Source organism: Schistocerca nitens, chromosome 5 (genome assembly GCF_023898315.1).
Source record: "Schistocerca nitens isolate TAMUIC-IGC-003100 chromosome 5, iqSchNite1.1, whole genome shotgun sequence".
Lineage (NCBI taxonomy): Eukaryota > Metazoa > Arthropoda > Insecta > Orthoptera > Acrididae > Schistocerca > Schistocerca nitens.
Window position 1 is genome coordinate 216,206,798 of NC_064618.1, and position 72,089 is coordinate 216,278,886.

Sequence of the window (72,089 nt, forward strand, 5' to 3'; positions counted from 1 at the left end):
GACATTATTTCAGAACAGAACCTCGCTAAAAGTCAGTTTCAGCCTCAAGATACAGAACCTACGACCTGCGTGCTGTTTTCTGCGCTGGGGACATCAACTTGAAGACAGCAGGTTAGTGAACTATAACAGAACCTTCATATTCCACACAGTGCAGTGGAAACACCTAGGCGCCTCACGTGTACTGCATGCACAGAACAAATGTGCTCACTGACACGTCATCTACAGTAATGCAGAGGAGGTAAAGGAGGATGATCATTATTAACACCAACAATCAATTCATTCTTCCTTTCTTGCCGTAATATTCACATCTTAATAACTGGACACCACGCCCACATCTGCACTCAGTGCGAAATAGCAGAACTCATAATATTAATATGTTACAAGCATTTTATGATACATGCACTAATGCTCAAAATCTCTGTCTAATAACGTGCTATCTAAGATCAGATTTGAAACAAAGTACGTGAGCGATGATAAGTTATCTCTGAAAGCAGGAGCTCGAAACTATCCGGAGAGGTCGTTGGAGCGAGATATATTGGAGGACCCATATCTTAAGATCAGGACATGATACGAAAAATGTCTAAAATATTCATAACGCTTCGCCATTCTTCACGCCTGTCAAATGTACCGCGCTATCCCATGTTTCTCCATGAATATGAAAGCAGCAACTCGCAGCATGGCAGACGTGCTCCCAGTCATAAATCGTAACTCAAACACGGCTAGCACCAAATTTTAAACACCCGGCATCAGTTGGTGTTCTGTGGAGCAACAACTAATTTACTTCTACACATAATCAGAACAGCTTTAAGATGCTTCCAGATACACTTTTTCTTCCATAATTATGATTTCCTTTACTTACCAACCAAAAAAATACCTTCAGAAAAAACGCGGACCCACCAGTTGTATGCTGGCAACAATACATACACAGGTTTTTGACATCCCTCTCACGCCAAGCCCACAACTTCGCTAATTAGAAACACAGGATTCGTTGGTGATCGGTGATCTTGATGCCGTAGGAATTCTCCGGGCAAAGCTATGTCATTATGGAGGCAAAAAGGGGTTGTTCCGCCCTAGAATTAACCTCTTGCATAAGCTTTTGCATCTTTTCTCCTGCTCCTTGTTGCTGTTATGGTGTGTTCGCCACTGTCGGTAGCGCTAATGTATTACTGACTGCGGAAGCTGTCTCACTCGTTTCAGATTCAAGCTACATACAAGCATGTATCTGGAAATACAGCCTGTTTGAATACATATCCTCCTATGCACAAAATTTGGAACCATGAAATCGTATGGAGATGCTGTCTGATTACGCCCACCAAGAGCACATTATAGAAGGAGGAATGAAGGTTAGTTTGCGCAACATATAACCTGCATATATTGGTCGCAACAATAGTGCAAGGAAGTTACTATCTCAGCTGAAGACAGAAAGTAAAAATTTTAATTTAATTACGTGGGATCATGAAAATAGGTGAAAATCTTTTAGTAAGAAAATATTTAATTGTCTTTAAACATTGAAGAAAGCCACCATTGCGCACACGAGTGCACGAAAAAAGTGGAACAAAGAATCAGTTAAGGTACAGTAATTAATAACGGGGAAAATTATACACATCAGAAAGTATCGAAAAGTGCTCCCTAAGCGAGTATTTGAAGCGTTTAAATGAGCTATCATTTGGAAGTATAAACCCGAGTCTGCACCGGGCCTCGAAGATTAATCTTATCACAATGGTGCAAATACGAGGGCTATCCAGAAGGTAGGGAACGAAATGGAAACCACAGTGAAAATGAAAACTGTTTTATTTGTAACGGTTAGCTACACCTTCCAGCTACTTCTCTACACAGTCGCCGCTCAGACTTAAGACACCTGTCATTGCGTTGTACCAACTTTTCAATTCCCTCGTTATAGAAGACAACAGCCAGTGTTTTTCGACAATTTTCTACTCTGGACTGCAGCTCGTTCTCTATGTCAAAATATTGTCTTCATAGTCAGCAGTTCATTTGAGCAGAGATGAACCTCATGGGTAGCCAATTACGGGCTGTATTGTGGGTGATCAAACATTTCCCATCGAAAACGCTGCAGGAGCATCTTCATTGCCCCTGCAGAGTGCGGCCGACAATTGTCGTGTAGCCGGCCGCGGTGGTCTCGCGGTTCTAGGCGCGCAGTCCGGAGCCGTGCGACTGCTACGGTCGCAGGTTCGAATCCTGCCTCGGGCATGGATGTGTGTGATGTCCTTAGGTTAGTTAGGTTTAAGTAGTTCTAAGTTCTAGGGGACTGATGACCACAGCAGTTGAGTCCCATAGTGCTCAGAGCCATTTGAACCATTTGAACCAATTGTCGTGTACAACGAACCGCATAACAGTTAAGTTATGTGGATTGCATAGCTTCAGGCAAATTCTTTCGTCAGGCGGGAGACGCTGATTTCTAGCCATCTTTACGTTCTCACTGTGAGCTCAGAACCGAAAAGAGCGACATGGTACTATCGACGTGCGTACAAAACACAGTGCCCAACGCACCTGTGGAAAGCTTCACCAGATTTGCACTGTATTTTCCATTTCGCGACCGATCGTTCTTTACTTTCCAAATAACCTTCGTATATTGTCTAAACACTGTGATCATTAAAGTTACAGAAATACGAGAAATATCTCCATAGTAAGTGTCGCAGTGCGAATCACAAAACACGGACGCATCTATAACACGATGTTGGCCAGTCGCAGACAGCCTCTGACTTAAATTTCACCTAAATTGTACTTAACGTAACAGCGTCTTCCCACAAGTGCATTCTCGATTCAGACCTAAGCATTCTCTACCTGCCACGTGCCATGTTCGACTCTGACTGGCTAAAATGATTCGACCCACCAGAGAGCTTCATACAAGCATCCTACAGAGCGTGGTCAGAGATAGTTACACTTTCAGAGATCTCCTATGTAACAATTGTTGAAATAAAATCAATAGTGAAAGTAGTGAGTCTGAGGAACAAATTTCGGTTGGTAAAAGTGCTGCATTTGTTAGGAATCCAGGTGGCTTACAGTAATAAATTAAAAAACGCAGATGCTATCACGGTGAATTTTACAGGAAGACACAGGATAATAACAATCATAACTAATCTGAAAATGGAAAATATTAAGCTCGTGGCTTACATGCACAACTCGGATAGACTGAGTCCATTCACCGACTGACAGACTTCGCACGCTGCAAACTCTACCGTACGTCATAATGTTTCGTACGTCTTCGTGTATTCCTGAGTGAATTTTTACCTGTAACGTATTTACCAACTCCCAAAATCTCCTGCATAGAAAAAATGCAACAGTTACAGCCTTTGGCTGATAGACTCGCTCTGACATTTTTCTGTGTGAAGCATGATTTATGGTTATTAATAGTTGCATTTAAAAGTATTACTGCTTGGCACCTATCTTCTGAGTAATCGGCGATCTGTATGTCTGCATGTTAGCTCTACTCATGTAGCGGTTTGCTCCTCACATAACCGAATTGCTGTATCCATCTTTTCTGGTGGCCAAAAATATCCTCTGTGAAAATCACCGTGAGTCCCGAAAGCAATGATCCATAGAAACGCAGCTCGCTTTGTTCGTCTACGAGATCTTTGACTTCAGGAAGACGTTCGACACAGTTCCACTCTGACGGATAATGTATCAAATGTGAGCACAGGTAGAAGGGCGTGCGGAATATAAGAACAGCTGTGTGATTGAATCGAAGAATATCTAGCAAACAGAACCCACCATGTTATTGTCAATGGAAAGAACTCTTCAGACTTAAAATTATCTTCAGGCGAGAGCCAAGGGCGTGCTATGCGACCATGAATTATCAAAATATACCATATGTTTCACAAATAAGGATAGGATCATAGGTTGGGTATAGGCAATCATTTGAAGTATACGAACGTGGAGTCTCCGACTCACAATTAGTGCGCTAGACAACGTCGAAGTGCATGCGTTCTGCCTGGAGAAAACATTATTGTACATTGTGAGTGCTCGAAGCATGCGGCACTGAGCTGCGTAACTCAATCCGTCGAACGAGGAACTGTGGACACTGCTAATGTTTCACTGGCAACAGAAATTCCAGCTACGAGTTCTTCCACAGTGTTCACGGGAGTACGATACACAAGAGCCTTCGACTGGCTCGAAAGATAAAACTCAAATGATGTGAGATTTTGGGATTTTGCAGGCCAGTGAACAGGTCCATTGCGTCCAATCCAGCATCCAAGGCACCATATGTCTAAGAATCTTCTCACCTGATTTGTGAAATGAGGAGGTGCCGTCATGGTGGAAGAAGATTCGTCTTCTCGCTTGAAGTAGCACTTCTTCGAGAAGATAGAGAAGTGCGTGTTCGAGAAATACGCTGTAAACCGACCAGTTAGACGGTGTGGAAGAATGTAAGAACCCATACTTGGTTGTGAATAATTCCAGTCCAAACGTTAACTGAAAATTGGTTCTGAAAATGGTGGACAGTAGTGCATCGGGGATTTTCGCGAGACCATACGTGGAAGTTGCGGCTGTTGAACATTCCTTCGAGGGTGAAAGTCGATTCACCAGTCCACAGAACAAATGTTTGCAAAGTCGGGAGATAACAATCTTTGCTGGAAAACCATACGGCAGAGTCGTTCCAAATGGGAAAATTAGTGGGTAGAAGGTCCTGTACCTTACTCAGCTTCTAGAAATGACGATGATCATCACGAAGAGTTCTCCAAACACTGCTAGAACTAGCATTTAGAACACGAGCAACGAAGTGTAGGACTGCTGTAGAACATTTTTAGTCCTCATTCCTCTAACCAGGATCGTGTACTTTCCGTGATCGAACTCGAGCATCTAAGTCTTTCTCAAATGATCCCCTTTCAAGAAGACGACGACCCACAGCTGCAAATATTCTCTTATTTGGTTGGTATTCATCGGTTTTGATACCTTTCTGCGTACAAACGCCGTACCTCTTCCATTTTTCCTGTAGCAAAGTGCACGTCTGCAAGTTCATTCATCGTGAAATGTTACATGTCCTACACATGATAACACAATGTAAACAAACATTTGCAAGTGCATTCTATTGTTCCGTAACACACTATCTTATATGTGGTACAACACTTGATTACAATTTACGTGGAGGTGGAAGCGAAGTCACAAGCTTCAGCTTACTTCAGGTGCACAATACTGAATGAGAACAAAGGGAACTAGCACAGAGCTTCCTCGTTAGGGAGCAGGTACAAATGAAAATGACACTAGACATCCATACTTAGGGATACGCACCACTGGTTACTACACCACAGGTGACTTCTTTTACAGGGCGCCTTCCGTCTTGAATGCGTGAGCGACACCTTGTTCGTACACTTAAAATTATTGCCTATATCTAGCCTATCATCCCTCAGATATTCTGTCTTATTTATGAAACACCCAGGATACAAATGACCTAATATACACTCCTTGAAATTGAAATAAGAACACCGTGAATTCATTGTCCCAGGAAGGGGAAACATTAGTGACACATTCCTGGGGTCAGATACATCACATGATCACACTGACAGAACCACAGGCACATAGACACAGGCAACAGAGCGGCACAATGTCGGCACTAGTACAGTGTATATCCACCTTTCGCAGCAATGCAGGCTGCTATTCTCCCATGGAGACGATCGTAGAGATGCTGGATGTAGTCCTGTGGAACGGCTTGCCATGCCATTTCCACCTGGCGCCTCAGTTGGACCAGCGTTCGTGCTGGACGTGCAGACCGCGTGAGACGACGCTTCATCCAGTCCCAAACATGCTCAATGGGGGATAGATCCGGAGATCTTGCTGGCCAGGGTAGTTGACTTACACCTTCTAGAGCACGTTGGGTGGCACGGGATACATGCGGACGTGCATTGTCCTGTTGGAACAGCAAGTTCCCTTGCCGGTCTAGGAATGGTAGAACGATGGGTTCGATGACGGTTTGGATGTACCGTGCACTATTCAGTGTCCCCTCGACGATCACCAGTGGTGTACGGCCAGTGTAGGAGATCGCTCCCCACACCATGATGCCGGGTGTTGGCCCTGTGTGCCTCGGTTGTATGCAGTGCTGATTGTGGCGCTCACCTGCACGGCGCCAAACACGCATACGACCATCATTGGCACCAAGGCAGAAGCGACTCTCATCGCTGAAGACGACACGTCTCCATTCGTCCCTCCATTCACGCCTGCCGCGACACCACTGGAGGCGGGCTGCACGATGTTGGGGCGTGAGCGGAAGACGGCCTAACGGTGTGTGGGACCGTAGCCCAGCTTCATGGAGACGGTTGCGAATGGTCCTCGCCGATACCCCAGGAGCAACAGTGTCCCTAATTTGCTGGGAAGTGGCGGTGCGGTCCCCTACGGCACTGCGTAGGATCCTACGGTCTTGGCGTGCATCCGTGCGTCGCTGCGGTCCGGTCCCAGGTCGACGGGCACGTGCACCTTCCGCCGACCACTGGCGACAACATCGATGTACTGTGGAGACCTCACGCCCCACGTGTTGAGCAATTCGGCGGTACGTCCACCCGGCCTCCCGCATGCCCACTATACGCCCTCGCTCAAAGTCCGTCAACTGCACATACGGTTCACGTCCACGCTGTCGCGGCATGCTACCAGTGTTAAAGACTGCGATGGAGCTCCGTATGCCACGGCAAACTGGCTGCCACTGACGGCGGCGGTGCACAAATGCTGCGCAGCTAGCGCCATTCGACGGCCAACACCGCGGTTCCTGGTGTGTCCGCTGTGCCGTGCGTGTGATCATTGCTTGTACAGCCCTCTCGCAGTGTCCGGAGCAAGTATGGTGGGTCTGACACACCGGTGTCAATGTGTTCTTTTTTCCATTTCCAGGAGTGTATAACGTCGGATGCTCCATGTGGCTTTTCGTTAACGATGCTGTTGTATACAGAGAACTCGCAAAAATGTTCAAAGCTGTGTGAATTTCTACGGGACCAGAATGCTTAGGTCATCAATACCTAGACTTACACACTACTTAAACTAACTTATGCTAAGAACATCACACACACCCACACATGCCTTAGGGAGGACTCGAACCTTCAGAGGGAGGGGTCGGGAAGTCTGTGACATGACAGCTCAAACCGCGCGGTCACTCCGCGCAGCGATAACTCGCAACGCTAGAAAATTGCAGAGAAGTACAGCAAGACCCGCAGAGGATTTATGCTTGATGCAAGGAGGGGCAAGTCTCACTCAACATCATCAAATGAAACATATAGCACATAAATAGGCAGACCCTACGGAGCCGTAGACACAAGTCGTCAACAGGTCACTGTGCAAGTTGGTTGTGGCTTCTTAATGGTGTGGTCTGTGTTGCCATGGAATGGACTGTGTGGTATCAAACATCGATACCATCCCAATGGCCTCACAGCAAAGGAAATGCAAGTTTCTGTCTGACGCAAATAGTGGTCGCACTGGATCCAGCAGACCCAATGGATCACGCCCCCTGAGCCACGCCTCCAGAGACTCTGGAATCCGTGAGACCTCTACCTGCCGCGATGCGAGACGGCCAGTGGCGGCCGCTCAGCTCACTCGCGCTAGGAGCCACGTCATACTACACGGATGTCATCTGGTCTCGGTTCCAACATCATAGTACCTGCTAAGTGCAGCAAGACTCTTCTACGTATGTTGATGTTGATGGGATGGACTCTCTTTCTACGTTGTTTGTAATGAGTCTTCATAAATTTAGAGAAATACATGTTAAGTAAACTCCTGTTTGTTGTGTAAACTAGTTCGCCAATCTTTTCTGCTCCCCTCCAGCTTTCGTATGACTATAGTTGCTGCAACACACTGTAGCCCACCTCTCCTTACCGTTCGAAGTCTTACACAACAAACTGCGTCCTCTGAACTGATCTTTGACTGAAAATTCTTATGTTCGGCTACTTGGAGACCATTTGCCACAATTCATGGACTTCATGGTCCCTAACAATGATGTGCCATGTCACCAGGCCACAACTCTGCACAACTGGTTTGATCATCATTTTGGAAAATTTGAGCGAATCATCCCAACATGAATCCCAGTGAACATTTATGGGACATAATCTAAGGTCAGTATGTGCAAAAAATCCTGCTCTGGCAGCACGTACCCTGTAATGGGCAGCTATAGAGGCAGCATGGCGCAGTATTTCTGCAGGGGACTTCCAACGACTTGTTGAGTTCGTGCCATATCAACCGCTGCACTACATGGGGAAGAAAGAGGTCAGACACGATATTAGGAGGTAGCCATTGTGTTCTGTCATCTCCCTTTATATGCTTTACACATCCAATGATGGAAAATTAGACCATCAAAGTGGTCATCAAAAATAAAATTATAGTTAGGTTGGCTGTTAAATTTTTTACTTCTTGCTACGGTCGTAGGTTCGAATCCTGCCTCGGACATGGATGTGTGTGATGTACTTAGGTTAGATAGGTATAAGTAGTTCTAAGTCTAGGGGACTGATGACATCAGATGTTAAGTGACTTAGTGCTTAAAGCCATTTGAACCATTTTTTTTACTTCTGTATTTCATTGTTACTATCCTCAAAAAATGGTTCAAATGGCTCTGAGCACTATGGGACTCAACTGCTGTGGTCATAAGTCCCCTAGAACTTAGAACTACTTAAACCTAACTAACCTAAGGACAGCACACAACACCCAGCCATCACGGGGCAGAGAAAATCCCTGACCCCGCCGGGAATCGAACCCGGGAACCCGGGCGTGGGAAGCGAGAACGCTACCGCACGACCACGAGATGCGGGCGACTATCCTCATTCTGGCCTGTTTTGTAATGTAATACAATTTTGCAATATTCGTATACCACGAAGTCTGTGTAGCGCTATGGAATGTCCTTCAGATTTGCATGCATGTGTGAAGGAGAAGACACTGCTGACGATCTAAGCGATATGAAACAAAAGAGATCCAATTGTAAATTACGAATACAACGAAACATCAGCTGTACACTTTGTCAGTAAAACATGAAAATATGTGCCAGACCGGGAGGCGAAATTGCATATCCCACCTGATACAAGCACTCGCCTTGAAACGTATGATATCCGAGGACATATAATGCGTTTATCCAAACATCTATATGTGTAAGTAGGCTGTTTATGTTTTCTTATTGGCAACGTTACGTAGCGCTCTGTATGAAAATCACTGGCTGTGCTGTGTGCAGTCTGTGGCTAGTTTGCATTGTTGTCTGCCATTGTATTGTTGGGCAGCGGCAGTTGGCTGTGAACAGCGCGAAGCATTGCGCAGTTGGAGGTGAGCAGTTTCATATGTAACCATGATCCAGTCTCTTACAGCTCATACACTACCTGCGATTCCCACAGAGAGTGAGACATTGTTATTATCGTGGTTTTGGCCTATCTTGGAATATAACACAATTATAAAATGTCTGTATCACATACTATCTGTGCCGGCCGGGGTGGTCAAGTGGTTCTAGGCGCAACAGTCTGGAACCGCGCGACCGGTACGGTCGCAGGTTCGAATCCTGCCTCGGGCATGGATCTGTGTGTGATGTCCTTAGGCTAGTTAGGTCTATGTAGTTCTCAGTTCTAGCGGACTGATAACCTCAGAAGTTAAGCCCCATAGCGCTCAGAGCCATTTGATTTGAACACTATCTGCATAGTATTACACAATGCCTTCAGACATATACACGTCTGAAAGAGTAGACATATGTGTGCATCTCTGAATGACATTGAATAGTACTGTAGATACATTGTAACATACAGACATTGCAAAACTATACCACATGCAAAGAGAGGCATAAAATTTAAAACAATGCCTCTTCCTGTATGGGAACTGCAGATGGTGACATATGGAAATCAGTTACGGAGCTGTGCAAGGATAGCCGAAGTGGTTAATGCGACCGCACACATTAAGCGGAAAATCTGGGTTCGAGTCCAAGACCGGCACAAATTTTCATGGGTGACTATTCGGAGTTTGAGAATACATCTCTTCTACTTTATTTGTGTTTACATTGCATATAAAATTGCGTGAGGCCTGTGGCACTGACAGAAGTATTGCTCACATTTATTGTTAGTTGGCTTTCGATTTGTTCTTGGCTCATATGGCTCTGAGCACTATGGGACTTAACTTCTGAGGTCATCAGTCCCCTAGAACTTAGAACTACTTAAACCTAGATAACCTAAGGACATCACACACATCCATGCCCGAGGCAAGATTCGAACCTGCGACCGTAGAGGTCGCGTGGATCCAGACTGTAGCCCCTAGAACCGCTCGGCCACTACGGCTGGCTCGGTTAGTTCTGTGATACTACAAAGTTAGTTGGCATGTGTTGATTCTTTTGCTTCGTAGGTTGGCGCTCATTTGGTGACTAGTATTAGGTGTATTCTCCTTTTCGTTGTACTGTCTGAAGCGGAAATATTTGATTTGCTTTGTGTATTTCAAATTCTGGTTTAAATCTGTTTATTTTTTGTTGTGTTCAAATCGTTTATGGGTTTTGACACTGCACGGAATTAAAATCTCAATTGATAGCCCAGTTGAAGACCTTATTCTCGCTGTTCTCATTTTTGCTGTTTCTCCGAATTAGTCTCCTCCATATTCTGTACTCATTAGATTGTTGTGATTCTTGAGTTTCTCCCGGCGTATTTGATAATCAAAATATCCACAGGTGTACTGCCGGTCTACAGTGTCCAACCGGCACAATATTTCGGCGATCATACATGTCGCCATCATCAGGGATTGACGGACTGAGCTCCTGTGAACGTGCCGGCTCGGAGATCCGTACACTATGGCTGCTCAGGGGGAACTGGGTTCGATCGCGGCGGCGGCCGATTTAAATACCCTCCGCCCGCGGCGCGCTCGCTCCGCCGTCCGCGCCCCACGCCACGGTCGCGCGGTGGAACAGATTGCGACGGCGTCTGAGATGAGGTCGGTGTGATGGCTCTGTCCGCCGTGGTCGTCACAACTATACATTTGCTCGATTTACTCTTGATTAACCCAATCGCTGGTTCCCAAGCCTTGCTAAGATTATAGCCACAGTCACGGTTTATGAGGTCGTCATTGGTGCGAATTTCGATGGCCTCTCTAGCAACACTGTCCCAGTATCTCGACGTCTGTACCAGAATCCTCGTGCGTTCATACTCCATAGCGTGATTTTCCGACAAACAATATTCAGCGACAGCCGACTTGCTCAGATACAACAGTCTAAGGGAGCGCTCTGAAATTGTTGTCTTACCGGCTGACAAAGGCAATGCTACAGTTGTTGTCTCCGATAAGGACTACACTGATAAGATGCACAGCCTACTAAATGACGATTCCTACCGGAAGATCAGCGTTGACCCTACAAAGAAGGTGGACAACAAGACGAGGTCGCTTCTCAAGGACGCAGATTTACTGGAGGGTGACGCTAAGAAATTGTTACCCCAAGGTCCAAAACCGCCTAGACTATATGGACTCCCGAAGGTTCACAAAGAGGGGGTGCCATTACGCCCCGTTGTCAGCAACATCAGGGCACCTACATATTTGTTGGCCAAATACCTGACGGGAATATTAAGTCCTTATGTGGGTAAATGCCCTCATCACATCCGTGATTCCGTGGATTTTGTTAAACGCCTTGATAGCTTCACGTTGGGTGAGTCAGATATCATGGTGAGTTTTGACGTCGTTTCCTTGTTCACTAGGGTACCCCTGCGAGAGTCACTAGAACTGATTAGTCAGAAGTTTGACGAGAAGACCACTGAACTCTTTAGGCATGTCTTGACTTCCACGTATTTTCTTTTTAATGGAGAATACTACGAACAAACGGAAGGAGTCGCCATGGGTAGCCCACTCTCACCGGTGGTAGCGAATTTGTACATGGAGAACTTCGAGGAGGAAGCCCTGTCGTCATCCGAATGGAAACCTACTTGCTTTTTCCGTTACGTGGACGACACGTTCGTCATCTGGCCACATGGTATGGATAAACTCCTTGACTTCCTTACACATCTAAACCCCATACACCCCAACATCAAATTCACTATGGAGACTGGAACGGAGGGTAAACTACCTTTCCTTGACGTCTTGGTCAAGAGAAGGCCTGACGGCACCCTAGGCCATGGGGTGTATCGGAAGACAACGCACACTGATCTGTATTTGCACGCAGACAGCTGCCACCACCACCTTTCACAGAGGAATGGGGTGCTTAAAACTCTAGTACATAGGGCGCGCAGACTCTCTGACGCAGAGAGTCTACCCCAGGAATTGGAACATCTGAGAACTGTATTTCGAAAAAATGGGTACTCAGAGTGGCAGATTCAACGTGCTCTCCGCCCACCCACTACAGCACAACCTGTGGAGATGGATGAAATCACGAGGGAGGAGGTAGGCACTGCGTTTATCCCATATACAGGCGCACTCTCGGGGAAAATCGCCCGCATTTTGAAGAAACACCGGGTCCGAACTGTGTTTTGTCCTCCGAATAAAACTCGTGCACTGGTGGGGAGCGCCAAAGAGATCTCGGTTTGAGGAAGGCTGGCGTGTACCAGATTCCGTGTCAATGTGGCAAGTCGTATACTGGTCAGACGATGCGTACCGTCGACGATCGATGCCGTGAACACCAGAGGCACACTCGACTGATGTATCCGAGCAAGTCGGCGGTCGCTGAACATTGTTTGTCGGAAAGTCACGCTATGGAGTATGAACGCACGAGGATTCTGGTACAGACGTCGAGATACTGGGACAGTGTTGTTAGAGAGGCCATCGAAATTCGCACCAATGACGACCTCATAAACCGTGACTGTGGCTATAATCTTAGCAAGGCTTGGGAACCAGCGATTGGGTTAATCAAGAGTAAATCGAGCAAATGTATAGTTGTGACGACCACGGCGGACAGAGCCATCACACCGACCTCATCTCAGACGCCGTCGCAATCTGTTCCACCACGCGACCGTGGCGCGGGGCGCGGACGGCGGAGTGAGCGCGCCGCGGGCGGAGGGTATTTAAATCTGCCGCCGCCGCGACCGAACCCAGTTCCCCCTGAGCAGCCATAGTGTACGGATCTCCGAGCCGGCACGTTCACAGGAGCTCAGTCCGTCAGTTCACCTGATGATGGCGACATGTATGATCGCCGAAATATTGTGCCCGTTGGATACTGTAGACCGGCAGTACACCCGTGGATGTTTTGATCATTAGATTGTTCATTCCATTCAGCAGATCCCGTAATTCTTCATCTCTTTCACTGAGCTTAAGAATGCGATCAGCGAGATTTATCGTTGCTATCGTTTCACACTGAATTTTAATCCCAATTTTGTACCGTCGTTTTATTTCAAAATGGTTCAAATGGCCCTGAGCACCATGGGACTTAACTTCTGAGGTCATCACTCCCCTAGAAGTTAGAACTACTTAAACCTAGCTAACCTAAGGACATCGCACACATCCATGCCCGTGGCAGGATTCGAATCTGCGACCGTAGAGGTCACGTGGATCCAGACTGTAGCCCCTAGAACCGCTCGGCCACTACGTCTGGCTCGGTTAGTTCTGTGATACTACAAAGTTAGTTGGCATGTGTTGATTCTTTTGCTTCGTAGGTTGGCGCTCATTTGGTGACTACTATTAGGTGTATTCTCCTTTTCGTTGTACTGTCTGAAGCGGAAATATTTGATTTGCTTTGTGTATTTCAAATTCTGGTTTAAATCTGTTTACTTTTTGTTGTGTTCAAATCGTTTATGGGTTTTGACACTGCACGGAATTAAAATCTCAATTGATAGCCCAGTTGAAGACCTTATTCTCGCTGTTCTCATTTTTGCTGTTTCTCCGATTTAGCCTCCTCCATAGTCTGTACTCATGAGATTGTTGTGATTCTTGAGTTTCTCCCGGCGTATTTGATAATCAAAATATCCACGGGTGTACTGCCGATCTACAGTGTCCAACCGGCACAATATTTCGGCGATCATACATGTCGCCATCATCAGGATTGACGGACTGAACTCCTGTGAACGTGCCGGCTCGGAGATCCGTACACTATGGCTGCTCAGGGGGAACTGGGTTCGGTCGCGTCGGCGGCCGATTTAAATACCCTCCGCCCGCGGCGCGCTCACTCCGCCGTCCGCGCCCCGCGCCACGGTCGCGCGGTGGAACAGATTGCGACGGCGTCTGAGATGAGGTCGGTGTGATGGCTCTGTCCGCCGTGGTCGTCACAACTATACATTTGCTCGATTTACTCTTGATTAACCCAATCGCTGGTTCCCAAGCCTTGCTAAGATTATAGCCACAGTCACGGTTTATGAGGTCGTCATTGGTGCGAATTTCGATGGCCTCTCTAACAACACTGTCCCAGTATCTCGACGTCTGTACCAGAATCCTCGTGCGTTCATACTCCATAGCGTGACTTTCCGACAAACAATGTTCAGCGACCGCCGATTTGCTCGGATACATCAGTCGAGTGTGCCTCTGGTGTTCACGGCATCGATCGTCGACGGTACGCATCGTCTGACCAGTATACGACTTGCCACATTGACACGGAATCTGGTACACGCCGGCCTTCCTCAAAATGAGGTCATCTTTGGCGCTCCCCACCAGTGCACGAGTTTTATTCGGAGGACAAAACACAGTTCGGACCCGGTGTTTCTTCAAAATGCGGGCGATTTTCCCGAGAGTGCGCCTGTATATGGGATAAACGCAGTGCCTACCTCCTCCCTCGTGATTTCATCCATCTCCACAGGTTGTGCTGTAGTGGGCGGGCGGAGAGCACGTTGAATCTGCCACTCTGAGTACCCATTTTTACGAAATACAGTTCCCAGATGTTCCAATTCCTGGGGTAGACTCTCTGCGTCAGAGATAGTGCGCGCCCTATGTACTACAGTTTTATGCACCCCATTCCTCTGTGAAAGGTGGTGGTGGCAGCTGTCTGCGTGCAAATACAGATCAGTGTGCGTTGTCTTCCGATACACCCATGGCCTAGGGTGCCGTCAGGCCTTCTCTTGACCAAGACGTCAAGGAAAGGTAGTTTACCCTCCGTTCCAGTCTCCATAGTGAATTTGATGTTGGGGTGTATGGAGTTTAGATGTGTACGGAAGTCAAGGAGTTTTGCAGAAAGGTCTCAACTTCGCTCCCACCCCCAAGTTCACTCCGGTCGCAGAAATTGTTAGTGCTGTTGAACAGGTTGCAGCTGGACTTCAGCCTGAATCAGCTGAGGAAATACGTCGTGAAACTTGTCGTGCGTTGACGAAATCCAAGCCGATGAAGTCAAATATCACTAGTAAAGAGAGGGCGGCCATTCGTGATCTGAGGGAGCGCTCTGAAATTGTTGTCTTACCGGCTGACAAAGGCAATGCTACAGTTGTTGTCTCCGATAAGGACTACACTGATAAGATGCACAGCCTACTAAATGACGATTCCTACCGGAAGATCAGCGTTGACCCTACAAAGAAGGTGGACAACAAGACGAGGTCGCTTCTCCAGGACGCAGATTTACCGGAGGGTGACGCTAAGAAATTGTTACCCCAAGGTCCAAAACCGCCTAGACTATATGGACTCCCGAAGGTTCACAAAGAGGGGGTGCCATTACGCCCCGTTGTCAGCAACATCAGGGCACCTACATATTTGTTGGCCAAATACCTGACGGGAATATTAAGTCCTTATGTGGGTAAATGCCCTCATCACATCCGTAATTCCGTGGATTTTGTTAAACGCCTTGATAGCTTCACGTTGGGTGAGTCAGATATCATGGTGAGTTTTGACGTCGTTTCCTTGTTCACTAGGGTACCCCTGCGAGAGTCACTAGAACTGATTAGTCAGAAGTTTGACGAGAAGACCACTGAACTCTTTAGGCATGTCTTGACTTCCACGTATTTTCTTTTTAATGGAGAATACTACGAACAAACGGAAGGAGTCGCCATGGGTAGCCCACTCTCACCGGTGGTAGCGAATTTGTACATGGAGAACTTCGAGGAGGAAGCCCTGTCGTCATCCGAATGGAAACCTACTTGCTTTTTCCGTTACGTGGACGACACGTCCGTCATCTGGCCACATGGTATGGATAAACTCCTTGACTTACTTACACATCTAAACCCCATACACCCCAACATCAAATTCACTATGGAGACTGGAACGGAGGGTAAACTACCTTTCCTTGACGTCTTGGTCAAGAGAAGGCCTGATGGCACCCTAGGCCATGGGGTGTATCGGAAGACAACGCACACTGATCTGTATTTGCACGCAGACAGCTGCCACCACCTTTCACAGAGGAATGGGGTGCTTAAAACTCTAGTACATAGGGCGCGCAGACTCTCTGACGCAGAGAGTCTACCCCAGGAATTGGAACATCTGAGAACTGTATTTCGAAAAAATGGGTACTCAGAGTGGCAGATTCAACGTGCTCTCCGCCCACCCACTACAGCACAACCTGTGGAGTTGGATGAAATCACGAGGGAGGAGGTAGGCACTGCGTTTATCCCATATACAGGCGCACTCTCGGGGAAAATCGCCCGCATTTTGAAGAAACACCGGGTCCGAACTGTGTTTTGTCCTCCGAATAAAACTCGTGCACTGGTGGGGAGCGCCAAAGAGACCTCGGTTTGAGGAAGGCCGGCGTGTACCAGATTCCGTGTCAATGTGGCAAGTCGTATACTGGTCAGACGATGCGTACCGTCGACGATCGATGCCGTGAACACCAGAGGCACACTCGACTGATGTATCCGAGCAAGTCGGCGGTCGCTGAACATTGTTTGTCGGAAAGTCACGCTATGGAGTATGAACGCACGAGGATTCTGGTACAGACGTCGAGATACTGGGACAGTGTTGTTAGAGAGGCCATCGAAATTCGCACCAATGACGACCTCATAAACCGTGACTGTGGCTATAATCTTAGCAAGGCTTTGGAACCAGCGATTGGGTTAATCAAGAGTAAATCGAGCAAATGTATAGTTGTGACGACCACGGCGGACAGAGCCATCACACCGACCTCATCTCAGACGCCGTCGCAATCTGTTCCACCGCGCGACCGTGGCGCGGGGCGCGGACGGCGGAGTGAGCGCGCCGCGGGCGGAGGGTATTTAAATCTGCCGCCGCCGCGACCGAACCCAGTTCCCCCTGAGCAGCCATAGTGTACGGATCTCCGAGCCGGCACGTTCACAGGAGCTCAGTCCGTCAGTTCACCTGATGATGGCGACATGTATGATCGCCGAAATATTGTGCCCGTTGGATACTGTAGACCGGCAGTACACCCGTGGATGTTTTGATCATTAGATTGTTCATTCCATTCAGCAGATCCCGTAATTCTTCATCTCTTTCACTGAGCTTAAGAATGCGATCAGCGAGATTTATCGTTGCTATCGTTTCACACTGAATTTTAATCCCAATTTTGTACCGTCGTTTTATTTCAAAATGGTTCAAATGGCCCTGAGCACCATGGGACTTAACTTCTGAGGTCATCACTCCCCTAGAAGTTAGAACTACTTAAATCTAGCTAACCTAAGGACATCACACACATCCATGCCCGTGGCAGGATTCGAATCTGCGACCGTAGAGGTCGCGTGGTTCCAGACTGTAGCCCCTAGAACCGCTCGGCCACTACGGATGGCCCGGTTAGTTCTATGATACTACAAAGTTAGTTGGCATGTGTTGATTCTTTTGCTTCGTAGGTTGGCGCTCATTTGGTGACTACTATTAGGTGTATTCTCCTTTTCGTCGTACTGTCTGAAGCGGAAATATTTGATTTGCTTTGTGTATTTCAAATTCTGGTTTAAATCTGTTTACTTTTTGTTGTGTTCAAATCGTTTATGGGTTTTGACACTGCACGGAATTAAAATCTCAATTGATAGCCCAGTTGAAGACCTTATTCTCGCTGTTCTCATTTTTGCTGTTTCTCCGATTTAGTCTCCTCCATATTCTGTACTCATTAGATTGTTCATTCCATTCAGCAGACCCCGTAATTCTTCATCTCTTTCACTGAGCTTAAGAATGCGATCAGCGAATTTTATCGTTGCTATCGTTTCACACTGAATTTTAATCCCAATATTGTACCGTCGTTTTATTTCAAAATGGTTCAAATGGCCCTGAGCACTATGGGAGCACTATGGGAGGTCATCACTCCCCTAGAACTTAGAACTACTGAAACCTAGCTAACCTCAGGACATCACACACATCCATGCCCGAGGCAGGATTCGAACCTGCAACCGTATCGGTCGCGCGATTCCAGACTGCAGCGCCTAGAACCGCTCGGCCACCTCGGTCTGCGTTTTATTTCCGCCATTACTTCTTCGACGTATTGATTGAACATTAGGAGTGAAAGACTACAGCCCGCATCTCGTCGTCGTGCGGTAGCGTTCTCGCTTCCCACGCCCGGGTTCCCGGGTTCGATTCCCGGCGGGGTTAGGGATTTTCTCTGCCTCGTGATGGCTGGGTGCTGTGTGATGTCCGTAGGTTAGTTAGTTTTAAGTAGTTCTAAGTTCTAGGGGACTGATGACCATAGCTGTTAAGTCCCATAGTGCTCAGAGCCATTTTTGAAAGACTACATCCCTATCTTAGTACTTCGTTCTTGGTCATCAATAAGTGTCTTATTGTTCCCTCTTGACTCCTTTACATGTTGTAATTACCCGTCTCTCCCTGTAGCTTACCATTATTTTCCACGGAATCTCGAAGATCTTGCCCTATTTGGCCGTACCGAACACTTTTCCCAGATCGACAAATGATATGAATGTGTCCTGATTTTTCTTTAGTGTTGCTTCCATTACCAACCGCAACGTCAGAACTGCCTCTCTGCTGCCTTTACCTTTCCTAAAGCCAAACTAATCCTCATGTAACACACCCTCAATTTTGTATTCCATTACGTGGACTATTCTTGTCAGCATCTTGGATGCATGAGCCTTTACGCTGATTCTGCTATTATTCTCGCACTTGTCAGCTCTTGCAGTCTTCGGAATTGATGGATGATATTTTTCCGACGTTCACGTTAGTATATCGCCAGACTCATACATTCTACGCACCAACGGATAAATAGTGTAACTCATAAACAGTTACGAAGTGGACAATTAAGAAACAAAGCCTGAGATAACACTTAATATTAATTTATCTTGCAGCTGTATGTCGACTTGGCGCTCACCTCCGCTGCAACACAACACTTGTGGATACTTTCGTCGCCAGATCCCACGGCACACGGTGACTCCCGGCTGCCGTTTATAAAGTTTATCCGCGAAGTTCCGCGAAAAGTGAGTTAATGCGAGTCGCGCGGTGATGGATGGCGCACTTAAGCGCTGATTATGTCCCGTGGGCACAGCACCGTTAATGCGACCCGGCCTGTCGCCTGATTAATGCTCTGCCGCCGCGGAGCCCGTGCTGTCGCGCACCCCAGGGGAGCGCCACCCGCAAGCTCGTGTGGTGCGAAAGGATGCCACCCCGATAAACCGACTCGTGTTGTAGGCTGACTCGCACGCGCGTTACACCCCGCGAAATAAAATAAAATAACACCTTCTAGTCCGCAGGTTCCGACAAAGATTTTTGTGTGGCTTCCGTTAGTTATCCGGTGGATGCCAGAAGCTTGGAATGCCTCCTCAGCTATTCCAAAATAGGGATCCATTTCCTGTAACCCAGACTAAGAGGTATTAGCCTGGGACGAACGATGTCCTGCAGCAGCACACATTTCCGAAGGAACAGGTACATGCCCGAAGGAAGAAACACAGCAGTGACTACAGCCGTTATCAAATACAGGGTGTACCAAAAAGAATCACCCGAATAAAAAAAATCGCAACTATTATGTTATTTGAGATACGTGCGTGAGCAACGTACTGTTGGGAAGAGAAAACTCTAGAGTTTTACATGGTTTCCGCTAGGTAGCAGCAGTGTACACTACTTCAGTTCTAGTAAAAATGGTGTCAGGACAACAGAAAGTGTTTTGTGTTCTATGTTTTGAGCAGTGCAGGTCAGTAATAACTGTTCAGCGTGACTTTCGTACTAGGTATGGTGTGGGTCCTCGTATAACACAGAGCATTATGCGATGCAATGAACAATTCCGAGAAACAGGATGTTTGTGTAAAGGCAAATCGCCGGGCCGTCTACGAGTGTCTGACACAGACATCGAACTCATCCGCCATAGTTTCACAAGGATTAATTTTAAATTAACAACAGCCTCAGTTGCAATACTTAGCTAGATTAACCTAGGTTTCAGTTCGGATAACCCAACCTTGTTCAGAATAAAAGGAACTACGATTTGACCATGATGGACAACCTCAAAAAATAAAAACCTTAATATAGTAATACATCGTCATATTGCAAAAACTTATCTGGGAAACAGCACTGTAAAGCATGTCATGTCCAGAGTTATGGTGAGGCATTGGCGTCGGATGTTGTCTTTCAGCATACCTAGAGATGTCGGTCGAACACGATACACTTGCGACTTCAGGTAACCCCAAAGCCAATAATCGCACGGACTGAGGTCTGGGGACCTGCGAGGCCAAGCATGACGAAAGTGCCGGCTGAGCACACGATCATCACCAAACGACGCGCGCAAGAGATCTTTCACGCGTCTACCAATATGGGGTGGAGCGCCATCCTGCATAAACATCGTACGTTCCAGCAGGTGTTTATCAGCCAAGCGGGGCATGATGCGGTTCTGTAACATATCGGCGTACCTCTCACCCGTCACGGTAGCAGTTACAAAACCAGAATCAAGCATTTCCTCGAAGAAAAAAGTTCCGATAACGGTAGATGTGGTAAATTCAACCCATACCATGACTTTCTCGTCGTGCAATGGAGTTTCCACGACAGTTCTAGGATTTTCGGTAGCCCAGATTCTGCAGTTGTGGGCGTTGACAGACCCTCGGAGCGTGAAATGAGCTTCGTCGGTCCACAACACGTTACTCAACCAATCGTCGTCTTCTGCCATCTTTTGAAACGCCCACACCGCAAATGCCCACCGCTTCACTAAATCGCAAGGTAACAGTTCATGATGACGATGTATTTTGTACGGATAGCATTGGAGGGTACGCGTAAGTGACAACCAAACAGTAGTGTATGGAATTCCGGTGCGACGTGCCACTGCACGAACGCTGACTTCCCCTTGCATAGACGAACCCCCTACAGTCTCCATTTCTTCCTTAACTGTGTCAGCAGCATTACGCCTTGTGCTCGGTCGGCCACTACGGGGTCCATCGTCTAAACAACCAGTGGCTTCGAACTTCGAAATCATTCTCGCCACTGCTACATTTGTCAACTGCGGTGGCCCCGTGTAATGTTAAGCTCTCTCTATACAGCTTAAGCGTTTTCGTGGACTTAGTTATTGAAGAATGCTGGTTCTGCTTTCTTGCAGTGCCGATGTCTTCTGCTAGCACCGGACGCTTCTCCGAAGATTTCACTGCTAGGAAGGGGAAATTATCACTCTCTCTCTCTCTCTCTTCTTATTTAAAAAATACGCTACTCTTGGAATATCATTCAATGCACCAGAACATATTTATTTCCAGTTTGTACAAAAGAACAACTAAACTTTATGACGTAAACCCACACATTACCGGGTACCCAGAATCAGTTAATTACACATTTTTGAACACAATTAATACATAAGCTTTTATCGTGGCTGACTATCGACGTCCAGTCCCTATCTTCTCTAACAATTATTCATAGTCTTGCCTCTTTCGTACTCCTCTGCACACTATTTTATTTAAATTTTTTTGGTGAAATTTCTATCTACCTCTCCTTTCCTCCTCCTGAGTCCTTCAGCCTACCTGCTTAAATTCTTCGCTTATTCATTGCTTACAGTTCACTTATATAGCCTTAATAACTAAATATGTTTCGTCCATGGTTGTAACTTTATTTCTGTTCTTGGGGTTATTCGGTCTGCACAATCCTATTATTCATCAGAAACTTATTTGGCTCGATACCTCTGGCTTAATATCTATTTCTTTTTATCTCCATTCATATTACTTTGTACTACTATAGCTATGAACACAGGTGGATATACACTTCGTCCCCCCTTGTTCCTTTAGCTTAAGCTTACTATACCATTTCACTTCAGATGTGCAACCGTCATTACTTAGTACATGTGCTCGAGCCCGTCCTGAGCACTACCTCCCCCCTTATCTGTGACGGTTGTTACATCTCCCTGTGTATTACTTGTCTGCATCTTTGTATTTAATTGTTTGAGGGTGGAAGTGTGATCGCGCGTCCTGATTCTTCGGCCCACTAAGGTTCTTAGGTGAAGATTTATAGAAATCGCGGAAAAGAGGACCTCAGCGATAGAAGTATATGAATGTGGACAGAGGGAAAGATAGATTGGTACTCTTAAGAGAAGTAAGAAAGGAAATAAAAGAACTGGTTGCTAAGATCGAAGAAAGAAAGAAGACAGCCCCAAAGACAGGAAACTCTTCCCACCCCCCTTCCCCACGATCCCCACTTCGCCGGTACTTAAGTGAGAAGTCGGAGGAGGTATGATGTTCGGCGTCTCCTGTAGAACGGACATTCTCACCGTCACCTTTGAAGTCCCCGAAGAAAAGACCTTAGCAACTCCTATGGAACGGCAAATGATGAAGAACCAGTCACACTTGTTTGCGAGGGTTGTATGAAGGGCGTGGTGTGTAGGTCGTGTCTGTGCCTATGCTACCCACCCCTTTCAAAATTAGATATAAACTCTCCCCAACCACATCACACTTTACAAAAAATATAAAACATTCTATAAAAATAGAAATTATATACACTTAATCAAATAGTTATTCAGTTAGTCGCTTCACTCTGTATTTCATACACACGTTCAGTTTATGACATCTAGGTATCATTCTTCCTAAACAGTACCATCATATTATATCTCCTGTTAGAATGTTACCCTGTTAGTTTTATCTCATGCTTAGAGGTTACTGTTTGTTGCGACTCCTTAAATTAGTCATCGTGTAGTCATAATTGGTCTCTTTTAGTACTAATATGATAGGATAACTTAAGGGCTATAAATAGATTACAGGATAGTCGAAGATTTGAAGGGAGTTCGGTGTAGGAAAACTAATGTGGAAGTAACACCGGACCCAACTCGAGAACCGACGGACGTCACTCCGCCCGTTGACACAGAACGTCAACGTCCCTGGGGGTTTTTACATATCGTTTAAAGAAATGGTTGGGGTGTACCTCCCCGTCTGGTTTGAATTTAGAAGACTGTCTCGACAAGCCTGAATTTGATCCCCATTGCAAATCAGTTATCATGTCCTTATTTAATATAATATTTTGGGAAACTGTGCCTTTCTCTAGTTTCTCCTGCATAAGCTTGAATTCTTTCCTCAAAGTTTCTAAGTCTTTCTTGGTGTTATCTAAATCGGAAGTTACTATAGGCGAAGAGATATCAACACTTAGTTTCTGTTCAACCTTTCGTCCTACTAATTCTTCTACTTGTTCTTCTAAGCCATTTAAATTTATAAGCTCTGCAGTCATTAACTTTTCTTTGAAGTTCTGTTCTACGGTTTCCACCTGTGATTTGACCCCTGAAATTTGCGCCTGTACTAGGGAGAGCAACTTATCTTGTTTCTGGACATCAAATGTAACATTACATACATTTTTTAAAGAGTCGTATTTTTCGTTAAACTGTGTTTCCAAATTACTACATTTACAGTCTACATCATATTATAAATTTTGAACTACCCCTTTTAGATGAGCTTCATTTCTTTGCTCTAAATCCTTAAATAAAATATTTGTCTGTTAACTCAGGGAATCGGACAAATCTTTTTTTCCATTCTTCAGTCTGATTACTTAGGATATTAACTTGATCCTCTAGTTTTGTGCTTTGAAAATCTAACTTAGAGTTTAATTCTGCCTTCAGTTCGTCCTGTTTTGTGTTCTGTGATTCAAACTGCGCTTTGATAAACCTCATTAATTCGCCTAAATCTGGCCCCTGTTTTTCAATTCCCATAGCCTTAACAGACTCTACGTATTGATGTTCTTTTTCCATTGTGTTTTGTTTTTCCTTTAATCTAGTTATCATTAAAAGTACACTCGCTTATTTCCACAACCCCCCACAATTCACAAACAATCACAGGTCAGTAGCTCACAAATGGTTCAAATGGCTCTGAGCACTAGGGGACTCAACTGCTGAGGTCATTAGTCCCCTAGAACTTAGAACTAGTTAAACCTAACTAACCTAAGGACATCACAAACATCCATGCCCGAGGCAGGATTCGAACCTGCGACCGTAGCGGTCCTGCGGTTCCAGACTGCAGCGCCTTTAACCGCACGGCCACTTCGGCCGGCAGTAGCTCACCCAGCGTCGGTGGAAGGCGGCGTCGGCACCGGTGTACGGCGGCGTCAGCGTCGATGGACGGCGGCGTCGGCGTAGGTGGACGACGGCGTCGGCCTTTGTGGATGGCTGCGTCGGCGTTGGTGTGCGGCGGCGTCAGCGTTTGTAGACAGCGGCGTCGGCGATTTAACTGCAGCGTTGTGCGATTTTCTTGATTCCCTTAATCATTTCACCATTTATCAACACGATATTTCTGGATAAGTATCATGGAATCACTCTTCAGCCTCGCTATAGCAACTTCCAACTGCTTTTTTTTTCTTTTTTTTTTTTTTTTTCTTATAGCTCCTTCTTCAATATTTCCCCTTCTTTCTCGGGTCCTTTCTTTACGGTCGCCAAGTTCTTGCGGTGGCCCGGTGTAATGTTAAGCTCTATCTATACAGCTTAAGAGTTTTCGTGGACTTACTTATTGAAGAATACTGGTTCTGCTTTCTTGCAGCGCCGATGTCTTCTGCTAGCATCGGACGCTTCTCCGAAGATTTCACTGCTAGGAAGGAGAAATTTTCACTCTCTCGCTCTCTCTCTTCTTATTTAAAAAATACGCTACTCTTGGAATATCATTCAATGCACCAGAACATATTTATTTCCAGTTTGTACAAAAAAACAACTAAACTTAAGACGTAAGCCCACACATTACCGGGCACCCAGAATCAGTCAACTACACATTTTTGAACACAATTAATACATAAGCTTTTATCGTGGCTGACTATCCACGTCCAGTCCACGTACTCTCAACAGCAGTTCAACGTCTAATAAACAGTCACTATTTCGAGTCTCTCCATTTGTTTTTTGACAATACAATGCTATATTACTCTTTGCAGCCGGCCACGGAGCTTCTGGGCCGTATTTGCGTATTTTTGATAGGTCGCGCTGAACACTTGCCAGCGCCGACGAATTATCTCCCTTCCAATTTCGCCTGCACAAACAATAAATGGGTGCAGTATCCCATGCTCATCCTTACGCCCTACTTTAAAATAACGCATGTTCGAAACGGCTGGAACACTAGTGTCTCCAGACTTTCGTAAAATTCTGGGGGCACTACACAACGGACTTTTACCCCTTCGAATACCCTTCCTATGGCCATAGGATCGTAACGCTGAAGTAGCACATTCCCCATTCTGATAATACAGCTTCACTAAAAGCGCATTTTCAGGTAACGTCAACATGCTGCGACTGCTGGCGCATCTGATTCTCTCTCTCATTACAGCTCCTTTTGTACACGATTGTCATGTGTAGTCACCGACGTTTTGCCGTCCAGCGCCATCTGTCGGACATTTTGTGAACATTTTTTTTATTCTAATAAAACCCCATGTCATTGGAAGCATGTGTCAATTTTTACCTCTCTATCTAGATTATTCCGTGGTTTATTAAGTTTTCAAATTTATACTGACTTTTTGACCACCCGGTATTTATTTTTGATAGGAAACGTGTTTGATTGATTAGATGTCAGTGTTGGACAAAGTATTGTATGTGTATTACCTGTAAACATACAACTGAGGACTGCATCCACAGTCACCTACATGAAGAATGGAAGGAAGTGATAACAGATGAGTGCAGTGGGAATACTGTCTACCAAGTAATGATGATGCAATGGGATGGACTGATGATGTATTATGCAACTCATACAGATTATTGCCTCTGCTGCAGCTTTCATATTTGTTGAAGTGGCCAGTCAGTCCACAGTGTAGGAGACAACTGCATCCTGTTCCAACACTCCAGAGTGAATGAATCACAGGTGCTCATCTAAGACGTTTGAAACAGGTTTTGTCCTGCTTTCTGAACATGTATGTGTACATGTTCACCTTGCTATGTGCTCTAGTACACAACACCACTCAAAATTAGTTGTCCTACAGCCACTGCCAGAATAATTGCCTCCTACTGATGTATAACAGTATAGCTGCTAAGGGACATGCACACAGATATATGGAAAGAATCTCTCTCTCTCTCTCTCTCTCTCTCTCTCACACACACACACACACACACACACACACACACACACACACACACAAACACACACACACACACACACACACACACCTCATTGCTCAATACACAGCACCAGAACTGATGCTAAATGCTTCACTGCTCTAACTATACATTGAAAATAACATGAAACAACCACCATTCATAAGGAATGGATTTTAATGCAACACATGCATTCAGAATCAAGAAAAATCATTGTAATAACACAGCTACTGCAAAAACTAACCCAAAAATATCTCGCCAGGATATAGTGGTGGCATCTACATTGTGTTCACCTTAGTGTGTGGGTACAGACTAAGCAGCTTACAACCAGTCTGACTTCGTCTCATACCTCCTCTGGCCCTTCCATCTCCTCTCCCATTAGCTAAGGATACCGGTTTTTCACGCCTGTTCTGACCTGTCGCTGGTGGTATACAAGGAGATACATCTGCTGGCAGTGGTATACTGTTTCCAGTCTGTAGAAATCAGACACAGATGAACAAAATACTAGAGAAGAGGACATTTCCTGCAAACCATTACATCTATTTTTCAGGAAGACTACCATCCCCTCCCCCACCCCCAACCACCACTGGAACAAGGGCCAAATACGTATTGAAATAATATGCTCATGTAAATGAGATACACATAGATTTCTATAGGCTACTACTGATCTCTCCATGCACTGATCTGCCTCCTCCGCCACTGACAGGTGGATAGCAGTGTCCACACTCACTAGCCTCTGCAGCTGCATGCACTTATAACCTGTCATTGCTCATGTGTATTCTGCTTCTTCAGGTAAACTGTCCAAACGCTGTCTGGTAGAGGTTTGAGACGCTCCACCTAAGTGAAATGGTTGTTAACGGTGCTCCAGGTATATCTGTGAGTAAACTGAAACTGAAACTATCAGCTGCCGACAGGTGTTGTTGATTTACCTCGATGGGGACAGCTGAAAATATGTGCCTCGACCGGGACTCGAACCTGGGATCTCCTGCTTACATGAGAGACACTCTATCAATCTGAACCAGGGAGGACACAGATGAAAAGCGCGACTGCAGGGATTTATCCCTTGCACGCTTCCCGCGAGACCCACACTTCCAACTGTCTACAATCTATTATGGTATACTGACAATTTTTACTTATGGACCGTGTGACAGCAACTGAATAAAACACAATATTAGTTCCATACGCGTTTCGCCTTTATTTTCTGCAAGGCATCATCAGTGGCCTGGAATATATACATATGTTAGCTATTTAATTTACATTTTTGTCACTGTGCCTATAAGTTATAAACAGTTCTGGTGGTTGGTATTTACTATTAAGTAGTAATGTTTTGAACTGTACTTACAGGTTGCGTGGACAATTTCTTGCATATTACGCTCCTGTTGCATTTTTGGTGTTTTCTTCTTCTTATGAATGCCAATTTGCGGTTTTTTTCCTCACACTCCACAGCACTATGAACTGAACGCTTGTTTCAATGCAATGTTTTGATTTCTGTTGCCGACTGTCAAATGTTTTTGCCAAAGATCGAATGTTATTGACAAACTTTCGAGTGTAATTATTGAAGTATCTGTGATCTGTTCGTGTATGCATGTGTGTGTGTGTGTGTTTAGGTGTGATATAATTATTTTGTGCAGTGTGTATGTGTTTTTGTGTGGTATATTTTTTTGTGGGCTGTGTTTTTTTTGTGTGTGTGTGTGTGTGTGTGTGTGTGTGTCCAGATGGTGTGGCGAAGAGTTTTTTTGTTTTGTGTTATCATTTCCTTTATTAAGTCTAGTAGGGAGCCTGTGCTCATGTGTGTTTGTTCATTTATCACATGTTTGTTTTATGCTATGGCTTTCTGGATGTGGAAGTTTTCTTGCGTTTGTATAAGATCTTTGTCATGGTTGCTTATTCTCATTATTTTCATTTCTTGTTCCATGTTTGTAGGATTATGGTTATGGTGTTTTAAATGCTCCGCAAATGTGGAATGGTTTGTTTCATACTTCCAACATATGATATGTTCCTTGTATCTTGTTTCAAAATTCCTGCATCTCATGCCTATGTATACTGCACCGCAACTTTGACATTCAAGTTTATATATTCCTGATTGTTGGAATTTGTCTCTCTTGGTAGTTGGCTGGCTTAGGTGCGATTGGGGGGTTTGCCCAGACTTATATGCTATTTTGAAGCCCTGTCTCTTTAGGATGTTTGCAACTCTGTGTGTTAGTTTATGTGTGTAGGTCATGGTGTACCATCTGGTTCTTTTCTGTGTAGTGTTGTCATTGTGTATGTTTGTTGAGTGTGTTTGTAAGTTTTCAGCTTGTGAGATCTTGTGTATTCTGGAAATGTTGTCTTTGTTTTGTATTTTTATTATTTGATTGAGCCTGTGTACCACATGTGTGTCATACCCATTGTTCCTAGCTATTTGTATGATTGTTCTCGTTTCTTGTTCGTAGTTTCTCTTGCTGAGTGGGATACTGTTTACTCTATGTAACATGTGTCTTAGTGCTGCAAGTTTCTGGCTGTGGGGGTGGTTGCATGAGGAATGTATTATTGTATGTGTGGCTGTTGGTTTTCTAAATATGTTACATGTATGTTTGCCATTTTCTTTTTTTATTGTAATGTCAAGAAAATTTATTAGTTTTTTTTTCTTTTTCAAGTCTGAATTTTATGTTCTGATGAGCTTTGTTTATTTCTGAATGGACTTCATCTCTTTTCTCATTTGGCTCATGTACCAGACAAATAATGTCATCCACATATCTGTACCAATATATGATTTTGAAACTTTCATTAGTGGTTATCTTTTCAAATATCTGATTTTCTAGGTGACTGATGAAAGTATTTGCTAGTGTTCTTGATATTGGGGATCCCATGGGCAGTCCATCACTTTGTAGATAATATTCTTTCTCAAACTGAAAGTAGTTTTGTTCAGTTGTCAGTCTGAGCATGTATGTAATTTCTTTTATTGCGTCTGTGGTTAGGTTACTATGGGATGAGAGATTTTGTTCTATGATTTCTATTGTTTCTGTGATAGGGATGGAGGTACACGTATTTTCTATATCGAATGACATCAGTGATGCTGTGTGTGGTATCTGTGTGTTCTGTGTGTTTTCTATTAGGTTTCCTGTATTTATCACCGTTCTGTTGTTTTCTACTTTATAGTGTTTTGTAACTAACGTTTGGAGGTGTTTGGTTATGTGGTATGTTGGGGCATTCTTGAAGTTGATAACAGCTCTTATTGGCATTCCGTCTTTATGTACTTTCGGTTGACTGTGGAGTGTTAGTGTTTGTGGGTTTTTCTGTGTTATGTAGTATTTCTGTTTGTCTGTGAGTGTGTGTTCAATGTTTTTCAGCGTTCGTTTCACGTTTGCCTGGAATAGTGTAGTTGGATCTGACTTCAGTTTTTGTATGGCATTAGTGTTTATGTATTCCTTAATCGGAAATACCAATCACCAGAACTGTTTATAACCTATAGGCACAGTGACAAGAATGTAAATTAAATAACTAACATATGTACATATTCCAGGCCACTGATGATGCCTTGCAGAAAATAAAGGCGAAAAGCGTATGGCACTAAAATTGTGTTTTATTCAATTGCTGTCAGACGGTCCATAAGTAAAAATTATCAATATACCGTAATATTGCACGCAACTGAGGAAGACAGGACTAAAAAAGTTGAAGATGTCTACAATCTACATACGTAATTTACTTAATAGATATTTGCCCATCCACTCATTAGTCGTGCACACTGAGGTGACGATTCCCATAAGAGTTCGGGCTACCTGTGCGCATTCTCACAGACGAAGGTCAATTGTGTGTGTTACGCTTGATCGAAGTTATAGAGTGTGTGCTGACAAAAGTCGACAGGCACAGCTTCATGGTCCTCTGTTCATAGAAGCAATATGAAGACACTTTTGTCGCCGTCTAAACGTTTATACGGACTTTTCTGTCCTGCATCAGTCTCAGTGTTGAGTAACTTTCCATTCGATTGTATGTTAGCCGAAGCACATAACTTCTTCGAGGCAGAGCTGCTCTCAGGCAGTCAGGAAATGCTCTGTAATTGAGATGTCATACAACGAACAGCAGTCATGTAGATATGCAACTGTTGTAGGAAGATCAAATTGTAATAATAGCGTGGAAACCACATCTCAATATGACCATTTCGGAATAATGCTTGTTGCCGACCTCTGTGGCCGTGCGGTTCTAGGCGCTTCAGTCCGGAACCGCGTGACCGATACGGTCGCAGGTTCGAATCCTGCCTCGGGCATGGATATGTGTGACGTCCTTAGGTTCAAAATGGTTCAAATGGCTCTGAGCACTATGGGACTTAACATCTTAGGTCAGCAGTCCCCTAGAACTTAGAACTACTTAAACCTAACTAACCTAAGGACATCACACACATCCATGCCCGAGGCAGGATTCGAACCTGCGACCGTAGCAGTCACGCGTTTCCAGACTGAAGCGCCTAGAACCGCTTGGCCACAACGGCCGGCGTCCTTAGGTTACTTAGGTTTAAGTAGTTCTAAGTTCTTGGGGACTGATGACCTCAGATGTTAAGTCCCATAGTGCTCAGAGCCATTTGAACCATTTGAATGATGCTTGTGCAGAACTGATACTTTCTGACCCTTCCTGCTGTTGCTAGCAGTTAATTTTTGGCCAATGTGGCATGTAAGCCCCTCGTTTAAGAACTCTCATATCATTATTGGAATCTATTTTTGACATTTTGTTTGGGTATTTCCAGCATCATCTAAATTATATATGTTTCAGTTTGCAATTGTTTTCAGAATTAAGCCTTAAAACGATTCTGTCTAAAATGTTTTATAGGTATTACTATTCATTGTCACTCCTTTATTCTGTTGGTAACTACTCTCTCTCCGTCCCTGTACCTCTGTCTGGTCTGTCTGTCTCTTTCTCTCTCTCTCTCTATCTCTATCTCTCTCTCTCACACACACACAAACACACACACACACACATACACACAAACACATACACACACACACACACACACACACACACACACACACACACACACACACACACACACACAGCCGGCCGCGGTGGTCTCGCGGTTCTAGGCGCGCAGTCCGGAACCGTGGGACTGCTACGGTCGCAGGTTCGAATCCTGCCTCGGGCATGGATGTGTGTGATGTCCTTAGGTTAGTTAGGTTAAAGTAGTTCTAAGTTCTAGGGGACTGATAACCACAGCAGTTGAGTCCCATAGTGCTCAGAGCCATTTGAACCATTTTTGAACCACACACACACACACACATACACAAACACGCACATGTGATACATGCGCTTTTATCTTTACAGTTCTAGATTTAGGTTTCCTAATACTATCGTTAATATTTTGCTTTTATTTTACATTCAGCTCACTCACACTATGCTGGGCATCATATCAACATTCGATCTTGGACAATGTACGCTTGAGTTACAAATTATATTCCATAAACACGTTAGATCATTCTGACATAAACGTTCAGAAGTTGAAAGAATTCTTATGAAGACCACATTAGGCTCATAGATTCTGGAGTATGTAGGCTGGTTTTCCGTTTCATGAAACGTGCAGAATGTGTACGAGCACGCTGGAATTGCCAGTTTGTCACGGCTGCTGTTTCCTGAAGTCTGTCACTGTTCCGCAGCTGCTGTTTGCCCGCACCGCGCACCAGTCAGCCACGGCAGCGCTTCCTGTCGGCGGCGCTTTACATTTCATTAATCTCTCTCATAGTGCGCCGTGTGTCACATGATTCTCTGGACAAAGCCCGGAACGACGCAGTCCATCACGGCTGTGCAGTGCTGCTGCTGAAAAGCTTTATACTCTTCCAGCGTGCTCCGTCTAAAGGTTCATCACGCTGGCTTTTTAATTATTTTTTTCACTCACGGTCACCGCCATTATTCCGCTGCTTACAAGAAGAAATTGTCTCTTGTCTGAACAAAACATAATTCGTTTGCTTCTACTTCCAGTCAGTGTAACGACAGTCGTTATTGTGTTCATGTTCTCGATGTGAAGCCGGGCGAAATAAACAATAATCTGCAAACTACGCCGTGCAATTCCGACGCTCACGGTGCTAACATGCCACATAATGTTACAAACAGGAAATTTGCAAGACTCCATTAAAAAACACGTAGATCACAATGTACTACATACCAAAACTGCATCAAGAACATTGAATATTTGTGTCAGTTTTTAACTCTACTAACAAGGGAACCTCCCCATCGCACCCCCCCTCGGATTTAGTTATAAGTTGGCGCAGTGGATAGGCCTTGAAAAACTGAACACAGATCAATCGAGACAACAGGAAGAAGTTGTGTGGAACTATGAAAAAATAAACAAAATATACAAACTGAGAAGTCCATTTTCAAGATATGCAACATCAAGGATAATGCACTCAGGAGCGCCGTGGTCCTATACGATCAAGTGACGGACATCACTATCTGGTTTGGACTTGGATTTTTTTCTAAAATGCCAAGGAACCTGTAATTAATTTTAGTTTGTTTTATTACTTTTAAATGTCAGTTGAAAATTATGTACTACTGTGGAATGTTATGACTAATAAAAAAAAGATGGATAGAAAAAAAAATGTGATTAGCGTAAGCAGCTGCTGAACGAGAGGTCCTTGGTTCAAGTCATCCCTCTAGTGAAAATTTTAATTTTTTATTTTCAGTTTATGTGACAAACTCTTATGTTTTCATCACTTTTTTGGGAGTGATTATCACATCCACAAGAAAACCTAAATCGGGCAAGGTAGAAGAAACTTTTTACCCATTCGCCAAGCGTACAAGTTAGGTGGGTCGACAACATATTCATGTCATGTGACGCACATGCTGTCACCAGCGTTGTATAGAATGTATCAGACGTGTTTTCCTGTGGAGGAATCGGTTGACCTATGACCATGCGATCAAATGTTTTCGGTTCCCATTGGAGAGGCACGACCGCCGGCCGAAGTGGCCGCGCGGTTCTGGCGCTGCAGTCTGGAACCGCGAGACCGCTACGGTCGTAGGTTCGAATCCTGCCTCGGGCATGGATGTGTGTGATGTCCTTAGGTTAGTTAGGTTTAACTAGTTCTAAGTTCTAGGGGACTAATGACCTCAGCAGTTGAGTCCCATAGTGCTCAGAGCCATTTGAACCATTTTTTTAGAGGCACGACCTTTCGTCTACTAATCGCACGGTTTTGCGGTGCGGTCGCAAAACACAGACACTAAACTTATTACAGTGAACAGAGACGTCCATGAACGAACGGACAGATCATAACTTTGCGAAAATAAAGGAAATAAATTTTTCACTCGAGGGAAGATTTGAACCAATGACCTCTCGTTGCGCAGCTGTTCACGCTAACCACGGGACCACGGCGCTCCTATAGTTACATTATCCTTGATATTGCCTATCTTGCTCATGGTCTACTTAGTTTGTATACTTTGCTTATTTTTTCATAGTTCCACACAACTTCTTCCTGTTTTCTCTATTGATCTGTGTCCAGTTTTTCAAGGCCTATCCACTATGCCAACTTATAACTAAATCTGAGGGTGGTGCGATAGGGAGGTTCCCTTGTAAGTATATTAGTCTGACTACACTATTACGATAAAAGCAAAACCTTTTTGTACAGGGTGCAGCTAGATTCCATTTACAGACTTTTAGGACAGGTTTCTTACACCGAAAAAGGTAGAAAGTCCTGTAGAAACGTGCTCTGAAGTGCGTATCTTAAGAGCTAAAGGCACTTGTTCATCTTCGCTAACGTGAAACGCATCTCTTCGACTGAACAAATGCTCTTAGTTCTTACTTACTTTTCTTTACTTTTTCGTGTCCGGAAATTTGTTTCAAAGCCTTTCAGCCCAATGTGGGGCCAAGTCCAATGTTTCTCTCTTCTCAAGCCATAGTTTGTCAAGGGTACACCTTGTGGGGCAGATGGAACACTGTAGAAGGTGTTCCATATCCTGAACTTCACCACAGTCGCATTTGTTGTCTCCTTCGTCATTGAAGCCCCATTTGACTAGGTTTGCTTTAACTGGTGCTACGCCTGTTCTGATGCGGTTCAGTGTTCTCCAAATCGGCCAGCTTGATGTACTGCCGCTGGGTATTTCTCGTGAGACAGGGTAGTCCTTCGGAGGCTCGTTCAATTCACTAGTGAGAAATCTCTTGCGGGATTTAAGTCTGCTACGTCCACATGAAGAACCAAGCAGCGGGTGGCGCTCGTCGAAAATCTGTTTAAATTTTTCTGTATGTTCGTGCGCAATTCTTCGGGATTCAGGAGATGAGAATCCAGCTGCTTTGTATATTTTCCCAAGTGGAGTGGGTTTCATGCATCCTGTTGTTAGCCTGCATGTTTAACTAAGGACTGTAGTGACTTTATTGTCATGTGTGGATCGAGACCATACACGGGCATGCATATTCTGCCGTGGAGAAGCAAAGTGCTTGAGCAGTTGTTCGTAATACAGTCGGACTAGCTCCCCATTTACTATTCGTCAGTTTTCTCAAAATATTGTTCCTGGCAGCAACTTTTTGGCAGGTTTTTTCACAGTGATATCTGTCCGTCAGTGATCTATCCAGCACGACACCAAGGTATGTTGGCTTGTCCGTATGGTCCAATTTGTCGCCATTCCAGGTGACGTTCAGCTTCCTGTTTGCCTGTTATTTGCGGAGGTGGAAAGCACTAACCTGTGTCTTAGATGGATTTGGTTTGAGGGAGTTCTCTTTACAGTATTCAGACATTACGTGTAGCGAGCTTTCTAATTTCCCTTCTACTTCCTCGAAGCTATTTCCTTGCGCTGTAATGGTCAGATCATCGGCATACAAGAAATGGGTAGTACATTCCGGTGTTGGTTGATCATTGGTGTATAGGTTAAATAGTAGGGGGCCAGCACACAGCCCTGGGCGAGACAGTTCTTTTGTCGACGCCATCGGCTTTTTTTTCCGTCCAGCATTACATAGAACTGTCTGTTTTGCAGCAGAGATTCAATGATTTTTGTGAACTGATGATCCTTAAATGTACAGTACAGTTTTTTCATGAGCTTTCTGTGGTTGACGGTGTCGTATGCAGAACTTAAGTCCACCAATGCTACACCTGTTATTTGTTTTCAAACCCTTCCTCTATGTATTCTGTGACTGCTTGGATTTGACTGGTGCATGATTTCCCGGGTCTGAATCCAGCCTGTTGGGGAATGAGCTTTTGGTCTGCGATATTTGCTATGCGGTTTAGTATTAGTCGTTCGTACAGTTTGTACAGATGGCACAGGAGTTCTATTGGGCGGTAGTTCTTCGGTTGACCTGCGTCTTTCCCAGGTTTTAGTAGCGCCACTACCTTTGATTTCCTCCACATCTTTGGGATTTTACACGTTTTTAAGCAATGATTAAAGAGCTGCAGGATCCATTGCACTTTAGAGCCCATGTTTAGTTAATATTTTTTATTGTTTTGGTCCTTATTACATTCTGCCAAAGTATGGAAATCAAAGAACTTCCAATGGAAGAGCTGTATTTTACAGTATCTAAGATGATGCTAGTACCAATGCTTACCAGATATTTTTGTGTAAGGAGAGTTTGGGAATTTGTCTAAAGGAGTACACTCTGTGTACAATGGTCCACAAAAAATGTCATGCACCTTGAGATAGGGAACCCAACTTACATCGTCTACTCCTGGAGCGTCGGATGTAAGTCGGATTACCTAGTTCTTCAATTATTTTGTAATTCGGATTTATTTTTCCCACTTTGTATACATGGTGCCCCAGGAGGAATGGTAACGTTCATGGATATTGTTGTGGCGTAACAAGACAGCCACACCACTCGGAAGTAGCCGAAAGGCACGCGTTAACTCACGCAGGCTAGTAGATAGGTCTGAAACAGGATACGTAATGAATGCTATAAAGAAAAGTACGTAGCTCCTGGAATACTTAACTTTAATCCATCCTTGTGGTACATCGTTCTTGATGAGACATGCTTCATACGATAACTATCAATTGCTATGGCGCCTTGCTAGGTCGTAGCCATTGACTTAGCTGAAGGCTATTCTAACTATCTGCTCTGCAAATGAGCGAGGCTTCGTCAGTGTGCATCGCTAGCTAAGTCGTCCGTACAACTGGGGCGAGTGCTAGTCCGTCTCTCGAGACCTGCCGTGTAGTGGCGCTCGGTCTGCGATCACTAACAGTGGCGACACGCGGGTCCGACATGTACTAATGGACCGCGGCCGATTTAAAGCTACCACCTAGCAAGTGTGGTGTCTGGCGGTGACACCACAGATATGACAAGAACGTTTATTCGAAGCCAAGTTGTCTAACAAACTGGGGAATATATACCTTAAAAGCTGTGAACAGTTCTTTTTTCTTCTTCTTCTTCTTAGATACTGTGAAAGACATCTACTGCAAGCTGTTTGCTTTCCACATTTTGAGAGCAAGCAGCACAGAACAAAACAAGGAAACAGGTCAAGTAATCACGGGCCCTAAAGCACGTACCTTTTCAGCTATGAGCACTTGTTCAACCTTCCTCCACTATGAAACTTATCTCTTCTACTGAAACTGTTACGGAATGATTTTTCTCATACAACAGCCACCGTAAATGTGGAAAGGAAGGAGTTAAAAGTGTGCAGTAAAAAACATTTGTTTCGCAGTGATCATAGTTCTTTTGTTTTCAATCTTCTGATTGGTTTGATGCCGCCCGACACGAATTCCTCTCCTGTGCCAACATCTTCGTTCAGAGTAGCACTTTAAACCTACGTCATCAGTTATTTGTAGATGTATTCTAGTCTCTTTCTTCCTCTACAGTTTTTTCCTTCTACAGTTCCCTCTTGTACCATGGAAGTCATTCCATGATGCCTTAACAGATATGCTATCATCCTATTCCATCTTCTGGTCAGTGTTTTCCACGTATTCCTTTCCTCTCCGATTCTGCGCAGGACCTTCTCATTCCTTACCTTAACAGTCCACTTCAGTTTTAACATTCGGCTATAGCACTATATTTCCAACGCTTCGATTCTCTTTTATTCCGGTTTTCCCACAGTTCACGTTTCACTGCCATACAAAGCTCCAAACGTACATTCTCAGAAAGTTCTTCCTCAAATGAGGGCCTACGTTTAATGCTAGGAGACTTCTCTTGGCCAGGAATGCCCTTTTTGCCACTGTTAGTCTGCTTTTGATGTACTCGTTGCTCCGTCTGTCAATGGTTATTTCGTTGCCTAGGTCGTAGAATGCTTTAACTTCGTCTACTTCGTGACCATCAATTCTGATGTTAAGTTTATCGCTGTTCTCGGTTCTGCTACTTTTCATTACTTTCGTCATTACTCCCAGTCTGTATTCTGGACTCATAAGGCTATTCATTCCTTTCAGCAGATCATTTAATTCTTCTTCACGTTCATTCAGAGTAGCAATGTCATCAGCGAATCGGGTCATTGATATTCCTTCACCTTGAATTTTAATTCCTTAATCTTTCTTTTATTACCATCACTGCTTCTTTGATGTACAGATTGAACATTAGGGTCGAAAGGTTACATCCCTGTCTTAAACTCTTTTTAATCTGAGTACTTCGTTCTTGGTCATTCACTCTTATTATTCCCTCTTGCCTTTTGTACATATTGTATATTATCCGACTTTCCCTATAGCTTACCGCTTCTCAGAATTTCGAACATCTTACGCCGTTTTACATTGTCGGACACCTTTTCTACGTCGCAAATCCTATGAAGGTGTCTTGATTTTTCTTTAATATTGCTTCCATTGTCAACCGCATAGCTCACAGGTAACCATTATAGAGCCCATGTTTACCAGTCTTTTATACTTCGCATAGTTGTTATTTTAATAACCTGAATATTGACCGTTCAAAAATGGTTCAAATGGCTCTGAGCACTATGGGACTCAACTGCTGTGGTCATAAGTCCCCTAGAACTTAGAACTACTTAAACCTAACCAACCTAAGGACATCACACACATCCATGCCCGAGGCAGGATTCGAACCTGCGACCGTAGCGGTCGTGCGGTTCCAGACTGTAGCGCCTTTAACCGCTCGGCCACTCCGGCCGGCTTGACCGTTCCACATGGGAAATCCTGTATACATAATGAAACAAGGAAATCTCAAATTTTAAAGTTCCCTTTTACAAATAAGAATGCAATGGAAAATGCAGGGTTTTTAAGAAAAAGTGTCACATACCACTTGCTACAGGTGTTGATCAAACCTAGATGTAAAGTTTCGATAGTTATATGGCCGTAAATCAATACATATTAAGATACGGTCCATTCTGTTGTCTCATTCCCCTCTGTGTATTACGTATAAGTATACGCAATAGGCAGTAATGCTTGTAGTTACCATTTACCTTGACATATCCTTCAGCCCTTCTTCGCAGTGAATCACTCTCTCTTTCAAGTGCGCTTGGCTTCATCCCGATTAGGTCACATGCATTGGTCACACGTTCATGTAACGTCCTCACATTGTCAGTAAGTTGAGCATACATCAATGCCTTTAAACTTCCCCATACATATAAATCCAACGGATTCAGGGCAGGGCCTGTGAAGGGGGAGGCTATGCTACAAAACATGCTCGAGCACGCTATCACCCGTGAAACGATGTGGTGACGCAGTAATGCGCGTTCTGTAGAAAGGATCGGAAGTGCTCTGTCTGCATGAACAACCGTGGCCTCTCTGCAAGGGCAAAGCTCTTCAACAGCGCTGGTAAACCATCACGGAGAAAGCGTAACGTTCTTCAACAGCGATGGTATAGCATCTGACCTTCAACATCTATTGGCCATATAGTAGCTTTTGTCTCGTAACGAGTAACGGGCTTGCATATTCCGACTGCACCGTAGATATGGAACTCATTTTAATAGTCATCACAAGTACGAAGAGCTACTGATTTTGTGTGGCCTATAACTTTCGATCGGACGTGGGAACGGAGTGTACACAACGTGTAGCCGTGTTCCAACTTGCCCCTAATTAACTATTTGTTCGGGGTCGTCTCCCCGTTCAGGCAAGACAAACCGTTCAGGGTATTAATTCTCTTATGCACCTTAGGCTGAAGGTCGTAGTTATCGTTGCCATATGAGTCGAATATTTGCTACATACACAGAAATGTATCATGCCAAAACACTTTGTGTTTATTATAGTGGTTCAGCGACATCTGTCTTAGGCATCAGGTAACTACAGACCTTCTTTGAAAAGAGGTAGTTTTCTTTAAAAATATTTCCAAGAGATGTTTCTTCTGTTGTGTTTTGTCACTGAACATCAGTAATGTTTCATCCGTGTAACATTACTAGAACAATAAGTTAGACCATAATGACCTTCACTTTTATCTGTCGGCTACTGCTATCTTAAGCAAAAATGCAGGTTTTTTTTTTCTCAGTACCAAGACGCGCCAGCCAAATGGATCTAGAAACTGAACTTTAAGAGCACAAATATAATTATTATATCACAACGAAAATTGTACGAAGCTTGTCCTCCCACATTCCTTAATGGTACCGTATTTTTCTTTAAAATGCTGACCAAATACTGGGTATAGCTACAAACGATCGTATAATCTCGGTATAAGATCCTGACACAAGATGTATAGAAGTTTCCTATTACCGGGAGAAAAGATAGTCTGCAGAAATGGGCCCAACAACTCCCTACAGACTTCGTGTCAATAGAAATGCCTATTGACTTTGTCTGCACAACAAACTGAAATATTACGGGATCACAATGCAGATATCAATTAGAGATATCAACGAGAGTTGTGTACGCACAGCATTTCTAAACAGTAATTGTGCGGTAAAGTGATTGATTAGAGCCAGGACCCATCGTTCATCAGAAACAGATAGCACGCTGAAAGCGATAGCCCATGATTACACTGATAGGGATTACAGAGCACCTGTAAGTGATAGGAAGCCGGATCAATCTGTTTAAATTTCTGTCTAGTGTATAATTATGCGAACTAACTAAAACACTACGTAACATGTCTTAACTTCGACAGATTCGGCAATAACACAATGATTCAGGTACACTCTTGTATCCTAGCGCTACGGTGGAACTTAATAGAAAATATACTTTGTGATCAAAAGTATCCGAACGCTTGGTTGAAAATGACTTACAAGTTCGTGGTGTCCTCCACAGGTAATGCCAGAATTCAATATGGTGTTGGTCCACTCTTAACCTTGATGACAGCTTCCACTCTAGCAGGCATACGTTCAATCAGGTGCTGGGAGGTTTCTTGGGGAATGACAGACCATTCTTCACGGAGTGCTGCACGGAGGAGAGGTATCAATATCTCTCGGTGAGGCCTGGCACGAAGTCGGAGTTCCAAAACATCCCAAAGTTGTTCTACAGGATTCAGGTCAGGCTAGTTCATCACAGGGATGTTATTGTCGTGTAACCACTCCGCCACAAGCTGTGCGTTATGAACAGTTGCTCGAGCGTGTTGAAAGATGCAGTCGCCATTCCCTAATTGCTCTTCAACAGTGGAAAGCAAGAAGGTGCTTAAAACATGAATGTAGGCCTGTGCTGTGATAGTGCCACGCAAAACAACAAAGGGTGCCCGTCTCCTCCATGAAATACACGATCACTCCATAACACCAACGCTTCCGAATTTTACTGTTGACACTACACACGCTGGCAGATGACGTTCATCGGGCATTCACCATACCCACACCCTGCTATCGGATCGCCACATTGTGTACCATGAGTCGTCATTCCACACAACGTTTTTCCACTTTTCAATTGTCCAACATTTACGCTCCTTACACCAAGCCAGGCGTCGTTTGCCATTTACCGGCGCTGTGTGTGGCTTATGAGGCCGACCATGAAATCCAAGTTTTCTCATCTCCCGCCTAACTGTCAGAGTACAATGAATCCTGATGCAGTTTGGAATTCCTGTGTGATGATATGGATAGATGTCTGCCGATTACACATTACGACCCTCTTCAACTGTCAGCGGTCTCTGTCAGTCAACAGACGAGGTCGGCCTATGCTGTTTTGTGCTGTGTGTGACCCTTCACGTTTCTACTACACTATCACATCGGAAACAGTGCACCTAGAGATGTTTAGGACAGTGGAAATCTCGCGTACAGACGTATGACACAAGTGACACCCAATCACCTGACCACGTTCGAAGTCCCTGAGGGCTGCGGAGGTCCACATTCTGCTCTCTCACGATGTCTAATGACTACTGAGGTAGCTCATATGGAGACCTGGCAGTAGGTATCAGCAAAATTCACCTAATATGAAAAACGATCGTTTTTGTGGGTGATCGGATACTTTTGATCACACAGTGAAGCGTCATGGACTTAGCATGTCGCAGAAAACGCCGCAAGAGTGTGAAGGGAAAACATTATCTTGTCATCGCTTTCTTATTCCATATCTAAAGAAAACCAGTGACGAAATAAGCCAAATAACGAATATTGACCCAACTCCTCTGACATTTGATGTGCTGAGTAATAGAATTGTTCCTATGGAAGGTACTGAACCTGTAACTATAGAAACAAGTGTCAAGAAAAAAATGAACTACAGTGTTGTCGTTTCATGTTGTGCTGACGGTACTAAACTTAACCTAACGATCATTTTCAAGTGTAAAACAAAGCCAAGATCTTCTGAAACACCTCCAGTTGTTGTTGTTCACATATATGACACGGTTTGGATGCAAGAGCCTGGTATGAAATTATGGATTAACAGAGTGCGGGAGAGAAGGAAAGGTGTTTTGTTGATGAAGAGTTCTCTTCTTGTGCTAGATCAGTTCAGCAGTCATTTGAAAAATTCTATGAAAGAGGAGCTAAGACAGGGAAATACGGAGCTTGTTGTCATTCTGGGAGGACTTACTTCACAACTGCAACTTCTTTACGTCTCGATAAATAAATTATTTAAATTGATTATGAGAGAGGAATGGAACAAATGGATGATGTATGATATCCAATATTAATTCACTCGGAAGGGAGCTTTAAAACGACCATCAACAAACAAACAAGTGTGTCTGTCGGTAAATCAGTCGTGATGTACAGTGAGAGAAGATATTATTGTTAAAATTTTCAAGAAGTGCGGCATAAGTAACTCTCTCCATGACAGTGAAGAGCATCTTACATATGAAGAGGACAACAATGATAATGACGAAGAGGAAGAAAGTTCAGATGGTGGTTTTTAGGGATTTTAAGAGTCAGTTCAGTTTTACAAACAAAGATTTTTTTGCCAATAAAATTTTTCTGTGTTTGAGGCCGCATTGTGAACTACGAAATTCTGACGTTTCAGCGACTATTTCAGGGTGTACTGCTAACAGTACGGTTAGCAGTACACCCTGAGGAAGGCGTCTTGCAACAGTTGCCGAAATGTCGGAATTTTATAGCTGAAAATGTGGCCTCAAGCGCAGAAGAATTTTGCGACAACGGCCGCGGAAGCCTACGTTTATATAGATTTTTTTAGTCTGGATTCGCAATCTAATAATAAAAATAGTAACAACGTTACTTTTTTAATTTCTTAAGAATTGAGGTACGCCTTATGGTCCGTAAATACAAAGGTACTACAGAAATTTGCATGTCTTACCATGCAGTAGGCGACATAGAGGTTTGTACGGCGCCAGCGTTAATTGTACTGATGAGAGGGTATTACGAGCCACTCTAACGCGACATGATTGTTTGAAAAAACCTCTGAGTACATAGCTTCCACTGAGAAATGGCGCTTTATGGTAGTGCACATCTATTCCCGAGCCACTGTAGTTCTGAAATAATTTAGTTTCCTGCACAGATCACCTGAAGACGCATCTCTATTGACGCGAAACCGGTAGTGACGTTTTAACAAAAGTATTTTAACAGCCTGCGCAGAATTTTATTCACCATGTGGAATTCTGACTGCGATTGTCGTAGAAGAGCCTTTTCTGGGATGATTCACTATGGTGCCGCTTTAATAGGGGTGGGGGAGCGAGTCTGTATTACAGTCGTATTTTAGCGGGTGAAAGCTAGCTGCAGTGACGCCACACCAGAATACTTTCGCCGGGCAAATATCTGAGCGGTTTCGTGCGGCCATTGACCCTTGCCCTTTGTCAGCGCATCTTCGAACCCTGCGCTCACCCCACTGTGCGTCGGTGCGCCTGAAGGTTTTCCGACACCCGCTATTCGCGTTCTGCTCTTATCATTCCACTAAGACTGCACTTACAAGCGGAAAACAACCTCTCCGTAAGCCCATACGGTCAGTTAAAGAAGACGAAGGTGATCTGGCTTTACAGTCACTGCTGTTGCGCTCTTGTTAATGCGGAGAAGGATTCGATCGAGTTGCGCATGATTCGTCGAATCAAAAGAAATGGCCTCGTGCGAGTAGGAGTCGTACACTGAAGATTCCGTACACCGCCAAAGGTCTATACAACTCAATATGTGACATAATGTTGAAATTGATATACCTACCTGCCCATGAGAAACACGTTCTTTAACAGTCTCGGATAGACAGACGGACAAACGGATAATAAAGCGATCCTGCAATTTTACCGTTTATACCGAGTGAGGCACGGAGCCCTAAAAAATGAGAAGAGGCAGGCAGGGAAGCCCATACTGTAGTTTCCGTTCATCTCGTATTGATTTCATTTTCGTGCCATAATGCAGTGTTCCTCAATATTTTTTAATTTCCTTCAATTCGTAACTTACTGTAGTATTTCTTTTGTTGCCCAGGATATCTTCGCAGTTGTCTTCTTTGTACCTACATTTTTCGGTCCAAAGTCTATGACGACTCCTTTCAGTGACGACCATTCCTCTTAACAGCTCAGTACTTCAGTGCACCACTTCCCTACACATTAGCTCTTCCTGACAATTCTTTTAATCTTCATCTTACTCTTCATCATCACTAAGTTGTGATCTGAGCCTATGTCTGCCCTGTGTACTCTTTACAGTCCAGTACCTGATTTAGACATTGATGTAATTCATCTGGTATCTTTCCAATTCTCTAGTGCTTCTTACAAATACGCTTCCTCTTGTGTTTCTTTTTGTTGCAAAAAAATGGTTCAAATGGCTCTGAGCACTATGGGACTTAACTTCTGAGGTCATCAGTCCCCTAGAACTTAGAACTACTTAAACCTAACTAACCTAAGACATCACATACATCCATGCTGGAGGCAGGATTCGAACCTCCGACCGTAGCGGTCGGGCGGCTCGAGACTGTAGCGCCTAGAAACGCTCGGCCACCACGGCCGCCCTTGTTGTTGCAATTACAACACAAAATTTATTGCGTAACTCTCCTGTGACGTGTAACATGTTACCTTTTCGTTCAGTATTCAATCCTCACGCTCAAATCCACCTTCGTAGCCACAACCCTGGGAGCCAAACAGGGGAGTAATCTGTAATTTTTCGCTGAGGAAGGGATAATAATGATTTTGTTTTCAATTATGTGACATTTTTCTTATGGATACACTTTATGTGTGAAGAACAGCAGAGCTAAACAAAGTATTAACGGGGTAATTTTGTACCTTTCTCTCCAAATTCGGAAAATTCTTTAATAGGAAAAAAGTTGACATTCATATTATGTGAAGACAAGGATGCTCGATCTCTGTTGTAACTCGACAGCTTGTGGGAATCGCGGTGCTGTTTCTCGTATTGTTTGTTTTGTTCCTAGATAGATGCTGTGGTGTTCTTAATGGACCTGAATGAACGTCTAAAAATCTAATTTGGACGCTATACAAGAAGGTGGCATTTTCCAATTTGATCTTCATTAAGAAGTGGCTCTCCCTTACAGCTTCTAATACATAATTTATGGGAGACGAAAACGGTAACACACTTGGAACACATTATGCTGTCCACTCCGATGCAGAGACTAAGAACTAATGTATTTTTTAGCATCTGACCAATGTTACTCTTTACTCTGTCCACTTACGCTGTTCTCTACCATTTTCTTTTTCTTCTTCGTATTCTCATCTAAGACTTCTAGAGTTACAGTGAGCTGAATCCTGTGGGACAGGTAGCAAAAAATGTTCAAATGTGTGTGAAATCTTGTGGGACTTAACTGCAAAGGTCATCAGTCCCTAAGCTTATACACTACTTAACCTAAATTAACCTAACGACAAACACACACACCCATGCCCGAGGGAGGACTCGAACCTCCGCCGGAACCAGTCGCACAGTCCATGAGTGCAGCGCCGTAGACCGCTCGGCTAATCCCGCACGGCGACAGGTAGCATTTTGTAAATAAAAGCTAAACAGTCGTTAGTAGAATTGATTATACAAAATTCTGTATTATTTGTGTTTATTTACACACAGCACGTGCTTCTTGAAAGTTGTGAGGGAAACGTGTATTTGGTTAGTGCATTCGATAACATTCCATCGGCCTTGCCGCAGTGGTAACACCGGTTCCTCTCAGATCACCGAAGTGAAGCGCTGTCCGACTGGGCTAGCACTTGGATGGGTGACCATACGGTCTGCCGAGCGCTGTTGGCAAGCAGGGTGCACTCAGCCCTTGTGAGGCAAACTGAGGAGCTACTTGATTGAGAAGTAGTGGCTCCGGTCTCGTAAACTGATATACGGCTGGGAGAGCGGTGTGCTGACCACATGGCCGGTCGTTACCGTTGGGCCTTCTCGGTCCTATTCGGACGAAGTTCAGTTCAGTTCATTCCATAACATCACACCAGTGCAGGCATGAAGATTTTCACGGCAATGTGATTTGTGATGAGATACCTTGTTGATGTTTAACTGAATTTCCTGATAGTGTTCTAAAGTGATTATTCTGTTGATTTTTTAGTGCTCGAGGTTTCCGCTTACTAAACACAATTCGGTTTTTAGCCAAGTTACCAAATTGATAATTTAGTTTTCAATCTGACGACGCTTTTACGTGTGTGCTGTGATAATATGTGATAAGATTTTTAATAGAATAGTCACACACACACACACCCAGTTACATAATTTAAATGCAATTGAAACTGGGTTTTGGATAGCTATCATCTGAACATTGAGCAGTAGGTAATCATTCACCAAGAAACAGATAATGAAATTAATGTCTTATGACTATTGGGTCCAGTGCCCATGAGTATGTCCGTTCAAGAATGTAGTCATGTGTTATGTAGTCATGTATTCTTATCGTGAAAGAATAAAGAGATCCACAAAATCAAAACATAATTTATGAAATGGTTCAAATGGTTCGAAGCACTATGGGACTGAACATCTGAGTTCATCATTCCCATAGACTTGTAACTACCTAAACCTAACTAACCTAAGGACATCACACATATCCATGCCCGAGGCAGGATTCGAACCTACGACCGTAGCAGCAGCGTGGTTCCGGACTGAAACGCTTAGGCCGGCCGAGGTGGCCGAGCGGTTCTAGGCGCTACAGTCTGGAACCGCGCGACCGCTACGGTCGCAGGTTAGAATCCTGCCTCGGGCATGGATGTGTGTGATGTCCTTAGGTTAGTTAGGTTTAAGTAGTTCTACGTTCTAGGGGACTGATGACCTTAGAAGTTAAGTCTCATAGTGCTCAGAGCCATTTGAACCATTTTTTTGAAACCCTTAGAACCACTCGGCCACAGCGGTCGTCCATAATTTATCAATACCACTTCCATCTGAAATATCTGTATGCCTGATCACTCCACAGCGCATTTAGTAAATAGCCACCGCCGGAACCGCAGTCATCGAACTGCCTTTTTGTGCCTGAAACCTAATTTCGTCAAATGCGAAAATAATTCTTTCTAATGTTTTATGGTTGCAATATTAATCCAGCGAGTAGCCTCTCAGGCCTAAGGATATTTACGGACCTTGATTCGAGACAACAAGTTAAAATGATGTGGCCAAGTATCATGGATGGCAGTTTATCGCCTAACGAAGAAATGAGTAGGGGATAAAGGGGAAGTAACTCAGAAAGAAGTTCTTTGATAAGTAAATATATTGTTATCTAAAGCAATACAGCTGATTTACAAACCCGTACGGGTCCTTAGAGGAAGATTAACGGACATGAATTTCAGTGGGCAATCGGAATACAAAGATTCCAGTACACAGTGTTAAAAAGAAGCGAACTACTTTATACTTTACGATAGGTTGATAACTGTGAATCTACAGAATGACACATTCATTATTATAATCAGCTTCCATTTGGTCAAAACTGAGCAACCTACGAGTTTCCGTATCGCCATGCCGAAGAATAGTGCGGAAATCCTGACTACGGAGTAACCACGAGTAAACTGTACAAAAGTTTGGCAAGCAGTTCCGAAATAACCTAAGCAGTTCATCTAAGCTTCACCGCGGCGAGTATCTGAAACAATCACAAGCAACTCCTTCACCAATGCAGACTCTCCAGCTCGGATCGACACCAGACAAAGCCAGTCTTCCTTCTAAGGTAGACCTCTTACTAGTTCCACAACAGAGGAGAGAGATACTTGGAAGGATAGACAGCATTGGTCGTATATTTTTGTTTATTATCGCAAAATCGATTTTCGGTCACTTAGTGACCATCTTCAGTGCTGTAATATATAACTTAAATTAGTAAGCACTGGTGTCAATAAGCTTACGGCGACCAATAACCAACACAAATTGTCTGACGCGACCAATATTGCGAACGAGGCATTGCTGTAGCACGTTAATACAGGTAAACGTAGCAAGCCAACGCCCAGCGAGACCCAGAGCTATGCTATGCGTACGCAATATGGCGCAAACAAAAGAAATAACAATTTAAATAGAAACACAAATTAATAAATAAAAAACAAATATAAAGATAAAAAACTAATTTGAAGATAGCTAAATTTAAAGAAGGACAACTACAGTGTAAAGAAGGGTAGGACAAACTTTATTGTCTGTAATATAACATACAGTCACCATTGATTTTTATTTTACAATTTCCATTACCAACTTTAGCCCATATAAACAGATACTCATCGGCATTTAGTTTCTTCTTCCTTCTAGTATTCAACACAAATGGCATACTGAGAACAAGTGTACCATATGGAACTTTTGCTAAGAGTCCTGTTGTCTCTGCTAGACTCCATGTCTTCCATGTAAGAATATTTGCATCTGGGAAAGCTTCAAGGCCACCATAATCACAATGGTTGCCCCATACTACAGCAAGTGTGAGCCATGTACTACCTCCAAACACGGCTTGTACATCACATGTAAAGTTCAAACGGAGTCCCCGAAATACGTTTGGACCTCCAATTAATTGTTGTTTATTGAACTGTCCAGAAAGATCAATGTCTATCGCCTTCAAAGCACGATACACAGGAACGCTGCGCCGCCAGCGACGACGGTATCCACGTCGCCGAGGCATTGCTGTGGCACGTTAATACAGGTAAACGTATGGGCGACATGTCGGTGATAAAATGATGATGATGACGAGCGGGAAAATCTCCAATCTGGCCCGAAATCGAACCCGGGCCCACTGCTTGGTAGGCAAAACACGTTAGCACCCGGCTAAACAGGCGGACGGCTGATGCCACAACATGGACGTCTTGGAAGATCGGCAAGGAACCGTGAAAACAGCCCAAAAGTTCTTTTTTTTAGAATAAATGTCGTCAAAACGGCGACCTAAGCTTTTGGTTTTCAGATTCATTTCACCTTCGCTGTTTTGTTTGCAGCGTATTTTGAATCTGTAGATAATGTGGTGTAGCACTTGATTTTGGAGGAGTAGCGTTCAGCGTTGAGGCTGTGCAAGCGTGGGCTTATTTTACAAGAACGTTTATCAATAAATGTTATTTCATATTAGGTCATCAGTTGTTTTGATGTAGCCCATCACTAATTCTCTCCTGTGCCAAACCGTTTCAGGAATGTACTTGCGTCATGTGTTCCCAATCATTTTCTGGATGTACTGCAGTCTGTCCCTACGAAGTTTACCCTCTAAATCTGCTTCTGGTACCATACGGGTTAATCCCTGATGCCATAACGCATGGCCTATCATTCTATCCCTTCTTCTTGTCAGTATTCACTCTAGACTCCCTCATTCCTCATCAGTCCTTAATAGTTCATCTGTAGGTCACATCTCCAAAGCTTCGATTCTTTTCAGTTACAGTTTTCCGCCTGTTCATGATTCACTATCAAACGATGTCGTGCTTTAAACGCATTGTCTGCTTCATAATCACCAACTACGATCCTATGTTTCTCACTATTCTCATTTCAGCTACTGCTCATTCTTTGTCTTTTTACTGTTTACGATCAATTTGTAATTGTTCAGTCCCTTCAACAAATCTTGTAATACTTCTTCACCTTCACTGAAGACACCAATATCATCACTGAATATTATCATTGGTATCCTTTAACCGCGAATTTTAGTCCCACTCTTGAACTTTTCTTTTATATCCATCATTGCTTCTTTGACATGTAAGTTAAACAGTAGGAACGAAAGACTACATCCCTTTTTTATCTCAGCACTTCGTTCTTGGACTTTTCATCATATCGCTCCCTCTTCATTCTTATACATACTGAATATCTCCGTTCTTCCCGTAACTTTCTACCATTTCTATCTGAATTTCAAACATCTTTCACCATTTCACACTGTCAAACGCTTTTGCTAGATCGACAAATCCTATGAGCGTATACTGATTTTTTCCACTGCCGCTTCAGTTATCAACTGCAAAGTCAGAATCGCCTGTATTGTACCTTTATCTTTAAGATCCTTAATTTTCTTATCCATTCTCCTGTATATCATTCTTTTCGGAAGCTTTGACGAATGACCTGTTAAACTGATTGTGCAATAGTTTTCGCGTTTGAATTGATAATATTTTTCCGAAAGCCTGACGGTATGTCGCCAATCTCATAGATTCTACAACCAATTCGAACAGTCGTTTGGTTGCCACTTTCGCCAATGACCTCAGAAATTCCCATGGTACTATCTGTCCGATCTACGTTATTTAAAATAAAGTTTTACAAAGCCCTTTAAATTCTGGCTATCACTGGATCTTCCATATCGACCCCAGTATCTTCTTCTGTCACGCCATGAGACAATACCTCCCCCTCCACTTTACAAGTGCCTTAGAAGTACTCTTTCAGATAGCCGCTCTTTCCTCTGCGTTTTACAGAGGAATGACCATTGCATTCTCAATGTTACCAATCTGATGGCTGACCTGGCTTTTCTACAGGATCTTAAAAACGATACCGAGAAACTTCGAAGGGTTGTAGAGAGTGTCGTGAGGAATAAATTGAGGACAGGACCCTTGTCTGGAAACGTCATCTAAAGACGCTGCAGAGCGCCAAAATTATAGGCGCCAGCACCAGTGCCTGCTGATATGCCACCCCTTATACAGTGCAAGTGACTTTATACATTAAACGGTGCATCGTGCAATGTTGTTTGTTGCTCAGTGATTTCGACTTATTGCCACGACCGCCACCAGCTGCTGCGTACTCAGGCTTTTTCTCCTATGAATGCGATGCTCTGTTACCTTGATGGACGACGGATTATCGTACAGCCCTCTAAAATCTGCGGTGTTTTTCAGTATACAACAGAAAAATAAACTACTGGTGGAAGCCCGTGTCTGAAATTGTTGATCACCCAGGCGACAGAGCAACGCATTGATAGGATATGAGCCCTTCGTACGCAGCAGATAACTTATCTTCTCCACACTGACTATCGTGGCATACAACAATGCGAATCGTTCCGCCTACATTCCGTCAGCTGAAAGGGTGGGAAAGCGGCGGACGCTGCACCTATAACTCTCACGCTTTTTATCGTCGTTGGCTGACGTTTCCGGACGAGGATTCCTATCCTCAATTCTTTCCGTCTGACACATTCAACGGCCTCTCGAAGTTGTCGGCATCGTTTTGTAACACCCTGTATATGTTGAGTGAGTCTTTCCAACGATTATCTCTTTTTCGATTTCTCAACAGTTTCCCTACACCCATTTGTCATTGGCTGACCTGCACTTCCTGTTTATTTCACTACTACGCGATTTATATTCCAATATTCTAGCCGTTGCCTGTATATTTTTGTACTCCCTTCTTTAATCGATTAACTGAAGTACTTCATATGTTACCGAAGGTTTCTTCAGAGTAGCCTTCCTTGAACATATGTCTGATGTCCAACATACATTACCACGCAATGCACATGTGATATCAGAACAAGGGGTTAGCAGATAATGTCAGATAAATAGTATTCTGCCCAAAAATGAGAGTTACCTTGAAAAATCACAAATAATAATATATAAAAAGTTATTCTGTGAATTAACAGTATATGCAAACACTGAACTTAGTCACCTCTTGTGACACACAGTTCGGCAGCAACCAAGAACAAATAATTCAGAATATTCATATCTGCCCATAGCAGCTTTACAGTTGGAGAAACAAAATGACACTATAGACTTAACGAACAAAAAATCGCGAGAGTTACCTCTACTAGTGTGAGATCCAGACGGAGTGACATTCAGGCTGGGTGTTGTGCAGACGTAGGGTTAAATTTAATAATTTATTTTGCATCGAATTTCAATTAACGTAATTGAAACCACTTACAATAAAACAACACAGTTTTCTGTAGCATGAAGAACTTAGGTAGGGATTATCCCACCAAGTTCAAATTATCCTTTTTACAAGGGCAGATCAAGCATATGTGTAGAACAAATCTGGCCATGCAATGGGCCAATAGGCAACAACACAGTCTACTTTAAAATGTCTGGCACACTGCCACAGTCAGCCGGCCGGTGTGGCCGAGTGGTTCTAGGCGCTTCAGTCTGGAACCGCGCGACCGCTGCGGTCGCAGGTTCAAATCCTGCCTCGGGCATGGATGTGTGTGATGTCCTTAGGTTAGTTAGGTTTAAGTAGTTCTAAGTCTAGAGGACTGATGACCTCAGATGTTAAGTCCCTTAGTGCTCAGAGCCATTTTGAACTGCCGCAGTCAGATATGACACCTCGTTTCTTTATCATCTTATTTAAAGTGAAGGTGTGAGGATAGACCATGACCACACTAAAGTTATTCATCTGTTCCTCAGACCCAAGGAGGAAGGATATAGCTAGGCTCATAGACATGGTGAATTATTTCCGCAAATTCATTTCCACTCTTGCTCATCTGGCGGCTCCCCTTAACCAACTGCAAAGCAAGCGAGAACATTTTCAGTGGGATAATACAACAGACATCCTTCAATGAATTGAAGGCAGCATTGGCTAGTGCAGCCATCCTAACAGCAGCCGTCCTTAAAAGGCAGTTTAAATTGCAGACAAATGCTTCCAATTCTGACACAGCAGTCGACTTCTTTCAAGGGAAAGAAAGGAAGCCTACCCTGTATGCCTAGATCACTTTACCAGTAACAGAATGCAGATATTCAGAATATGGATTTGGAGCGCTAGCCGTATTGTTTGGATTGGAACAGTTCAAGTTTTCCTTGAACGTAAGCCGTTCCGCTTAGACTGATATCCAGGTCTTACATTGGGTCATAGCTGGTCCATGGAAGAGCAGGAGGACAGCCAGTTTGACTGTGCAGATATTCAACTTGCATTTTAATGTTCATCTCATATAAGTATTACAGACGACCGCGTGGTTGATCCCATAGCCATACGTACCAATACGAATCTGAGACATTGTATCCTTGCGAGGGAAGAAAGAAATGGCTTGTATCGGGGTAGTTCTTGGAGAGATCCCAGCGCAGTTCAGAGAGTTGTATACAAGACAGTATATGTTGATCTTGATTTTGTGAAATCGAATGTCAGCTTAAGGGAGGGGAAGAGGTCCCACGGTGGCCTGTGGGTCTGTACAAGGTGGTTCCAGTTACAGCTCTGATCAGCTTCCTCATTCAACACTTCTCCAAAGCTAAACTAGTTAATGCTCACATTAGCCAGCTGAAAGTCGCTACCAGGATGCTGGGGAATTTTCTCTTATCTACATCCTCTCGCCCCGACTGGTTCCAGCTTAAGAGTGGAAGGACTTGTATCGATAGTATCTATACTAAGTATTCCTCTGGCCTGTTTCTGGGAGAGTAGAGGACGCTTCACAGCAAGAGGGCATCCGTAAACTGCGGCGTACGGGGTATGTCACCGTTCTCGGCTTGTTATAGGGAGGACCCTCTCTCAGCTTTGGCAGTTGGAGACTGTGTTAATTGATGACGTGTGAGCGCTCCATGTCCGTCGAACATTGTTGGGAAACGGCGGCCACACCTGAATAGTGTTTATTGGCGCCACCACGCCGGTTTGGAACTTGAGTGTCATCCAACCCATCACTGAAAGGTGCCGGCCGCATTTCTTGCCTTCCCGTACTGTGGATCATTGTTAGTACCAGTACAGGCATTAATTTTTGGCTCTTTTGCGCATTCTGGTTCCCTCCGCACCAAGTTTGTTGTGGTTCAAAATGGTTCAAATGGCTCTGAGCACTATGGGGCTTAACATCTGAGGTCATAAGTCCCCTAGAACTTAGAACTGCTTAAACCTAACTCGACATCACACACATCCATGTCCGAGGCAGGATTCGAATCTGCGACCGTAGCAATCGTACGGATCCGGAATGAAGCGCTTAGAACCGCTCGGCCACCGCGGCAGGCAAGTTTGTTGTGTAGCCGCCACGTTACTAAACGGCGTTCGTGGCTTGTATTCTCTTTAAGGTGCTTTTCCTAATTTCGATCCCCAAATTTCTTGTCGTGGTTTTGGTTTAATTGACATGCTTGCCAGTTTTCTTTAAGGAGCCTTGTATTTTATTGCCCGTTGTTAGACGTCTGCATCTAAACGAAATCAGAGTAAAATTAGCCACATACTACTCATATTGACATTTATTTTAAGTCTATCCGTTACTGCTAGCCCATTTCACTTTGTATTTTGGTCTATTGAACGTTGTGTACTGGCTTATACGTAAGTTGAGTGATGTTTAATCCTGTTCAAATGTTAGTGCTATAGAATTAGCTGTTACTTAAATAATGATTTGTGACGAGTGAACTGTGACATTCACAAAATATGAGGTATAAATGGCAACTATCTACCTCTTATCACAAGTCTGTATTACTTGTAATTTGCTGCCTTGTAAATCTAGCTGCCTGAATGATGTTATTTGCCATGCCTGTATTTACCTTGCTACCCGGCGGGTCTAGCTGGCTCTGTTTGTGTATTTGATCGGCTACTGCCGTTGTTTGCTTCCTTGTGACCCCGAGGTTGGGGGTTTACCTCAAAAGAAAATTTTGAGTGATCTAAATAGTATGGGCCTAATGAAAATGATTTATCGGTAAACGTTTAAGTAAAGAAATGTCGCTTGGAAGCGATCTGCAATAGAAATTCTGTTTTTAATTTGTGTGTCCGTATTTGCTGAAAACGTAACTATGTAGTTACTAGGGGACCTCTCGAGTATTAGGGGAATTTCAGCTAACCGTTAAAGCACCTTCACCGATTGATATGCGAGTACACGTCTTTCTTTTAAAATGCAGGGTGTTTAGAAATTAGTTATGCATTTCTCTAAGATAATTGTCTTTTTCATAATTAAGGGTTACTTTGCATAACTAATTTCTAAACACCCTGCATTTTAAAAGAAAGACATGTACTGGCATATCAGTTGGTGAAGGTGCTTTAACGGTTACCTGAAATTCCCCTAATACTCGAGATGTCCCCTAGTAACTACATAGTTACGTTTTCAGAAAATACGGACACACAAATTAAAAACAGAACTTATACTGCAGATCGCTTCTAAGCGACATTTCTTTACTTAAACGTTTACCGATAAATCATTTTCATTAGGTCCATACTATTTAGATAACTGTTGTTTTAAATGGAAAGGGGGTCGTGTGATGTATGAAATAACATCAACATTTTCTGACAAGTTCATACCTGTAAACAGATTCGAAGTGGAAGTTATGGTTCGAAAGTTACAACACATTTTCGTTGCAGGTAACTGAATATGGCTTTGAAGAAGATGGAGTAAACTGAGGTCATTTTGATGTCTTGAGAACGGAATTTCCGTGTCATAGCGGCAGATTTTAACACCTGGCACCGAGAAATACCTCCAGTTTCACACAACACTATCAGGTTCTTAATTACCAAATACCAAGAAACTGGGACTGTGGTTAACAAGGCAGGGAGTGCTACTGACGAGACAACCCCAACAACGGCTACGGCGTCCTTCGTGAAGAACCCGCACCGCAGCACACGAAGTCTGTCAGTAGAATGTGATGTCAGCCAATCATCGATCATAAGAATCCATCATGCTTATCAGTGGTGTCCATTCAAGATTCAGCTATTCCAGCACCATGCAGAGGATGACCCAAACGGACGTATACAGTTTTGCACGTGGGCCCTGGAGCAAGTTCAGCAAGATCCCTCTTTTGCGCAAGGTACTTTGTTCATCGATGAGGCGAAGTTTTTTTCAGTTATGTAGTCAACCGTTACAACTGCAGATACTGGAGCGACCAGAATCCAAACTGGATGGAATCTTCCAAGTTTGTTGGTGACGTAAGGGTTACGGTGTAGTGTGGAATATGGTGTACCTATGTAACTGGACCCTATTTTCAGCAGGATGGGGCTCCACCATACTAAAGAGCACTTGTTGATCCATTTTCTGGCCACTGGATTGGCTGACTTGGTTCTGTGGAATGATCACCTAGATCACCTGATCACACACTACTTGACTTTCATCTGTGGGGGCGTTTTAAGCAACTCGTATATGCAGAGAAAATAGACACCATCTCGAGGAACGCATTGAAGAAGCGTTTGTGAGTATTTCTGTGAAAATCCTTCTTTGAGTGCATGAAGATTGGATTCAGTGCCTTCAAATTTGCGCTGACCGAAAGGGACACCATATTGAGCACATAGTCCTTTACGGAGAAGAGTCCAGTCTGTAATTCCAACCATGATGTAACTTTTGAACTATACCCACCACATCCAATCTGTTTACAGGAATGAACTTGTCACAAAATTTTGATTTCCATTTTTTAAAAAAAACTTACATTCAAGACGGACAATTTCATGATGGCGTCAATGTTGGGTACAGTCTGAAAAAGATGGACTTTTTCGCGGATACGTAACTGGAATGTTCAGGTTTCCCCAATTCTGGCGGGTTTTTGACATAACAGAGTGTACTGCGACCTTTGACTTACCATGTATATCTTCAGGTCCTGTTCTCGCTTAACATTGTTATTTTCCAACGTTCCTGCTTGGTGGCATACGGCAATGAGTTACTCCAATAGTCATCATGGCGTCTGGCATTCGACAATGAGTTACTCCAATAGTCGTCATGGAGTCATGTAACGGTGCAGAATATGCGCAGGGTTGTGTATGGTTTCATGAATCACGATCCGGTATTACAGTTCTGAGACAATTCAGGACTAAATATCACAAGTCACCTCGTCAAAGACATACCGTTATTAATTGGTACTGTAGTGTGGCTATAATTTCGCACCTTACAATCACTCACCCACATACTTTGCCATAAACTACAATCACAATTAGATACCGTTTGATAAGTTGTACATCGTATATATGAATATTTAAAGGAGACTGACATTGTTAAAAACATCTTGCAAATAATTGTTAACGCTTATTGCATGAAAGGTGACGGAGTGTCTTTATTATCAGAACGACGTAAAGAATGATTGCCTGTACTAGTAGAGGTTGGAACGCCAGTGGAGATGAAACGGCAGGTAGAACTCAAGCTCTGGGTGGAAGGCCCGCACAGGTGTTGGTCCTGCTTAAACACAGGAAGAAGCTAAACTGACGTCGTGGCACCTGAGCTCTGGAACACAATAGGGTGACGGCTCGCCGCTATTGTAGCCGGGCCAGAAGGATAACCGGATAATACTTCCGAACTCTGGAAATCTTGGACGCAGGTGAGAGGAATGAAAAGCGGCACCTCGGAAACCACGCAAGCTGGGTTATTTCCAAGGATTTTTACTCAGAAGCGTAGTATTATACGAGTACAGGTTTTTCCTCGCAAAGTTTCCATGCTGGACAACGAAAGACTAAAATATGGTTGGTCGGCGTTCAGAAGAATCGGTAGAGAGGGAGAATACTCCGTTGTTTCTGGAATATGATTCGTTTTCGGAATTACGATGGTGGGGAGCTGTGTCTTGGTGGGAAGACAGCGGTGGAGAGACGAGGTCTTCCGATGTGAGCGCCCGTGTGTGACGGTCGCTCGATTTCAGCTTTGTTGGTACAAATGGACTTGCTGTCTTTGATCTCAGGAGAGTTTACAGTTAGAACAGTTAGGCACTGTACTGTTGCGGACCTATAATATTCTGGACGTCACCACCGGGTTGGAAGTCGTCGTTGAGTACGCAGCGTTCAGTAATTGAGAGCACTTCCTCTGCCTATGCTTACGTTGAGACATTATATGAACTCCGTCCTTGTGGCTGGGAGTACTCGTCAGTAGAACACAGAGAGGAGAAGACAGAGTATACTAGTCCGAGGACCGCCTTCTGCCGTCCTACTGTTTGAAAGAGTTTATTCGTGGCTGGAGTTCTTCCATCGTTGCAGATGAGTACGAGAACCATCACTTCGACGATCCGGAATCAGTACATACGTTAATATCGCAAATTGCTTCAGCTTATTAGGGCTATAAGAGATTAACAGCTGTGATCACGTTAGTTTATTTCTACTGAGGTTCCACACCACCGTAGATCATCTTTGAAAGTAATGTTTTCTAGTGTTCGTACGTAGATGATCAGTCATTTCTCGTTATTGATATTAGACCGCGCAGCCACAATAAGGGGCAGAGTTGGGCAGTTGGTAAGTAATTTTACTTAGGAAATGTAAACTCTGTAATATAAAGTTTTTTTTTTAATCTACAACAAAAATATATAAACAGGAACGACGTTTATCATTTAGTAGGATTAGTTGTCTTCAACATTCATTTATGTTTAGATTGTAATTTATAGAATTAAGAGATCCTAAGATCTGCTTCAGACAGGGCCAAATTTTCATTTTAGCATTTATTATTTTCCGTTGCGTACGTTCATTTTACACCCGCCTGGAGTAGCATCTTGGAGTACAGTTGTTTCACCAAAACTGGGTGCGTATCACATAGGACGTCGGCTCCTGGTCAGTCAGCATTTCTGACGCAACACTGCAACTGGCATGCTTGCACGTTATCTGATTCCTCAATTACCATAGGATATGGGCACATAATTTATTTTTTAGCAGGATTGTGTGCCACCCCTTTATTATCAAGAAATCGTCGTGTACCTCCATAGGAATGTACGTACTTGGTCGTGGTGGAACAGTACCCTGGCCACCACGAATACCTGGTTTAGTCGCAATGGATTTCTGTGTATGTGGTTACACTGAAGACAGAAGGTTTGTCCCTCTACTTCTGGGAAACGTGGACGAGCTGCGACAACAACGGAAAACACAGCAGTAGCATCATACATAAAGACACGCATTATGCTTTATAGGACTTGGCATAAAACTGATTACAGATGGGACATCTATCGTGTTACAGAAGATAGCCACACCAAACATTTGTGAATAAAATTTAAGATATACTAAATACTGTACTACATACAGTACTACATACTATATACAGTACTGTATCAAACACTTCTGTAACTATTTACTTTTTCACAATTAAGGGTTACTTTTTTATAACAAAAGAAAGAGAAATATTAAGTTTTGGTTCCAGCTATAGATGTAGTATTAGTACCTTAATCTGTAACTGTTCTTGGTATTCTCACTAATACCATTTATTTCAGTATGGCAAGCCGCTGCTGCAGGCACTAAGAATAATTTGGATTTTCCTTGCAGCGTTATCTTGCTAACTGTACTGTAATGTGTTGCACTACACTCTCCTGTACCTCAAAGCTGAGACTAAGTAAGTTTTGTAGCAGCTAAGTTTTGTTTGTAGTGCGCTTTCTCGTAACAAATTTATTTGATCTACTGATGAAATGTGCGTTTTCATTTAGCCTTAAGCCAACTTAGCAACTGCTAAGTTTGCTAAAGCATTTAACAGCCACTGTTGAGTAACTGTGGTTTAATTGGTTTTGATTTTCAACTTATTTTTACTGCGACTGTGGAAGACACTTGCTATTTGGTGCCGGCCGCTGTGGCCGAGCGGTTATAGGCACTTCAGTCCGGAACCGCGCTACTGCAACGGTCGCACATTCGAATCCTGCCTCGGGCATGGATGTGTGTGATGTCCTTAGGTTAGTTAGGTTTAAGTAGTTCTACGTCTAGGGGACTGATGACCTCAGATGTTAAGTCCCACAGTGCTCAGAGCCATTTGAACCATTTTTTTTGTTATTTGGCCTCATGCCGTTTTGTTTTCCTTTTGTTTCTCATGAACTGTTTTGCTTTGATGACAACTTGTACTACACGCTCTATGAACATAATAAATTTCTTTTACGACGTTCCATTATTGGTGTATTTATTATAACTGGAAAGATTTTCATTTTTACGATAGACTTTACCTTGTGGTCCTAGTGCTTTTCCATTCCACAACGAACTCCCTACTGCTTCAGAATCATGTTATGAGGGGCGTTAAATAAGAAATGCAACACTTTTCTGAAGGCAGGTTGGTTTTTGATTCCAATACATCGAATTATTGCCCACGCTTTTGGCTACAAAGCTGAATTTTTCAACATAATCTCCGTTCATTGCTGTATGCTCGCATGGTACCACGCTATTAGACGACGTCGGAGTCAGTGATATTCTGCATCAGTAACCTACCCATCGGCCACGTACAGCTTCCAGCAAAGTGCATCCTTCACTGCGCCAAACTCACGGAAATGCGCAACTCCGACTGTAAATAAAGTTTTTCGACCTCCTCTCGGGTGGTCTTGTGTGAAGCCTTGCGTAGTCATGAGGAGAGAGAAGTTAGTTTGCATTTTTGTGGCGACGAACACGCTGAAAGCCGTTCTTCTACTTCCTGAGAGTACCACAATACACTTCAAAGCTGATCGTTGCACCACGTGGGAGGACATCAACAGAATAACCCCTTCAGAGTCCCAGAAGGCCAGCGCCATAACACTACCGGCTGAGGGTGCTATTTCGAACTATTTCTTCGGAGAAACCAGGGCGCCACTATTTTTTTGTGGTTGAAAGTGATGAACACATGTTGTATCGGCTGTATTAATATTCGACAAAAAACAGGCACGATCAACCTCGTGACAACCAAGCAATTCCTCACAGGTGGACATTCGTTGTTCTTTATGGTCTTCTGTTACTTGGCAAAGAACCAAAGTGGCTTGGAGTACCCCAACTAGTGCGTCAGCACTACGAATCGACTCATCTGTCTGTCACCTCTTATGAGAGTTTCTGCACGTTGCAACACTACAGGAGTCATAGCTGTGTGCAGCGTGGCTGTGTCCGGCACATCGGACAGTACTTCGCGACCTTGCTGCGTTGATGACTCGCTCAACGACTCACCCTGCTTTTATTCACGACAAGATGTCCGTAGACAGAGGATGCCAAATTAAACACCTTTCAGCTGTCAAATTTCCAACCTGAAATTCGTTTGTCAGTTTATTTGTCAAACAATTTCAGTGTTTTCCTATTCCATCTTTAGGTCTCTGACCTACGTGTAGGAAGAATCTACCTCGGTTGTGATCAAGACAGGGGCGAGCAATACTGGTATTAGTAGATACTTGCTACAGTGTTCACTGCAACCTGCCGACTGTTATTGCAGACCGAGTGTAATATATTGATTATTCCTTGCTACTGTAGTGTTATCTTGAAGCTGTGAGAAAGGAGGACAGGCGTTCCAAGGCGCGGAAGCAGAGACGATGCCGAGGGCAGACGAAACTAGGAGAGATATTATTACTTGAAGTAACCCGTAAGGGGAGAGACTTGCGAAAATGCAGACGCCCCCAGTAGCGGTCCCAGGGCGTTAATTACTCTTCAAGGAATTAACATGTAACTTCATATGTCGTCTAGACGCTGTAGTAAGTTGCCACCGTAGAACCTTGTAACCAACAGGCACGTACTAGCGTATAAAGGCAGATTGATACCAGCCCTAAGAACAGTAACGTTAGTTGGCTCACAAGGGTTAGAAAGAGAGCGAAAACGCCGAAAACTGTTGACCTAGCAGTCCCTACGCCTGGTTGCCCAAGGGGCGGGACTAAATGACGTATAACAATAATGTTGCAAGCCTTATTTGGCAGAGCAGTTACGTTTAGCTTTAGCTGAACAATGTTGATACCAAATACGGACTTAATTCGTGCAACTGCATTAACATTCCCGCCTTAGGAGCAGTAGAGGGGACTTAACTAAACAGTGATTGGCAGGCGCCTGCAAGAGACCTACGGGATTGGCTGGGTGGCTTTAAGTGGGAAAAATAGTGCCCCCACGCGACTCTTTAAAACCCCTAGTTTCCACATTTTCGCAGAGCTCTCAGTCAGACGATATGGGCGCCGAATCCGCGTCCGTCGACTCCAGCCTCGGTCAAGCTCCGCATAAGTCTGCTCTTGGAGTGTCTCAGTGAACAGTGTCACACTCAGTATGTTTTGTTTGGCAACTAAGTTGTTGCCTTAAGATGCTGCTAGTGTGTGCTGCTGTGGTTAGCATCCAGTCCTGGGACTTTTGCACTGGCTTCTGTTGTAGCAGTGTTATTCATGCCCTAGAGCTAGCCTCCAGTGTGTTAGTTAGTTCTGTCTGGAATAAACAACTATTTCAAAACCCTGTTTGTCCAGGAGTCTCCACAACGAGTTCCCTAATTAGTTTCACCACCTGCATTTCTAGTAAATGCCTGTACCAGTGTTGGCTCGGATACCAGACAACAATCAAATGCCTTCGCTATGAATTGCCCTCCTGCCATCTGCTCTGTACCGCTCGGGAGACAGACTGACCAGTAACCCCTTTTTTTCCCTCTCCCACATATATTTCAGAAATGACACGAGGACTTGTGCAGCGTTGTTAGTCGCAGTAAAACAATACCCAAAATCATTCGGTTTGTTACTGAAAATACAAGTTTTTCCTGGTTCTACTGCGTTGATTCACGGCTGCGTAGCGCAGACAGTAATTCGGCGACTCCAATAGCAAAATCAAGGGTGCCGAGGGCGCTGCAGCAACTCACAGTGGAAGTCGATGGCACCCTGATTCGGTTGTTTCACCGCCCGCTGGTGAGGTAAGGACGCCCCTATTGTACCTTTACTTGGATGTGGCTATGACTACGACATGTGTGTTTTGATTCACACCCCGTTTCGAGAGGTAAGCCATCTCAGATCATTTCCTACATCGTTTCCTCATGCGGACCGCGATGCAGGATACCTTAGTTGTGCTGGATGCTGAACCTGGCCTGCCGGTGCAGTATGCCTTCAGCCGCGTTCGACGTCGGAGTTTAGGGTCCAGAGTCGCGTTGGTAGCTCTTTGGACTACCGAACAGCGTTGGATGCTGTGCTGACGTCAGTGCTGGATGCTGGGATCCATCAGCCAAGGCTTCGGGTTACTGATCATCTTGTAGTGCAGCATGTCCAAGACCGACATTAGAACAACCTCATACACAGGACGTTACCCTACCGTAACGGGAGAATCCGATCTATCAGTATGAACGCCATAGATCCTACATTTGGACTGCCAAAAGCTACTTCGAAGACGTCCATAATGACCGCGCAGTTCCGCTACATTTGATTAACGAATTTTCTACAGAATCCTGACTGCTTACTTAAATCCCTGCTAGACGTTGTTGCGTCCTATTTAGTGTCTCTTATATAATGTTACGGGAGTAAGGAAGGCAGTTCAGATTGAACTGTTTTAACCATTTTTTGTCGAGCTGCACGCAGTCTCTCTTAAGTGTGTTGAGGTGGCTGTCTTCCTGATCTAGCAACGGTGTTAAAATTTTCTCACTACCCAGCTAGCAACTGGCGACAATTGGGGTGAATGAGTAATGCCGGCTGTTCAAAATCAGAAAAAAAAATTCTCCTGATTTCTTATTAATTTTATCGTGTAACAGAGATATGTAACTTGGCAGTGCCAAATCTTGGGACAGGTATTTTCATGCTTAAGTTTTGCGCGTCAGTGTGTATTAGAATAATTTTGCAGATGCATGTTCTTCAGTAATGCTAAACAGATGACAGATTTTAAATAACTTGACGATTTGTCCATGTATCTTGAGCTAAATAAATCAACAACTACGAGGGCTATTCCGAAAGTAAGGTCCGATAGGTCGCGAAATGGAAACCACGGTAAAAATCAAAAATGTTTTATTTGCAACAGTTAGATACACCTTGCAGCTACTTATCTCCATAGTCGCCGACCCGACTTAGACGTGTATCGTAGCGTTGTACCAACTTTCCCATACCCTCGCTATAGAAGGCAGCCGCCAGTGCTCTCCGCCAATTCTCTACGCTGGCCTACGGCTCGTTGTCTTGTGCCGAAATGTTGTCTTCATAACCAGCGGTTCATGTGACCTGAGCTGAAACTCAGAGGGAGACAATTACGGGCTGTATTGTGGGTAATCTCACATTTCCATTTGAAAACGATGCAGGAGCATCTTCATTGCCCCTGCAGAATGCGGCTGAGAATTGTCTTGAAGACGAAACAGCACGACAGTTATGTAATGTTAGCTGCATAGCTTCAGGGGAAATTTCTCACCAGGCCCCCGTACTTGGCGGCAGACACTATTTTCTAGACATCTTTACGCACTCACTGCGAGCTCAGAAATGAGAAGAGCGACGTGATGCTAACTGGGGTTATACTAGAGACACTACCCAACACATCTGTGCAAAGCTTTATCGGATTTTCATAGTCGTTTCCATTTCGTGACCGATCGGACCTTACTTTCGGAATAGCCCTCGTATTTCCTATAATGACTGACTAACGAACGAAAGCGCTGCTGTCTCTGCCCACCTAGTTGAGCATTACTGCTCAGAGCCGGCAGCACAGTGGGAGGCGAGCAGTCACGGCCGCCGGCTGCCGTAAGCCGCGTGCTCCGGCTGCGGGCGCGCTCTGTGTGCGCAGAGGGACGGCGCCGCGTCCGGCTGAGTAATTGCCGCCATTGTTCACAGGTGGCGGCCTCGCCGCGCCACCAGCCAGCAGCCAGCTGCTGGGCCATAAACTGTCGCCAGAGCAGCCCACCCCGGGCCGCGGCCGCCGCTGCAGCTGCAACTGGCCGCCAGTTATGACGTACGGACGGGGGGCAAAAACACTTACAACAGCGCCACACGTGTTAGGACCAGTGTTACTTTCCAGAACTAACACACTTCTACCTTAGCCACAAGTTCCAGGTTCTGTAAATTCCTTAGACATCTACATAGCTACACCGTGTAGTACAAGGGTCTATCATCACTAACGCGCAGCCTCTGCTTACCTTTCACAGATCTTCTCCTGTTCAAAAATTCCGTCTGTTTCTCACCACTCTTACGAGATGCCGTTGTTGCCTCCTTTCTCAATCCATTGCCGCGCGGGATTAGCCGAGCGGTCTTAGGCGCTGCAGTCATGATCTGTGCGGCTGGTCTCGGCGGAGGTTCGAGTCCTCCCTCGGGCATGGGTGTGCATGTTTGTCCTTAGGATAATTTAGGTCAAATATCATAAACCCTTTTGTGTTCCACCTTATTCCATACCATATAGTTATCGAGAGCAAATATTTGTTGAAATCAGAAAAATGTTGGATGATGTCATAATTGAACCCGTCAAGTCACCATATAATTCACCCTTACACGTTGTAAGTGAGAAGGATGGGAGCATACGTCTGGTACTTGATTCAAGACAAATAAATACAATTATAGTTTCGGAAACAGATAGACCAGAGAAATTGGAAGAGTTGATTCAGAAGTTTCATGGAGTACAGATTTTTTCATCCATCGATTTGCGTTCAAGTTTTTGGCAAATAGAATTGGAACCTTCATGTCGAAAATACACAGGCTTTACTGTCTTTGGTCATTGCTACCAATTCAAACGTAACCGTTTGGCCTCAAAATCTCGTCAGCTGCCTTTATTCGCTGTCTGAATTCTATACTGAATCTCGACATACTTCAGAAAATTACTTGCTATGTGGACGACGTTCTTGTGGCGTAGGCAACTTGGGCAGAACATAATTATATACTGGATATTTTCCTACAAATTATGAAAAAACATTGGGTCACCGTCAACATTACGAAATCGCATTTTGGAGAATCAGAAATTAAATTTTTAGGACATAAAATATCTGCAAAAGCTATATCGCCAGACGAGAAGATGATAGACGCTATTCGTAATTTTCCTACTCCCTTCAACAAGAAAAATCTAAGGGGATTATTGGAGTTGATAAATTTTTACAAAAAATTTATATGGATAGACACACTTGCAGCACCGAGACTGTGTGCACTGAGAGAAAAAAACACACACTGGATATGGGATAAACAAGCAGATGAAGAATTTCATAAGTTTAAGGAAACATTGAATAATGCTCCAATTTTATCACACCCAAATTTAAGTCAGGAGTTCTGGCTAGTAACTGATAGTGCAAAGACCGGGCTAGGGGCGGTACTATTTCAACAAATTGAGGAAAAAGGTAAGAAAATACATAAAACAATAGCATCTGCAAGCTTAGGGACTGATGGCCTTAGCAGTTAAGTCCCATAAGATTTCACACACATTTGAACATTTTTGGACGATGTCCCCACTCCAGCTGTAGAGATCTGCCTGTAAAAAGGCGAGTTGGGGGGACACCTATAACCAGCGCGCGGCAACATACCACATACCTCCAACAGCGTTACTGTGTCAGATCTGCCTGTATCGTGGGCTTACTAGTGCACATAAAATGTTAACCTTTTCTTTTCGTGTTAGTTTAGGTACGGTGAACTTAATTATCCACTACTCACTATGTTAGCAGTGAGCCAGGGTGTGAGTTGGACATTGAACAAAGCTACGATGCCCCTTGAAAATGTCTTCCGCAAACACCAGATTTTAAGATGAAAACCACTCGATCACGCATAATACCCCGGAATATTTTATTGATTGTGACATTTCCAGCCACGAAAGTTTACGTTTTACAATTAATTAGCCAGCGTTGTGATTATTGCAGATGGAATAAAACATACACATCTAGGATTATAACAACGACCAAGTCACATGGTTTCCCAAATGTGTTAAGTGTTGTGTACTACTTGCTACACAATGGTGACGAGAGGTGGGCTACAAAATTGTGCAGCAGCTGTAGTCGTGGAGAAGCTGGACAGGAGCAGAAATGATCAGCAAACATATAAATACAGTAAACAGAAGTTTTTCTTAACTTGCAGCTACCTCCAAGTGTTGCAACGAAACTTTATGAAAGAACAAACAGCAATAACGTCCAGCCATTACAAGACACTGAACAGTATCGCGCATTGTGAGGCTCCCACTACTAGTGGCCATGTGGTGCCGCGAGCCGTTCTATATCGCGACAACAGAGGGCGTTCATAGTCAGAGCGGCTGAAAGCGTCTGTTGGAAACGTGTTTTTCCATTGCCAACTCTCAGATGCCATTGGGGGTGGTATCGATCTATAATACCACGTGGGGTTTCCTAGAATTCAGAACCAGAAACAGGGAACTAACATGGTGCTTATCAAAGAGTCGTGAGTTACAAAAACAGCCAACAGATGGAGTGTGTGGCATAGTACGAAGATGGAACGTTCACTGGTCACTCCACAAAATGTTTCTGTCTCTATCTGCACAGAATTCAATATTCACCGGCCTTCTTCCTTGGGCACACCGCTGTGCTATCTTCGCTGTGCTATCACCAGACGATGTGGCGGTACAATCATGACCAGGTCTGCATTATCTCCGATTTTTACCGGCGAGTCCCGCTCGCCCCTCTGGCTCTCGGGAGTATGCGGGCGAGTGTCCTCTCCGCCGGCCGTGGGCAGCCTATCGCCAGCGCTCGGCAGAGTGCGCCAAACGCTCGGACGGTCGCCAGTAACCGGTGGACTCAGTGCCAGCGAACGGGGCCTCGTCACACTCCTTGAGATTAGAGGCCACCGCTTCACATTAACCACTCACTTATTTCTTTTACAACTGTCTTTCGTTGTTTACTACCAGTTCTATGACCTAAATAATACACCTGTATATGTTACATTTGATATTTGTTAATATGTTGCAGACTACTGGAGATTCGCCTTTGAGGTTATCATGTATTCCAGTAATTGCAACAAAAACTGTAATGTTGTTCCGTTCGGTAGACAAACGGGAACACAGTAGTCTCATCATGGATTATGTGTAGCCTATCTCCAAACTCGGCCACGTATACGTTGTACTAATATTGAATGCCCCCCCCCCCCCCCCCCATGAACCATGGACCTCTCCGTTGGTGGGGAGGCTTGCGTGCCTCAGCGATACAGATGGCCGTACCGTAGGTGCAACCACAACGGAGGGGTATCCGTTGAGAGGCCAGACAAACATGTGGTTCCTGAAGAGGGGCAGCAGCCTTTTCAGTAGTTGCAGGGGCAACAGTCTGGATGATTGATCTGGCCTTGTAACATTAACCAAAACGAACTTGCTGTGCTGGTACTGCGAACGGCTGAAAGCAAGGGGAAACTACAGCCGCAATTTTTCCCGAGGACATGCAGCTTTACTGTATGGTTAAATGATGATGGTGTCCTCTTGGGTAAAATATTCCGGAGGTAAAATAGTCCCCCATTCGGATCTCCGGGCGGGGACTACTCAAGAGAACGTCGTTATCAGGAGAAAGGAAACTGGCATTCTACGGATCGGAGCGTGGAATGTCAGATCCCTCAATCGGGCAGGTAGGTTAGAAAATTTAAAAAGCGAAATGGATAGGTTAAAGTTAGATATAGTGGGAATTAGTGAAGTTCGGTGGCAGGAGGAACAAGACTTTTGGTTAGGTGATTACAGGGTTATAAATACAAAATCAAATAGGGGTAATGCAGGAGTAGGTTTAATAATGAATAAAAAATAGGAGTGCGGGTTAGCTACTACAAACAGCATAGTGAACGCATTATTGTGGTCAAGATAGACACAAAGCCCATGCCTACTACAGTAGTACAAGTTTATATGCCAACTAGCTCTGCAGATAATGAAGAAAGTGATGAAATGTATGACGAGATAAAAGAAATTATTCAGGTACTGAAGGGAGACGAAAATTTAATAGTCATGGGTGACTTGAATTCGTCAGTAGGAAAAGGGAGAGAAGGAAACGTAGTAGGTGAATATGGATTGGGGGGAAGAAATGAAAGAGGAAGCCGCCTTGTAGAATTTTGCACAGGGCATAACTTAATCATAGCTAACACTTGGTTCAAGAATCATAAAAGAGAAGATTGTATACCTGGAAGAATCCTGGAGATACTAAAAGGTATCAGATAGATTATATAATGGTAAGACAGAGATTTAGGAACCAGGTTTTAAATTGTAAGACATTTCCAGGGGCAGATGTGGATTCTGACCACAATCTATTGGTTATGAACTGCAGATTGAAACTGAAGAAACTGCAAAAAGGTGGGAATTTAAGGAGATGGGACCTGGATAAACTGAAAGAACCAGAGGTTGTAGAGAGTTTCAGGGAGAGCATAAGGGAACAATTGACAGGAATGGGGGAAAGAAATACAGTAGAAGAAGAATGGGTAGCTCTGAGGGATCAAGTAGGTAAAAAGACGAGGGCTAATAGAAATCCTTGGGTAACAGAAGAAATATTGAATTTAATTGATGAAAGGAGAAAATATAAAAATGCATTAAATGAAGCAGGCAAAAAGGAATACAAACGTCTCAAAAATGAGATCGACAGGAAGTGCAAAATGGCTAAGCAGGGATGGCTAGAGGACAAATGTAAGGATGTAGAGGCGTGTCTCACTAGGGGTAAGATAGATACTGCCTACAGGAAAATTAAAGAGACCTTTGGAGAGAAGAGAACCACTTGTATGAATATCAAGAGCTCAGATGGCAACCCAGTTCTAAGCAAAGAAGTGAAGGCAGAAAGGTGGAAGGAGTATATAGAGGGTTTATACAAGGGCGATGTACTTGAGGACAATATTATGGAAATGGAAGAGAATGTAGATGAAGATGAAATGGGAGATACGATACTGCGTGAAGAGTTTGACAGAGCACTGAAAGACCTGAGTCGAAACAAGGCCCCCGGAGTAGACAACATTCCATTGGAACTACTGACGGCCTTGGGAGAGCCAGTCCTGACAAAACTCTACCATCTGGTAAGCAAGGTGTATGAAACAGGTGAAATACCCTCAGACTTCAAGAAGAATATAATAATTCCAATCTCAAAGAAAGCAGGTGTTGACAGATGTGAAAATTACCGAACTATCAGTTTAATAAGTCACAGCTGCAAAATACTAACGCGAATTCTTTACAGACGAATGGAAAGACTGGTAGAAGCGGACCTCGGGGAAGATCAGTTTGGATTCCGTAGAAATGTTGGAACACGTGAGGCAATACTAACCTTACGACTTATCTTAGAAGAAAGATTAAGAAAAGGTAAACCTACGTTTCTAGCATTTGTAGACTTAGAGAAAGTTTTGGCAACGTTAACTGGAATACTCTCTTTCAAATTCTGAAGGTGGCAGGGGTAAAATACAGGGAGCGAAAGGCTATTTACAATTTGTACAGAAACCAGATGGCAGTTATAAGAGTCGAGGGGCATGAAAGGGAAGCAGTGGTTGGGAAAAGAGTGAGACAGGGTTGTAGCCTCTCCCCGATGTTATTCAATCTGTATATTGAGCAAGCAGTAAAGGAAAAAAAAGAAAAATTCGGAGTAGGTATTAAAATTCATGGAGAAGAAATAATAACTTTGAGGTTCGCCGATGACATTGTAATTCTGTCAGAGACAGCAAAGGACTTGGAAGAGCAGTTGAACGGAATGGACAGTGTCTTGAAAGGAGGATATAAGATGAACATCAACAAAATCAAAACGAGGATAATGGAATGTAGTCAAATTAAATCGGGTGATGCTGAGGGGATTAGATTAGGAAATGAGACACTTAAAGTAGTACAGGAGTTTTGCTGTTTAGGGAGCAAAATAACTGATGATGATCGAAGTAGAGAGGATATAATATGTAGACTGGCAATGGCAAGGAAATCGTTTCTGAAGAAGAGAAATTTGTTAACATCGAGTATAGATTTAAGTGTCAGGAAGTCGTTTCTGAAAGTATTTGTATGGAGTGTAGCCATGTATGGAAGTGAAACATGGACGATAACCAGTTTTGACAAGAAGAGAATAGAAGCTTTCGAAATGTGGTGCTACAGAAGAATGCTGAAGATAAGGTGGGTAGATCACGTAACTAATGAGGAGGTATTGAATAGGATTGGGGAGAAGAGAAGTTTGTGGCACAACTTGACTAGAAGAAGGGATCGGTTGGTAGGACATGTTTTGAGGCATCAAGGGATCACAAATTTAGCATTAGAGGGCAGCGTGGAGGGTAAAAATCGTAGAGGGAGACCAAGAGATCAATACACTAAGTAGATTCAGAAGGATGTAGGTTGCAGTAGGTACTGGGAGATGAAGAAGCTTGCACAGGATAGAGTAGCATGGAGAGCTGCATCAAACCAGTCTCAGGACTGAAGACCACAACAACAACAACAACAACAACAATATTGAATGCAGGATCGGGAAGGAATGACGGAGTTAAAAGTAATACTCACGAAATTTTGTTCCACAAACGTTAATTTCAGAACAAATTATGTCCTGTAAATAACGTTACAAGTGAATCGTGACTATACAATTCGTTTTCCGTCATTGGTGCTCCCTTATGCACAGGCGTCATTTGTGTTCCTGGAGCTATTACTACAGCTGGCGGTTTGAACTTCTTCCTGTGAACCCAATGAAAGTGGAATCATACATTTATAGAGTTTGAGGAATGTTTCCTTCCTTGTGATTACGTGGTACGTTGTGAATACTTACGTAATTGTGATGGATCAATAAGAGATCATCCACCATGTCTGATTCCAGGCACGATCTTTTGCTGGACAGCAGGTGACCGGCCTGGTTAAAATTTCTATCGCTGGCAGCACTAGTGGCAGGAATACAGAGAACTCTTCTGGCTACCACCGACAGCCTTGGAAATAGCCCCGCGTGCATTTTCCACCATTGCAAAATTTGTCCTTCGGCACAGCTACATTCGGATTTGGAGAGCGAAAGGTACTTCTCGAGTTCATTGGTAGTAACTGTGTGTCCATCTTCGTCGTCCTCATCCGAACTCCAGTCCATCCTGGACTTTTTCTTGGGAAGAACTTGGTCACTGTTTGGTTGAATGGAATCTAAACATGAATGAAAACATCCGTAAGATATTCCTGGCACCTTCAAATATGTATACACCGTAGTTAGAATTACTGGTTACTAAACGACTATACTTACGGTGACATTTTATATATATCGCACAAATTACATCAAAACGCATTGTGGAAGCGAAACCTTTCCAAAATATCACATTGTAGACGTAATAAATGCTGATCTAACGAAAGATGGCAGATTAGACAAACAAACATTCGTTTACTTGCTTTTCGTCTGCTGTGAGTTTCTTCAAATGACGCCGTGATGGCCATAGAACCGTGGCAACGTAATGGATAGCCTCAATTTTGCACTTTTCTGTGATGAAGTATGCTGCTGTCCTTTTTATTTTCGCCATGAGCTGAAATGGAAACCCAATGTACATAACTGGACTCTGATAATTCAACAGTTGTATAAAGGATCGTACCCTATAGAAAGTGTTCTTACCTCGTTGTCACTGTCTATTGGTTCACAATGATGTGACAGACTCTTGTACCACGGCAGCACACGTTACAGCGTTGTTATCTTTGCAGTTTCCAAATCCAAACTCGCTTCTTTAAAGGGGGTTAGAAAAGCGACAACGTCTCGTACGCACCCTTCTAGGAAGGTTTCTAAGAGTGTCGATTGCCCCCGGGATTCTAGTAGATCTCGAATATCGTCGATTTGACTTATGACGGAATTGAGCATTAACAGTATACTGTTTCACCGAGTTACAGCTTCTTGCTTCACAGAGTGCCGCAGACGCCCCGAGTGACCCGATCTCTTCAAATAGCCTACTATAGCTCTTGCTGATAGTAGACGACAGGATTTCAGGGGCTTCGTCTTCTAAAAACGTCTCTTGAAATGTGACGAAGTGCAGTCATCAAGCAGTAATCAAAGCAAGGCAAACGGTCGTAAGATTCAAGTGCCTTCTTCATATTAGCTCCTTGGTCGGTGACAAAGTAACATTTCGTAAGATCATTCTTGTTAATTCCTAACACAAGAACCCTCTCTTCGATTTCGTGCCATATGTTCTCTCCTGTCTTAGGTACGTCCGGAAACTCGGTTGTTATCAAAACAAGCGTTTCTAGCTGCCACTCATCATCCACATAATGCGACGTCA